General features: G+C 53.7%; 1 protein-coding gene across 1 annotated transcript; it reads left to right on the forward strand.

Moving 5' to 3' along the window:
• Positions 1-7059: 7059 nt before the first annotated feature.
• On the forward strand, positions 7060-51090 carry EPHA8 (EPH receptor A8). The gene is made up of 17 exons (XM_061450050.1): positions 7060-7371; positions 19722-19786; positions 25395-26058; positions 38467-38622; positions 39612-39947; positions 41436-41560; positions 41734-41896; positions 42346-42442; positions 42911-42978; positions 43483-43608; positions 44403-44588; positions 45196-45257; positions 45640-45849; positions 47088-47237; positions 48723-48913; positions 49211-49366; positions 50760-51090. Exons 1-17 carry the CDS (start codon positions 7287-7289, stop codon positions 50872-50874), a joined length of 2955 nt encoding a protein of 984 aa, XP_061306034.1. The 5' UTR covers positions 7060-7286; the 3' UTR covers positions 50875-51090.
• The last annotated feature ends 19306 nt before the right edge of the window (positions 51091-70396 follow it).

A 70396-nucleotide genomic window follows, 5' to 3' on the forward strand; every position in this document is an offset into this window, starting at 1 on the left:
GGAGCAGCAAACAACCTTCTGCTGACCCTGAGTAAGTGATGCTCTGGAAGAGAGCTGAGGCTTCTCCTCTGCCTTTGGCCGTGGTCCTTCCTGCAGTGATGCTTCAGCTCCCGATCAAAGGCTGGGTTTTGTCAACGTCCGAGTCCTTCTCTCCATGTGAAATACATAACATGTCCTCCCTCACCTTTCCTGACAATCCCAAGTGAGTCACTTAATGAACTCCCGAGACAGCATTAATTAAATACACGCTTTTTAACAAAACTTCAGTTTGTTTGTTCCTCTTCGGCTGACCCTTGAACTAATGAAGGGCTTTCCATTGACCTCTCCAGGCAGTTAAATCTCAGTGAAATAAGGCAGAGAAGTGGCTGCTTGAAGAGCAATTCGACAAGGTTACCCAAGGTAAACACGTTCTTTATTACTTTGTATAATAGACAGGGTTGGGTGGGTAGCTCCAGTTCTTCCTGAATAGTCCTGCATCCAACACCCCACACAAATGAATCCAGCTCCTGAGCAGGGAAGTACACTCCAAACTGCATCCACAGGGACCTATGCTAGGTAATAAATAGTCCTAGCTGGTGGCATGGCCCCTGATACAGCTGGACTTCATAAGCAGGAAAAGCAAATACTAAACCTGAACTTCAGCTGGGGTTTGGGGATGCGCGGATCTAGAACCAAATCTAGAGCCAATCTAGAACCAAAACTAGAGGGGAAGATTTTGGCTTGGGACCTTCCTTTGCCATTACCTTGCATGCTGGTGGCCTGTTCCCAAATGATAAAGGCAGAGCCCAGCTTCCGAAAGCATCACCCCGAGGTACCCAGGGAGCTGATGTGCTGGCAGCTCGTGCCTGACGGGTGCCCCTCTCTGCTCAGGGGCAGCCCAGGATGAGCTCTGAAGTGGCTGTGGGTGTCCCAGTTTGTTTCACTGTTGTTCCCCAATCCGTTCATTTTTAATGGAGCTGGGTTTGGTTATTTTTGCAGCGTCCAAATTAGTTTTGGGAAGTGCCTCATTGTAAGCTTTCCAAAGGATTACACCCGTGTCCGCCCAGCTCTGTAATTAAGTCTCTCTGAGATTTCCACTTCCAGCAGAAACAATGCACTTGAAATAAAGCCAACGGTTCAGGCAGGTACTGGTGCATTTTGTCAGCAGGGTAAAGGATGCCTGAGTTGGGGCTGGAGGTATTTCCTGCCTGTCTTGTGGCTATGCTGTTAGCAGCAGTGGCTTGGGATAGCAGAAGCTGGGGATGCTGCAGGGTGTTAGCACTTGCTGTAATGTACTTCCAAGGCAGGCTGCAGGACTCTGGAGGTGGCTGATGTGGGTGGTTCTGCTTTACTTTCCATCTCACTGCCAGTGTCTAGAGGCAGGCTTGACTTATGGTCCAGGAACCCCAAGGAGAAACAACCATGGAAGTGCCCCCTTTGATCCTATGGAGCATTTGTACCCCACAACACAACTAACAGGAGTTTGGGGTGCCTTGAACAGCACTCAGCTCATGGCTACTGGAGAAGCCTGGTAGTTCAAGGAGCCTAAAGGTGAAGTATCAGGGAGCATAGTGATGGTTGGCTGTGCAAACAGAGGAGGTGGCCCTGGGTGGCAGGGAATGGGGACCGAGGTGCCACCGCCGTCTGACAGACACAAAGCAGTTCATCTGTCCATGTGGAATAAAGCCCTGGAGACAGGAGAGAACAAGCCATGTATGAGAAAGGAAAGAGCAGGGACAGAGGGGACCGAAGAAGAAGACGTAAAGTGGGAGGAAAGAAGCGCAAGCTGGGTTCAAGAAATGTGAGGGATGCTCGGAGCTGCTGTGTGCTGGAGATTGGGGTTAGGTACACACGGTGCTGCCTGGGCTGGTGGCAGCCCCTCTTTTATTAGCTCCAACTGGTTTCTGTTTGTTTGTACCAGCCTTTCCTAAGAGAGCCCAAAATAACTGTGCCTGCCCCTGCATCCCTTTCTTTTCCAAATGCACACATGCTGGATGAGGCTCGGCTGCCTTCCTCCACGGCTCCTGACACACAGACTGTGGGCAGCCTTGCTCCTGGAGGCATATGGTTATGACAGCAAAGCCTTTGGCCTCTGTGACTGTGCAGAACAGAGCCACACTCATGGCAAGGTTAGAAACTGGAAGGCAAGGGGGAGACGAAGTGTATTGGTGGCTCTCTCACCATTTTAGTGCCTGCTTCATGGGGTTTCTTTCCGGATGAGTCTTTGAAGTGCTGGAGCTTGACTGCGTGGCATCTCTGCTTCTTCAGCCAGCAAAGCATCGTTGCTTGGGCTGCCTGAAGAGAAAGGCGGAGGCTGTCACAGCCTCTGTGGGTGTCAGAGCTGCTACTGTGGGCTGGAGCTCGTGCAAGGTTTCAGCACTGCAGACAGGCTTGACACCCTCTGCAGAGCACCCCAAAGCCTCTGCTGTGACCCCAGCCCTGCTGCTGGCTCGTGCTGTGGTACTGCCTCCTATGGCAGCTTTCCTCCGATGCTCCCCATAGCAATGTTCCCATTTGGGAAGCAGAGGGATGGTCCCCGAGGTCATTACAGCACTGGATGCAGAGAGGGGCAGAGATACGCCCCAGACCTCACTTCAGGCAGGGCACAGGAAGCATTATTCTCCATGCCTGGAGATGCCTGGGGATCCCCAGGACCTGCTGCCATATCCATTTCAAAGGGGCAGCCCATCCCTCACCATCCATTGGGATAAGGGCTGCACTATTGCCAGGCTTGCAGGTGATGCTTCCAGCCTAGGCCTGGGACTATTGTGGTGATTTCACTTAGTCTAAACTTCTTCTGACTGCCCATTGCCCCTTCTAATCAGATCCAGACTGCCCTGTCAAGGCATGAGCTTGTATCTCCTTATGGCAGCATGGCCATGGTGGGGCTTGGAGATGCTGGTACCAAAAAAGTGTTCCCTGGAGACTCCTGCTTTGTATATAACTCTGGTCCCTAACAGCTTCATTGCAACTGTGCACCCACCTTAGGGAGCAGAGACTTAGTTCCACTTCAGCAAGACAGAAAATAGGCAAGAAGGCAAGCAGAACCCCAGTGCTCTTGGATAAAAGAACATTAATGCCATTAATACCCAGCAATCAGAATTTCTTAGAGAGAGAACAGTGCTGCATCCCTTCCCTCCTGCTCGTCCCCTGCTTGTTTAATGAAAATCAGAGACAGCCATTAAAGAGCTGCTTAGCATTTCAATACATTTAATATCCTCACTGATAAGGGAACGATGGATATTACCAAAAGGCCTTTCTTAAACTCTCCCCTTCTGCAGCCGGTGCTCCTGGTTTGTGTTTGTCTCGATTCCAGCTCCAAACCATCTCCTTCAACAAGGAAAAATTATGATAAGGTTCTATTTTTTAATATAAAGGATATTAATAGACAGCGTTTCTGATAATGACAAGGAGGAGAGGCATGCCAGGCCTCCCAGCCTTGACCTGAATCAATCGGGTGCTGATTGCTTGGCTGGCCAAGAGCCACACACAGTCCTACCTCGTCACAAGTGATGCCAAGGGCTCACCCTCCCCACTGGCACCGGTGCAGCATGAGGAACTCTGATGTACCAGATGAACTGTTATATTGACGTAGATAACTTGCTGGCATGGTTATATATTAGATGCCAGTTCAAGGGGCTGTCCCCTTGCATTGTTACATGGGGTACACTGGAGTTCACCCCAGAATTACCTCCAACAGGTCAGGCTGGGGCACCAAATGCAAGTTTTGCTGGTGGATGCCACAGCCATGTGAAAGTGCAGGGGAGGATGTACCCCTGAATGGGTCCTGGATCCCCATCCTATCCTGCTACCCCCAGAGCTTTGCTGGGGAGCCCAGGGCATGGGGGGAAGCCAACAGGTACCTGGCTTGTTTAATCACAGTTTTAAAAGGTCCTTGGATTCAGGGCTGTTATCTGTGCAAGACATGGAGGGGGTATTGTGCATGGCCATCTGTGGGGAGGGAAGCCCCACTGGGACCCCTATCCCCCACCTTCAGGGGGGCACTGCTTTGCCAGGAGGATTCTGAACCTCTTTGCAACGTTGGCTGTGCTTGGGAACACACTCAGCTCATCCTCATCCTCATCCTCATCCTCATCCTCATCCTCATCCTCATCCTCATCCATCTTCATCCTCATCCTCATCCATCTTCATCCTCATCCTCATCCTCATCCTCATCCTCATCCATCTTCATCCTCATCCTCCCACAGATACCTTGTGAGTGGGATGCACATTGGGCTTGGAAGAGAGCATCCACACCCCATCATGTCTCTTCACTCCTCCTTCTGGGAAAGGGATGTACAGCAGCAGACAGATGGATGGACAGGCATCGGGGGGCTACAGCGACTGGCAGCATGGCTCTGCTCCCTGCCCTGGGCACCCCCTTCTGCAGGGATTGGAGGGGGGTCCTGGAGATGGTGACATTCCCTTAATGACTGCCACCAGCCCTGACCCGGGGATGCTCGGCCCTGCAAATACTACAGGAGAGCAGAAGTGCCTGGACATTGCTTTGCTGGCTCCAGGAGGAGCAGGGACAGCGGAAGCGAGCAGAGCTTCCTTTCTTGCTAGCCCAGGCACAGATTTGCTCTTTGCAAGGCTGCGATGAGTGATCCTGGGCGCAAAGGTGGGTGAGAAGGGCAACAGCCACTTAGGTCTGAGCTGCTGAGTTAGTGAGGAGGTAAATGCACATTGAGCTGGGCCGTGCTAAAAGGGGGTATAGAGAGGCTTGGCTCCCTTCCTTTGCTGATCCTCGCTGTGCTTTCCTTTCCCTGCAGCATCTATAAATATCCTCCCCATCTCCGTTTGTGGCTCCTGCGATACCCTGTGACGGCGTCCACGGCTGGATCCTGGTATGGAAAAGATCCACATTTCCAGACAGGAGCATCCCAGGCTTCTCAGTAAGTGTTCATACCCTGTACCAGCGTGCACACTGACAGTGCCCAGCCTCCAGGCACCTGCACCCATCATCCACACGAGGCACATCCTGACCACAAAATCAAGTGTCCAGTGAAACCACCTGCCCAGCGTGCGTGCTCTGCACTACAACACGCAGCTCTCACTGAGTCACCAAAGTCCTCCATCAAGGCTCAGCACCCTGCTGCACTCACCACTGCATGCAGGGAGCCCAGTACATATCATCCTCTCACGCCAAAACCAACTGTATCTGAGAGGCCTCCCATTCCCTGGGAGGGATTTGGGGAACACTAGTCTGGTGTCACTGTGTCCTTGCTCCTGCATAGCCCCCTTTACATTCTAACAGTGCCCAACCACTGCAGCTTCTCTGGGCTGCAAAGCCAAAAGCTGTGGGGAGGTGCAATATCTGGTAGCCCTGGGCACCTTTGCAAGGCTTGGAGGACCCATGGTCCTGGGACTGTGTTGGAGGTCTGCAAGGTTAACCCCTTGTATTAGAGCATCACACGCAGCAGGCATCATTTACCACTGCAAAGCCAAAGCTGGCTTCTGCTTCCCCAGAGATTCATTTCCAGAGCTTGGGACTGAGGTTGTGGCAGTGTGGATGGTGTCCCTCTGGCATGCTTGGGCATTGGGTGGCAAAGAGCTGAGGGATCCAGCACTGAGCTGTGACAAGTCCTTTGAGCACAAGGAGATTGTGGGGTTGGAGTAGCAATGCAATAGCTGGCAGAACATCAGCTCTCCCACCGGGTGCAGGTGGGAGATCCCATCATGGCATCACCCTTGGCCTGACAGCACCACTCACCCTCTGCCAGATGCCTTGGGAACTGTTGGATTCCCCCCCCCAAACCACGGCTGTGTCACTGCTCTGGAAGCCCATCCCATGATACCACTGATGACAGGATCTCTCCAGCGCTGTCTCTGATAGACGGCTTCCCAGGCAGGCAGAGCAAAAAACCTGGAGGGATCTGCTACCCTGAGCTGTTCCCAGGTCCTGGTGATGAGTGGTGCAGACACATCCCTGCAGGCACAGCCCTCATCCGTTCTGAATGGGGAATTGTTGCGAGACAGGCAGGGAGCCCCTCTCACTCCAGCACGTAGGAAGCTGCTGACAGCACTGTGGGATACTCCAACACGGGGTCCAGCATCTCCAGGGAGCACACTGGGATCCAGGGCAGGATGGAGGGTGTGAGACACTCCCCTCCTTCCCAAGCCCACTGAGCAAGCCTGGGGTGAGCTTCATCCAAGGGATGAACATTCAACAGAGCAGGATGCCTGTCCTTCCTCACATGCCTTTTCCTGGGGTGATTGCTGAGGGCAGGGGAGGGCTGCGATCACACATGGGTCCTTTGGCCAGGAGCACACGGAAGAGCGAATAACCCCGTTGCAAGAGTCAGCATCAGTGATTACCGCGGGCAGGTATTAGCGGTTGTTCAGCATTTAAATGGGGAAACGGTCACGGCCACTGCAGGGGGTCTGTTGACAGATGCTGAGTGTTTAATGCCGAACAAGGTACTCACCTGACTCAACAACTGTGGCAGCTCTGAGCAAGTGGGATGCAGGGGTTTCCTTGGAAGGGCTGTGGGGAGGATGCTCTGTGCTCCCCAGGCAGCCGAGTGTACCTACTGCAGTGCACCCTGCCCCGTGCCTGGCCTTGCCCAGCCTGGGACAGCCGCTGCATCCTCCTAAGCTCTGCTTTTGAAGGCTTTGGCCCTCTTTCAGGCAGCCAACGTGGCTGTAAATGGCTTGGATGTTACCAGCCCTGGCCGTGCTGTCCCCTGCTCCCACTGCCCCAGCTCAGGGGTGAGCAGGGAGTGTCTGTCCCAGGACGGTGCGGCATGATGGGGTGTGTGGGGTGTCTGCCTACCTCTTCTTGCCCCAGACATACAAGAGGAGCATGTGCAGGGGATTTTCCTCCCTGTGCACAGCGGGACTGGGGGGTAACCCCATCCCCTTCACTCCTGACCCCGACTGAGTGCAAACTCCCCGCCGGGCCACGGCTCAGGCTGCGAGTTTGTCTCTTGCAGACGGGAACAGCCAAGAGCAGTGGGGAGCACAAGAAGCGGTGGGGGCCATCACGGGCCGGGAGGACGGACGGACGGATGGATGGGTGGCAGCGGGGAGCAGGAGCCCGCCGTCCGGATGCTGAGGCTGGGTACAGCGAACGCGTGTGTTGCGGGAAGGGGGGCTCGCTGCAGAGCCCACCCAGCCCATTGGCTTGCGAGCCGTGACAGGCAGGCAGCTCCCTCCCCGCCAGCGCTGCCTGTGTGGATGTGAGCAATGTGCGCAAAGTGCCTTCGCATTAGCCCCGTTGAGTGCCGTAGCGCCGGGCGCTCGCTCGCAGAGGTGCTGGCACAACCGAGGTGGCCCTGTCCCGTGCCTGGTGGCACTGCCGGACCATGGCATGGGCACAGGGGGACCTGACGTCCTCACTCTCCATCGTCATCGCTTTGGCTGCCTGCCTCTCCGCCACCACCAGCGAAGGTAGGAACCCGGGGCGGCCCTGGAGCGACAGGGCAGTGGTTGGGGGGACCCGCAGGATCATTGCGGTTGGTTGGATGTGTCCGCATGGGCTTCACTTCTCTGTATTCCCAGGGGGGGCACGGCTCCAGGTTCCTGCCTGCTTGAGTTTGCTGATCCTGGAGCTTTTGCACCAGAGGCTAAACTTCGGAGCTGGGCAGGAGGACTTGATTCCTGCAGCAGCGCTGCCAGCTCTGGCCTCCCTTCAAGGGCTCTGCTGCAGCGTGCGAGGGTGGCTGCAGAGGGGACACACACGGCAATCCCCATCACCAGAGCTGGCAGCAGCACGGGGCTGTGCTTGCTGGACGGAGCAAACGGGTGGGATGTGGGGAGCTGGGAGGGCAATTCGGTGGGAAACTTGTCACGAGGGAAGGGGCTGGAAACTTCCGAAGTGGAAAGCAGGGATGCAGCCAGGGACCCTCTCCTGACAGCTCGGTGTCAGCAGTGTTAGGCCTGCTCCCTCTGCCTGGCCACGCTGCTGCAGCTGCGCTCAACCTCCTCGGCAGTGCCACCCTGCTCCGGTGTCCCCCCTTGGCATCGGGAGTGCTGCTGACACCCACCCGCTCGCCTGCCTCCTCCTACACTGGCAGTGGCAGCACGGCTGCTTCCCGGGTCTGCTGATCATCATCACCCGGAGATCTGCCGTTCCTGCTCCCAAGCGTGTCCTTGGCACCGGCAGTAGCATCCTTCCTTCCTCCCTTCTGCTACACCTGAGAGCCACGGCCAGCACAGCACATCCCTCTGCAGCGAGCCCCCGTGCTGCTGTCCCTGCCCGGTGGTGGCAGTGGCATCTCTCCCTTCTCCTGCCTCTGCATCCCTGCCATCCTTTCGGCATGCCGAGGCCCACGGACTGGCACTGTGATGCCTCACACACTTTGCAGCACCCACTGTGCCGGGTCGTTGTGCCTGCTGCCATCTCGCATTACCCACCATACCTCCCCTCCCACCAGCCTATCTTCCTCTCCAGTATCAGCCATTTCCAGCTATTCTGGTCCTAACCCTGTTTTCTGCCCGCTGTCCGCTTCCTGGCACTTCTCCTGTTCCTTTCCTCACTGCTTTCCTGTCCTTGATGGGGATTCACTGGTGTCTCTCTGCTGAGGATGGGCTGTGTGGGTGCCGGATAGGACCCCAGCATCCTGATACCCCAGCCCTTGCCGCCCTGTGCCCAGGGCAGGGCGCAGTGCAAGATGCTGCCTGTGTTGCCGGTGGCTCTAGGTGCTGCAGCCCTACAAAGCCAAGCAGCTCTGCCTGAACTTGGGTAACCCTGGGCATGGACAAGTGATGCAGAGGCGCCTTTGCTTTCCTCTGTGAAGGAGATTGCTGGCTACTGCATTGGGTTTTATAGTGTGTGTATGGAGATCCAGGCCCGGACTGCTGCCTGCCTCTTCCCAGCTGGGAAAGACCTGGGTTTCCTGCAAGACTTTTTGGAAAGGAAAGCTGGTCTCAGTAACAGCCTCGGTCAGGGGGATACGTGGGGCTGGGGATAAGCTGGGCCCTGGTGAAGATCAAGCAGACAAGACCTAGGTTAGACCAGGTAGAAGGTGCTGGGTGGCATCAAGACAAAGTATGGGATCCTGCAGGATGATGGTGGTGGCCCCGTCCGCTCGCAAGGTTGCTTGTGTCTCCAAGGGTACTGGGGCTGATCAGTGCCAGCCATGCGCTGCAATCTGGGCAGTGGAGTGGGGATGCGGCTGCAGGCTCCTGTGAGCATCCAGCACCCCAGGGTGCTGCGCTGTGCTCATGGCACTGCCCATGGTGTGCCAGTTGTTGAGCACCCTGGTACAAGGATGGGTCTAGAAGCATAGAGAGATGCTGCAAAGTGCAGCACAACCCTCGTGCCTCCCGCGCCCCGGTTGTGCTGGGCTTTGCTATCCCATCTCTGCAGCCTGTGCCTCAGCACAGAAGGTATCCATAGTGCACAAAGGTGTCCAACGCTGCCAACCATAACCTCTGCCCGCTGCACAGCCACAGTGCACCTCTGCCCGTGCCACCCAGCACCCCTGGTGCTCATTTGAGGGTTGTAGGGTAGGAAATTGCAGCCACAAAGCAGATTTGAGACTGGTGCGCGCTGCACTCTGTGTGCGCGTATTGGGAGGCAATTGGTGTATAAAGACTTGTATTAACCTGAAGGAACGGCTTCAGTCTGATTTTATTCCCCTTCCAAGAGCTCCCAGTGCCTTTCTCTTTGCTGAAAGATTGGTTCCAAGAAGTTTCAAGCTTATATTTTTTATTATACAATTATATATAAAGATATTTTATTATAATTATTATAATTATTATAAATATCTTTATATATAATTATATAACTATATATAATATATCTTTATATATAATTACTATTATTATAATAATTATAATTATTATAAATAATATATTCTATATATTGTTATATAGTTTTCATTCGTTTCAGTCTTTCTAACAGTATGTGCCCTGGAAATGGGAGGAAAAGGGAATCTCCATTCCATGGTAAATCCCCACATTTTGGCGTGGCAGCCATTGCAAAGCGCTTTGAAAGCCAAAGCTCAGATTCTTTATAGATGGGCGGAAATTTGCAGGATATGGGAGATTTCCATTTGGAACACTGAAGAAAAAAAAGAAGTCCGAAATTGTTAAATTGCTTCAGAGCAGGGCAGCAGAAAAGTTATTTTCAATAATATGGAGATAGTGTGATAGACTAAAATATTTACACTATTACACGCTGTGTTGCATTGGCGAAAAATATCAGAGCAGGTATTTTATATGACACCAGCAGCTGAAGTTAAATAATAAAATATGAAATATCTCTGCTTTATGGAAAGAAAATCTCACGAGCAGAAATTGCCACATTTGAGGCTTGGCCAAGGGGTGACAAAATCGGATTTTCTGCCCGAAAATGGCACTTGGAATGCCGCTGCTGGGGTCTGCTTGCTCCCAAGCGATGGCTCTGGCTCAGCTCTGTCCACCATCAGTGAGGTGGGTGACCCTTCTCCCCATCGCAGCACAGACCCCACGGCCTGCGGGTGGGCTTGGTGGTACCTCGGTAGGGATCATGGTGCGGCAGGGAAGGGGGACCAGGGGACATCTCCTGCAGCATTTCAGGGCTTATCAGGACGGCCGAGGCAGACAGCAGGTGATGGGGATAGGATGGTGTACAGGGACTACACCGGGAAGGATGCAGTGCTGATGACACAGGGATGCTCGTCCTTTCCCTGCGCCATGGGTCAGTGATGGAGACGTTTTGTTCCTCCCTACAGCAGGGATGGCATGTGGGAGAGCACCAGGATCCTTGGGAAAACCCAGCAGCTGAAACAGGAGCCAGAGGAAGGGTTTGTGGCGATCTCCCCTGCTAATCTCTCGACTGTAATCTCATTAATTGCCCCTCTGCTCAAACAGAAAAAGAGGTAAAAGCTCATCTCCGCATTTATTCAGCGCTACTTTTGTACCCCTTCAATGCCGAAGTCGGGGCTGCCAGAGAAGGAAAGCTCTGAAAGGGAGAGGAAATAGCTTCTTTCCATTGTAAAAAGGCTGTGAGGATGCCGTGTTCCTCCGTAAGAATAGGAAACAAGAGGTTTTAGGTACACAGACTTTTAGTGATGGGGGCATGGGGAAGTGTTAGTTTAAACCAGAGCTGATTTGGGCTGTGTTTGCAGGAAAACAAAATAAAATCATTTTGGGGTGTGTAATATCTTTATTACTCCCCAAATGCTGCTATAAAACAAACACTTGCAGGATTTTAGGATCATGGGGGAATATTTCTGGTCTTTCTTTCTCATCTTCATTTCCATCTGCCTCATATTAACAGCTTCTTATAGTAAAACTTCTGGAAAATCTAACCCAAAAGATCTCAGACAAATAACAGAACAGGGCACAAATTGCACTCACTCTGTGGGCTTTTTATTCGCTCTCCCTGGATTCTTGTTTTCAGAAATAGTGAGGGATTTATTTCCAGTGAAAAGAAATGGGCACCATTTTGGTGACGGTGGAAGCCGATCTGACGGATCCAAATTTAAGTATAACTGAAAACCCAATGAATTACTACAGGGACAAAGGAATTCCCTATTTATTGTTTTTTTTTTTTTTTAAACTGCTGAGAAATAGTTAGGAAAAAAATATTTTACCTAAAAGAAAAGCACAAAACCCAAACCCAACAAAAAATCACAAACCCCAGCCCTAAAAGAGGCTCAATTAGGGAGGGAGGTTGAGCTGCTCGTCCCATGCATTTCTCTGCGGTCGGCACTTGTAGGTCCTGGTAGGTGATGCTCTGTGAGTGCCGATTTCATCAAGACACCCCGACACCTCGGCTCATTGTTTCGGCCGGGTCCTGTGTTCTGTGCCTCCCCGCTCGCCTCCCTGGCAGCCTACGGTGCTGCCTTTATCTCCAGGGGTAAATCCCTTCATGTGATAACTCCATTCGTACCCTGACAGGTTTTGATAGTTCGGTGTCCTCACCCCAGCGTGTTTGCATGAGCAACACTCAAAATTATCCCTTTGTCACCCAGAAATGGTTAACCCCTGAGCGGAGGGATCACGCAGCCGTGTTTCCTTCATCAAGAAACAAAAATCCCCATGTCCTGCCTGGGTAGGTGTGTGGTCATAAATAACAGCATAAAGGACCTAAGTCCTTTACGGATCAGGTCCAGCCACACCAATAAAGCCTAATGAACGGTGCTTGGCCCAGGGATACCGTCGAGAAAGCTATTCAATACTTATCTGAAGACACGGGCAAAGGCAGACCCATCCCTGCCTTCCCTAATCCGTTCCAATGGCTCATCAGCCTCAGCCTTAAAAAATTGGACCCCTCTTTTCCCTGATATAAATTTCCCTGGTTCACCTTCCAGCCATTTGTTCTTGTTAGGCATTTCTTGCTAGATTAAAGACCCCGTATTCTAATGCTGTGAAAGCATGCTGGGTGCAAGCGGGTGCAAAATTGGGCTTTGCAGTTACCCTTCTCACATGTTTTTAGTTCCATCCCTGGTATCATGGCTGTGCCTGTGGTACCTTCTGCCCTATCTCCAGTTTCTCCTATTTTAAATGCCTTAAACATGCAAGTGAGTGGATAGACCATCTCAATCCCAGCACCAAGGGCACACACAAGTCCCTGATCCTTCCTTGGTTGAAACACCTTTTGTGTTAGGTACCTCCCATACGATTTTTAAAGGCTCTCGTTTCATTTCATTACTGGTGGCGTGAGACATCCGGCCCTTCCCTTCAAACGTTTTCAGTATTGGTATTTTTGTCTGTGAAAACGTTCCGTTTTAGAAAAAGCTATTTTTTTTTAAGAGAGCAAAGTAAAGCAAAAGCCTTTAAAAAGGAAAAAAATTAACTTGCTTGGATAATGTCCCCGTGGCACAAAGAGCGGAGCGTGGTTTAGGGTGGCTGACTGCTATGAGATCAAAAGATGAAATCAGGGGGAAAAAGCATCCGAGAGCCTGATGGCAGGAAAACTGCCATCCAAAACCCCTTCGGATAATCCAGATCAGTGGGGACGTTTGCAAACATCCACGTTTCACTGCTGAATCCTCTGGAGAGGATAAACCCCAAATCTTTGCCAGGACTGCTGGGATGCAGGGGTCCGTGGGAAGGGCAGGGTGTCTTTATGGTTAATCCAGCTAATGGACTCACGAGTTTTTCTATAGGCACAGGTCTCCAGTTCCAGGTGACACTGGGGAGTCTGATTTTGGGTGAGAAATCTGCAAATCCCAAACAGGCTGGCGATAAACTGAGCAGGCAGTTTACAGGTGGGGAGTGAAAGCACTGGGATGCTCTGGGATAAAGTCCTGGGATGGTGTTAGGGGCTTGCTTGGCTCCCAGAAAGCTCATCAGAAGTCAGAAACATCAGTGTCTAAAGCTGAAAATGCATTTGTGTCTATTCTGCTGTGTCAGACGTGAGCAAAGAGATGAGGGAGTCAGGACTGGTGCGAGGACACCATCACAAACCCCTCTGAAGAGGGGTCCCATTTCTCTTTGCTTACCACAAGCAGAAGAGGCGTATTTGGTGTGATTCTTAAGGACTGTCACTATATTGGTGGCATGAGATGTTCAGCCTGTCCCTGAACCTGGGGCTGCGGCTCGGTGGGAAGTCCTGGTGCAGGTGCACATCCATTATGTGTTCTTTGAGCTTCTGGGTTAGGGGACACTGGTCAGGGATGCAAAAAGCCATCCTTTGATGGTGTGTGGGATGACGGATTAGCTCTTGCAGGGCTTTAGCCTAACACGATGCCAAGGGGTAGCTGTGCAAAGCACAGGCTCCTCTCTGCTGATGGATGTGTCCCTGTTGTCTCATCCCTTATGCTGGGGACACTGCACTGGAAGGGACATGCATGACTCCCTTAAGGCCAAATCCAGACCTGAGCACACCAGGTCTGCAAATCCCTCTTACAGGGCTCCAAGGACCTTTCAGCTGCCCCAGTGCCCCCCTCCCCAGCCTCGTGTGGTCCTGCTCCTTCCCCTGCTCACATTGGATGTTTCCATGGAATTCCTTGCCTCGCCGACCTTTCTCACCCCCCCATCCCCGGAGCCTTCCCACTTCCTCCACTGGTTTCTGCCCTGAATTACAACGAGCCCAGCTGCCCCTTGAGCCCAAAATATCTGCTTCCACACCAGTGCAAGCTCCTGGACTAGGGATGTGGAAGCGAAGCGTGTGCTCACCCCTCGCTCCAAGCCTCCAGCCTGGCTCCAAACACCCCATCCCTGAGCCCTGGGACAGCCTGTGGATTCTTTTCACGTTCCCAGTCAGTTATTCATGCCCAGCTCTCACCACGCACTGTCTGCACTGCAACCTCTGTGTGCCACCATGCGGGATGCACACCAGTACCGTAACACCCTGCCCAGCAGTGGTGCTGTCTCTGCTTCCATTTGGGGTACCCAAGCCAGCGTGCCCAATTCGCTTTGCCTGTCTCACTGCACAAGAGCATCAGGAGTCTCAAACAGAGTAGGAAACAGGAGCGTTTTCCATCTCTATTTTCCCACCTATATTTCTGTGAGGGAACGTTTTTCTGTTGTTTGGGTTTTGATGTGTGGGAGAAAAAATGCTGCCCTGTAATTTCAAGGTTTTTACCCTTGGAAACGCTTTGTGCGGAGTGGTTTGTTTTGTTTCTTTTTCTTTTTTTACAGTATTTCATGGCACCTCGGTCCTACCACAGGTTATGCTCTTGTGCTGCACATTATCTCACACCAGATCATGCAGGGTCTGGAAGGATCGGGTTGGTAAATTCGTTTTTAAAACCTGAACTGCTATTTTTTCTGTTAGCACTGATTGAACAAACAAGCTTTCTTCCTACATCAAAGTGTCTTCTGCTCCTGGTATACTGAAAAGGGGTGACCCTCTGGGCAGTCCTTATGGGCATTACCGCTCCTGATGCACTACAAAACGATATGAAATTAAATACAGAAAGTTCACAGCAACAATCCGGAGGTCCGAGGAGAAATCCTGGAGTGGGAATTAGGGCACGTCCAAAAAGCAGCACTGTTATTGCCACGGCGATTGTTTGAAAACATTTCTTTTGAGTGTATTTCTTTTTTTTCCAGTCTGATTCTAGCATTCCAGAAATGTGGAAACCCCCCGTTCCTACCGGATTTGGTGACATCTTTTCTATCTACCCGCAATGCTTTACTAAATCCCTCTCTGGGCAGCCGCGGCACCATCCCCGCTGTGTCCTCAGTACGTGCAGCCCGACAAAGCCTGCCTGGATCCGGCTGAGCGCTGGGGTGCAGCACCCCGCTGCCATGGTGCCGACCTGCATCCATGGGGCACATCCCCTGCACACAGATCCCGAATGGGAAGCGCTGACCTGCCCTCCAGGCTCGCTGCTCTTACCTCGAAGCCCGGTGTGCTGGTGAATAAATCACTGCTTTTCTTTCTTTAAGGATAAATACTCGTCCTGGGAAGGGGGAAAGCTAAAAGCAGAACATCCCATCCCGTCCCCTGTGATGCTCCGAGGCCAGTAAGACACAGCTTTGTTGCTCGGCTTTGCCTCCCGAGTTGGAAAGGTCGTGGCTTAATCCTACCCCTGGATTAAAGGGTAGGACACAAATGGCTGACCCACCCCGGCCCCACCTGCCCCTTCAAAGTCCTGTCTGAGCTTATGGGAAACGAACGCCAATGGTTCTTGTTCCCCTCCTCTCAGGGAGCCTTTCCCTGCCCCTTTCCCATAACCAGACTCTTCCTGCTGCAGATAAACCCCCCTTCCCCATGCCGTGTTATTCTCCCACTGAATGGGGCTGGGGTTGTGGGGCCAGTGTGGGGTGTGCGGACCCTGCGTGAGGCTGCAGGGGCTGAGCCTGACAGTCTTTGAGTTGCAGGGAGCAGGAGTGCCTAACTGTGCTGATAAGAGTTTAATTATCGATGCAAAAAGCGTTGTTGCACGGGGGGAGCCTTGCTGTGAATCTTGGGAGGCCTTTGAAGTTGTGATGGAGAGGAACTGAAGCCCAAGGGAACAGGGCTGCTCCCACTGACCCTTCCTCCCCATGCCTGAGCTACAAAGCCCCTGCCTGGGAGGGAGACAACAGAGTAATTAGAGTGAGGACCGCAGTGGGTTAACAATTAGTGAGGGTGCTCAGAGCCCTCTTTGGTCCCCCACTGCTCTATGGAGGATGGGGCTGAGCGCATCCCCCCCCCCATGTCACCCTGGGCTTGTCCCACCACCCCACCACGCACCCCCAGCCAGGCTGAGGGTCCATAGGCTCCACTGGGCTGGGCAGCTCTTGATCCCACAGGTCTGTTCCTGAGCTCAGGATGCTTGGATGAGGGACCCCGAGGTTCCTGTTTGTAGGGATGTCATACATCCCCGCAGGAGCTGTGGCCACTGGAGCAAGTGTTGGGAGAGGTGTCTGACTGTTCCATTTCATAGGTAGGTGGCAAGAGACACATGGACCCAGACAAAACATCTATCTTCTGCATGCTAGTCCCTGCCTTGGCTTCCTCACTTATCCCAAGCAGTGTCTGAATTTGGTAGATATGGGTACGGATAGGGGTAAGGATATGGAGATTATAGATATAGATAGATATAGCTATAGCTATATGTGTATATCTATATATCTGTATCATCTACCTCTATCTCGATATTAGATATCTATAGATATCTAATTAGATATCTAATATCTAATAGATATAGATATCTAATATCTATATCTATAGCTATATATCTATATCTATGTCTATAGATATAGATATCTAATATCGAGATATAGATGATACAGATATATAGATACACATATAGATGATATAGATAGATTTAGATATAGATGTAGCTATAGAAGTAGAGACAGGTTAGATGATATATAGACAGAGATATATAGAGATATATATAAAACCACGTAGCTATAAATAAATTACACATATACCTCATATACATATGCATACACCTGGTCTTCAACTCCTGTGTAATCTGCATCTATGATGGCTCATAGGTGTAATGCAACATCTCAGTGTAATGCAACATTACATGATGCAGCTTTATAAAGGAGCAGGTAGGTCTGCCTTGCATGGCACACCATCTTAAGACCCCAGTTGGTGCTGGGGGAGCGACCTGCTCTCTCCTAGGTGCTTCCATTTGAACGGGCAATTGGGTTTGACAGCTCCTGAACCAGTGCGAGCATTTCCCCTGACACCTCCTGGTGTTTTGGCTCAATACAAGTCAAGGCCAAGGCACAGAATAGGGGAGGTACAAAATGGTGCTCAGGAACACAAAATGGAGCTCGCAGTTTGAGCCTGATCCATGCAGACAGTCCATGACATCAAACAGAATCGCCCAGCTGTAGGACACAGGTCTCCCAAACCACGTTTTCTGAGACACGTTCCAGCTGAAAGGGGTCTTTTTGTGGCAGCCTCCTTGTCCTCCAGCTCTTTCTGAGCATCACCTCCTGAGATGGGACATCACCTGCGAGGGGCTGGACAGGGCCCTTGTTGTATGTGATGTGGTGTGTTCCCTTCGGTAGCCTTTCCCTGCAATGGATGGTTGGGTTTTGGAACAGTGTCGGTCTCCCCGTACCCGAACACAGTGTGCAATAGTGCTGCTGGCTGGATGCTCAGGTCCACAGAAGCGTGTGCTACACCACGAGTTAACACACACGCTCTTGGGCACGCAATGCCTTTGTATTTGTGCAATGCCCACTGCAGTGGTCTTAATGGCTGAAACATTGAGGAATAAAGGAAACAACTTCACCCTCTTCCTGCAACAAGGCACGAGCAATCTGCTCCGCAAGGCTTCCTGCAGGAGGTGCAAGCTTGTGCACCAAAGCATCTGCAAGGAGCCGGCTCCATCATCTCTATGAGGTTGGGTAGCAACCATGTGGTCCGTGTGGTGGGATGGGGTGTTCCAAGCTGGCTCCAGGTCCCACACAGGGCAGTGCAGACAAGCCTAGGGTACGTCCCACCATGGATCCCAGCTCCTTGTGCTGCCTGGAGAGCAGCTGCATCCATTGCAGAGCATCTTGGCGTGGGAAAGAGGGTGCAGGGACCACAGCAGGGGGGGAGAGGGGGTCTGCAAAAGCGGTCTGCTCCCTGCAGCCTGCCTGCTGAGGGTCACTGGGACCGTGCTCCTGCTCTGTGAGCAGGGAACTCCCGAGCCCGAGCTCCTGCTGGGTGAATTACCCAGGGAAAATAGGCAGAAAATCTTCAGATTAACAATAACAAATAAAAATGGATTTGAGATCTCCGAGGTAATTACTCCGTGCTGAGGGCAAGGGGCCTCTTTAGCAGTGGGAGCAGCGCCATGCAGGGAGTGGAGGGGCTCGTCCTGCTGTCGGGCCAATGGAGTCACACAAGAAACCCTGGAAATTCTTTCAAATTGTTCTGCTAACATTAATAAATGCCTCAAAAGCTCCTAATCTGCTCTGTCAGGAGCATGACGTCCGGGTGTTTCACAGCCAGCTCACGTCTCTGCTCCTCTCTCCCTCTACCTCTCCTTCCCTGCCTGGTAATAGTAAATGAAAGTGGCACCCGTTCCTCTGGATTCTGGGACTAGCACCACGCTGAGCCCAGCCTCTGCAAGGGCTGGAGCCACTGTCCCACTGTGCCCCATCCCCAGCATGGCAAGCCACTGCCTTGCTCCAAGACCACCGGAGCCCGGAGACCAGCCAAGACCTGATGCAGCAGCGGGGATGCAGGCAAGCTGCATCAAGGTCTAGTGTGATGCTGCTGGAGGGTGAGGAAGGGCAGTGAGCATGGAGGCAGCATCCAAAGCGGGCTTGAACTTACTGGGTGGCTGCAGGGCTTTTGCTGGGGACAGCTGGAGGCACTGGAGGTCTTGGAGGAAGCCTGGCTCTGATGAGGGGTGACAAGACAGGGGCATGCTGGTGTTGGTGCCTGCTGTGCTCACTCCCAAGGGTCCGGGCACCTTGCTGCCACCCTCTCCCAAGCCTCCATCCCTCTGGATCCGTACCTTGGGCTTGGGCTCTTTCCCCTGGTGCTGAGCAAGTCGGGGGTTATCAGGCAGTGGCAAGGCTCTGCTCTGCCTTGTGCTGTAGGATTTGGGTTTGGGGATCATGGGCAGCAGATGACACTCAGCAGCAGGTCCCCCTGTGCATGCAGCAGTGCTGGGGCATCCTGCTGCTGACACTGCTCGGCTTTGCACAGGAAGCTCCTGAGCACATTCAAAGGCATCCTCACCTCTATCCCTGCAGAAGCTGCTCCCCTTCCCTTGCAGATTTGCCTGTGCCTCCTCGTTAAGCTGGGCTCCTGGTGGTGGCAGGGCTTGTGAAGGATTGGCTTTGATGGAGCCTGTCCCCCGCTGCCTGGCCTCTCCACTGGGGTGTCAGCCAGGACCATGGGGAGTCACTTTGTGCTGGAGCCGGGCACTGAGGTGCATAATTACAGTGGCTGCTGGAGTGCAGACTTCAAACCAGTGATGCTGGGAGGGATGGGAATGTAAAAGACTTGACTGAGCCTCTGGAGAAGTGTCCAAGGGAGGAATGATGCTCTGGTTGCATCAGTGTTGGCCCAGGGTGGGACTGGTGGACAACCTAATGCTTGCAGTTTGTGTTCCCAGCTTCCCTATCCCCTCTGCCCTGCTCTGCACCCCCTCCAATCTGTTGTTTGCACTCCCCTCTCCTCCAACAGAACGCATTGCTCTCAGTCCTATGGCCAGGTCTGATACAGCCTCACCTCAATTATACCCCAAACCAACAGCTTTGGGGAGCACCATTTATTGCCATCTCCTCGCTCCACATCTCCCTCAGCTGCAGCCAAACAGGTCCCTGGCAGCAGCCCCATGGATTGACAGGCGCAGGGAGGAATCAGGCGAGTGGGATGCAAGGAGGGGTTGCTTGTGGTGCCTCAGTTCCTCGCCCCTCAGGGATGGGGAGAAAGCTTTCTAATGCAGCATTTTGTTTTCCAGTGAACTTGCTAGACACATCAACAATCCCGGGGGACTGGGGCTGGATGACTTATCCCTCGCATGGGGTAAGTATGAAGCGGCTGTTGGCGTGTGGGGAATGGGTCACCACAGGTCTCCCTGGTACCTAGGTCAGTGCTGATGGGGCAAAGAGGCCACATCCAATGGGAAAATGTCAGCCTGAAAGACCAGTGGGATGCGGCTGGTTTGGAAATGCCATTTAAGTGTCCATGTCCCCTGGTAGTGACTAGGTTGTCACCAAGTCCTGAGCAAAGAGGGAGCTCAAGAGTGGGGTCACCCCATGGGCTCTCACACTGAGAAGCGTCTCAGTCCTCACTGCACCAAGGGGAGCATCAGGATGAGCAGCCCAAAATGTCTGGGAAATCCTCAGCAACCTATAATCAGAGGAGTTTGCTGTGGGAAATGGGGAAGAAGGGCAGGGATGTGGATGGTTTCTTAAAGGGAATGGGGATGTAAATACACAGCCCTGCAGCGTGGCCAGGAGTGATGTAGGGGTGGTGACCCCCATCTGAACCTGCCATCTCTACTGGCTGGGTCCTTTCTGCATGCTCCCTTCACCTGCATTTCCATGCCTGCATTTCCATGTCCGCATTTCCCTGCCACAGCAGCTCTCTGGAAATGGTGAGTTTCAGATGGCAGCAGTGACCTGGCTGCAAGGAGTTTGCTCATTCATTGAAGGGAACAGAAACAATCGCATAATAAACACACAGAGGACCAACTGCGAGGCACAGTGGGGCTTGCCGCAATGCACAAAGAGGGCAAAATTGGGGTGCCTACCTGGCTTTCGCTGCTGTGCTGCTTTTTCATGCCCACTCTTTTTCATCCCCTCTCTGAACTAAACGGTCCTAATCTTTCCAATTCCACCTCCTACGGAAATCTTCCCAGGCCTCTAATCATTTTCATTGATCTGCTGCTTGAGACGTTCAGTCCCCACGCTGTTCGAGCAGGAGTGATCGGCACGGTGAATTCATACTAATGACGGCGATTGGGTTTATATCAGGCATTATTATATATGTAAATATATTAAATTACTAGCTCTAATTTTAGCAGTTAGCTCTTGCAGTGACTATCCTGGAAGTGTAACAGATTCAGAGGTACAAGGTCAGTGGGGACCGCAGAACTAATATGATGTGATCTCCTGCAGAAATACAGGCCTTCGGAGCTGCCAATTCACTCGCACCTCAGAAAAGCCCGGCTTCTATCAGATAAAAACCTTTGGCTGCAAAACTGCCAGTGGTGGTAAATCCTTCAGGTCCTGTAGTGATGCTGTTAACAGGTCGCTGTTAAAAACCCATCGCTATGTGGGTTTGCTTGGCTTTGGTTTCCTTCTTCTGCCATTGCTGGATGAGGGAGACATTGTCCTCTTCACAGGTTGTGCTTGGTCGTGTCCATCCCTATCCTGTCACACCACTGCTGCCATCTCATCCCAAACCTGCTGCCAAATCCTGGTGTCCTGGAGTGGCCTGATGCACGTTCAGAGGTCGGCGTTGCTGACCCTGTTCCTCAGCTAAAGTCATGCTCGTTTTTGCTTCACCCACATCTCCATTCCGCTGCCCTGCCTGAGCCTGGGGCCATGACATGGGTGACAGTGGGGAGGTGGGTAGCTCTGCATGGGTCTTTAATGGCACTAAACAACACAGAGCCCCGGTCCCCATTCTGAGGAGCTTGTGTCCTCTAGCTCAGTCTTTAGTGCCCTATAGCCTGCCCTATGGTTCTGCCCCACCTCTCTGGGGCTGCTGGGGATGCCAGTGGAAAGGTGGCAGCCTCAGAGCTTTCCTCTTCTGGGCTGTTTGCTGCCTGTGCAGCAAGCCAACAGTTCAAAGCAGCAGCAGCACAAAGCTGGAAGAGAGGCACTTGCAAAGTCCTGTTGCTTTCATCTCATCGATGGGAAAAGTGAACTTGCCCCTCTCTGGGTTTGCTGTGGCCACCAAGAGCAGAGGAGCAAAGGGCAGGGAGCAGCGGGCTCAGTGGGGGTCAGCAGCACCATGGACCCTAGGGAGTGTCAAGCCATCAGGGAGGCATGTGTGGTCTGTTTTGACATTTCCTCTTGCCAGACGATTAACTGAGGGGTAATTGGCTGTAATTGCTGCTCAGGGGTTTAATTGCATCCCCCCCTCACCTCCACCACGGAGACACGTGCAGGAAGTGGAAGGGTCACCAGCAGCATCCCTGTCCCGCAGGCTGCGGCTCCTCTCAATTATAACTTCAAAGGGCTCCCGGGAGCTTTGCAGCTCGCTCCATCCCCAGAACAATTCCCTTTGCGCTGAAAATTAAACTCTTATCAGTGCTGTCAAAGAGGCTGCCCCTTCCCCTTCTGTGCCGCCGGTTTCCCAGCTCTCCCCAGTAAAACACCCCAGTGCCCTTCTCTCCCCTCTCCTTGCTTGGCACGTGACCCGCTGGATCAGAGGGAGCCTGATCGGCCCCTTTGCAAATTGCTTTTCTACTGACTAATTAAAACGCTGATGAGATAAGTCAACATATTATTAATAATTATTGTATCGTCTACTTTGATTTACAAAGTCAAACAGGAAACGATTTTGTTCAGACTCAGGGTATCTAAAGAGCTTGGTTGATGCCTTGCAAGAGCTAATTACAATAGGAGCACCTTGAGTTCTGGAGGAAGGCTCCCCATGCTGCCCGTGACCTCCCCACCAGCACCTCTGTGGCCTGGCCCCATAGCATCCCTCTCACTGCATGGGCTGGGGTCAGCCCAAAGAGCTGCTGGGCATCTGCCCCCCAGGGACCTGCCCCAGTGCCTGGCATGCTCCATGTTGGCTATGTTGGTGGGAGCACCAGGAAAGACCTTCAGAGGTGGTTTGTGCATCCCCACCTCTGCCCTTCTGCTTCTGGGAAAGGGGTTTCTCTTCCCATCCAGAGCCTCTGCTTGGATCCAGGAACACCAGCAGGTTACAGGGCAAGCAGTGATGAAACTCCTCTTCTCTGAAAGAAAGAGAGGGGTAGGAATGGAACGTTGGAAAAATAAAGATTTAGATTAGTAATTGAGTTAAAAGCTCATCTCCCAGAGCTCATTCTGTAAATGCTGGGTTATTGCTAATTCCCCAGACACTGGTCACTACCAGGAGTTAATCACCTGCAGTGAAGCTCAGGGTAGTTAACGGCCTGACAAATCCCTCCTTAGCCACAGCAGTGACTGATTTCATGAGGATTATCTCCATTAAGGCCTCCCACTACTGATTTATAGGTGCAATAACATCCTTTTTCTCTCCCAGTGACAGAGCGAGGGACCAGGCAGCTCCCAGGGAGGTGCTGCAGCTCAGTGCTTGCTCACGGGAGGAAGGACGGTGCTGGATATCTCAGGGGCAGCAGCTTTGCTGTGCCAGGCATCCCTCAAGGAAGCCATCCCAGGGTGGGGAAGACCCCGTCCCTTGGTTCCCTCTGTGGTCACCAAAGGGTGGTGGGATGCTGAGCAGCTGCTGGATGTGTTCTCTCCTTGTGTGTTCGCCTCTTCCACTCCTCCTCCTCCCCATTCTGCTGCACCACACCAGCCCTGGGAGACTTGTAAGACCTTGCTCAGCTGCCCAGATATCTGGTGTTTGCATCTTTCGCCTTCCATATATCTGGCAAATATTATATAGCTGGTGTTGACTTTAATTTAAGCCATTAGGCAAACCCCTGCATACAGATGCAATCATGTCCCGTGTCCCCCCCCCAGCCCGTGCGCTCACCACAGTAATTATGGTGTCCTCATTTCCGTCTCGCTGGGGGATCTTATTGCACTGACGGGGGCCAGGCTGAGCTTCCTCTAACAAAAGCCACTTCAAACTGTGGGCTGAGAGGAGGCGATGCGGGAGGCTGGGGGTGTGCACAGAGCTCCCGGACCGATGGCACCCAGCGTCAGAGACTCCTCTCCCCACCTATAAGAGCCTGTCATTAGGGTGAAACAAGGGATGCCTGAAGCAGAACCCCTCCATCCCAGCTGCTCTAGGGATGTCACTGCTTGCGGGATCTGTGTTGCCTTATGGCACGCTGGGAAGATGCTCCTGTGGCATCTGAGCCACCAGTTTGGGTGGCCTGTCCCCCTCCACGTGTTTCCACCGATGGCAGAGCACTTGCCCTGTAGGCTGGTGGTACAGGCAGGCCTTTTGGGATCCCAAGGTGCTGCATACAACCCTGGGAAAGAGCTGACGGTCCAGGCACTGTGCAAAAAAGCACTCGGTTTGAAAGAGTTATGCTACAGCACCTCCAGGATGAAGACAGGCTGAGAACATTGGGGCTGCTCAGCCTGGAGAAGAGAAGCTGCGTGGAGACCTCAGAGAAGCTTCCAGTATCTGAAGGGGGGTACAAGGATGTCGGAGAGGGGCTCTTCATCAGGGAATGTAGTGATAGGACAAGGGGTGATGGGTTCAAACTGAAACAGGGGAAGTTCAGGTTGGAGATAAGGCAGAAGTTCTTCCCTGTGAGGGTGCTGAGGCGCTGGCACAGGGTGCCCAGAGAAGCTGTGGCTGCCCCATCCCTGGCAGTGTTCAAGGCCAGGTTGGACACAGGGGCTTGGAGCAAGCTGCTCTAGTGGAAGGGGTCCCTGCCCGTGGCAGGGGTTGGAACTGGATCATCTTAAGGTCCCTTCCAGCACAAACCAGTCTGGGATTCTATGAAAAGCAAATCCTCCAAGTTCTTCCCTGTGGCTGATGCCGACCATTGACAGTACTTGGAGATGGGCATTTAGCTCCCTGCTCTCTGCCAGCCATGAGGATGCTGCCAGCTCTGGCAGTGCCACAGGGGTGTGCAGACACCAGAGGCAGGAAAACCATCTCCTCTGCCAGATTTGGGAGAGAAGTGAATGTCTGGAGACCCAAAGCATCCACTCTAGCTGGAGGCCAAGGCATTTTGGTTCATACGATAGCCTTGTATTTCTCTTGTTGGGCACACCTGGAGAGCTCCAGTCCCTACATTTGTTGCAGAGGGAAGCTGTAAGTACATAGAATCATAGAAGAGTTTGGGTTGGAAGGGACCTTTGAAGGTCACCTGGTCCAGCTCCCCTCCCATGAGCAGGGCATGGCAAAGAGCATCCCTGCTGCCACCCTTCAGAGCATCCCTGTACCCCTCAGCCAAGCGGCAGGAGTGTATCCTGTGTGTCACAGCACCTTCTGTGGGCTCCTCTCCATGGCTGGGGAAGCTGAGCTTCTTGCTGGAAGCCTTGTGTTCACCACATGCTTCCCCTTCTCCTCATGGTAAGCACCTAAAACTCACTCTCCAGCTGGAAAGCAGCCTCTTTAGTTTGTGCATGGAGGTTGCATAAGCCAGAAGAGATCCACGTGCCTTCCTGCTGCTGCTGTGAATGACAGGTTGAGCACCAAGAGACCTGCAGGCATGGTCTGGAGGGTTTGGAGCTCTCCCAAGCACACACTGCCATCCGTTTGTGCCATCAGATCAGACTTGTGCGTTCAGGGGTGCACTGTGTACTTAGCTCTTCATCAGTGTGGGCTGGGAAAGTTCCTGCCCAGATTAGTGCTGGGTACAGCCTGCTCATCCTCATTGTCTTTTGGCCTGTGACAGTAGTGACCGCTTGTCCAGAGGCAGCTGCAGGAGCAGAGGGAGCTCATCGCAGAGTGGGTGATGGCACAGACTCCTGCATGCCCTGTGCTCTCCTGGTGTTGGAGGACACCTGGAATGACGTGTTCTCTCTCTGTCCCACAGTGGGATTCGATCAATGAAATGGATGAGTTTTTTAGCCCCATCCACACCTACCAGGTCTGCAATGTCATGACCCCCAACCAGAACAACTGGCTACGGACCAACTGGGTTCAACGGGACGGAGCGCGGCGGGTCTATGCAGAGATTAAATTCACACTGCGGGACTGTAACAGCATGCCGGGCGTGCTGGGCACCTGCAAGGAGACCTTCAACCTCTACTACCTGGAGTCCGACCGGGACTTGGGTACCAGCACCCGCGAGAGCCAGTTCATGAAGATCGACACCATCGCAGCCGATGAGAGCTTCACCAACGTGGACCTGGGGGTGAGGCGCCTGAAGTTGAACACGGAGGTGCGGGGCGTGGGGCCACTGAGCAAGAGGGGTTTCTACTTGGCATTCCAGGACATAGGCGCTTGCATCGCCATCGTTTCAGTGCGGGTGTACTACAAGAAGTGCCCGGCAACAGTGAGGAACTTGGCGTCCTTCTCCGAGGCTGTGACTGGGGCGGACTCGTCCTCCTTGGTGGAAGTGCGGGGAGAGTGTGTGGGCCATTCGGAGGAGAGGGACACCCCCAAAATGTACTGCAGCGCCGAGGGAGAATGGTTGGTGCCCATTGGGAAGTGCGTCTGCAGCGCTGGCTATGAGGAGCAGAGGGATTCCTGCATGGGTGAGTCTCTGCTTCTTGCTAGCAATGCCTGCGAGGGGAGGGATGGCTGCAAGGGGCTTTCACCTCCTTGGGGATGGGTTGAGGGCAGAAACCCACTCACACAAACTTGGACAGCCATCCTCTGTGGAGACGAAGGGCTGCCCAAGCCTTTGCTGACCATCTTCATGCTTCCCAAATGTGTTGCGGGTACCACCAGGAAGCTCCTTGGGAGCTCCTGTGAGCCTGACCATAACACATCCCGGTGCACAGGGCTTTGGGATGAGGACTGGTTTTGCAGTGGGAGCTGGCATCAGGACAGGGACTGCCCTGGCTCCATCTTTTCCTACCACGGAATACAGTGGTCCAGAGCTCCCATCCCAGTGCCCTCAGCACACCAGCAAAGCATCACTTGACTTCTCCAAACTGCCCCACCACTCGCTTCCCTTTGGCAGAGGGTTTGAACGAGAGGAAAGCAAACAGAAAACCATGGAGCTTTCATGAGACAAGGTTATTGCCTCCATCCATCACGGCTCCCCGGGGCCGCTCAGAGCTCCTCAGCCTGGGGGTGCCGGGAGCCTTCCTGGGGGCCCCCTGTGCCGCTGGGCAGACTTCAAGCTGCCGACTGTGCAAACTGTGATAAGGAAGCGGGGTGACCAGTGGCAGCCGTGCATCAGGCACAGGGATGTGTGTGTACAGAGCACGGGCTCCCTGTGAGAGCCCTCTGCACGGATCTGTTTGCTCTCGGTTTCTTTATGGGATGCCTTTAGGGGAGCAGCACAAATAAGAGTGCGGGGCCTTTGTTTGCCTTTCATGGAAACGCCAAATGGAACATTTGTCTTAGGGAGACTTGACGCAAGGTCGGGACGTCCGATGCTGGATGGGAATGGATCCAGGGGCTGCTGGGACCCACACCAGCCCCAGAGGGTCCCCAGCTATGAGAGAGGAAAGGACAGGCAGAATAAATGCTTCTATACAAAACTCCTGCCTGCAACCGTTGGTTTGGAAGTCATCCTGCGATAGCTCTGATAATTTATAAAGGATTCTTTCCTGTGAGGGTGGTGAGGCACTGGAATGGGTTGCCCAAGGAAGCTGTGAATGCTCCATCCCTGGCGGTGTTCAAGGCCAGGTTGGACAGAGCCTTGGGTGCCATGGTTTAGTGTGAGGTGTCCGTGCCCATGGCAGGGGGTTGGAACTGGATGAGCTTAAGGTCCTTTCCAACCCTAACTGTTCTATGATTCTATCTTGTCCCATGTTCAAGAGTGTGCATGAAAGGGGCACTGGTGTGGGACCCAGCCTGACTGCAAGGAGCTGTGAGTTCATAGAATCATAGAATGGTTGCAGCTGGAAGACACCTTAAAGGTCATCTTTAAAGGCAGGGACAGGGACACCTTCCACTACAGCATCTTGCTCCAAGCCCTGTCCACCCTTGCCCTGAACACTGCCAGGGACAGAGCAGCCACAGCTTCTCTGGGCACCCTGTGCCAGTGTCAGCTCATGCTGCTCAACCAGGAATGCTCTCTGGTGAAAATCTCCAGGGCTTGTGGCATCAGAAACAGGACAGAAATGGCACTGGACTTTCTCTGACCTCGGTGTTGTCTCACACTCCTGCTTTCCCTTTCCCGTTCATCCAGCACAATGAGTTGGATAGCTCAACACCTCTTCCTTGGCATCTCCTTTGGAGCAGGAGTACATGTATTCACACACAAAAGCAAGCAGATGCAAATCTTCAATCTAAGCTTCTCGTGCTTGACTGGGGCAAAGTGCATTTTTCATGGTGAAAAGTGCCTTTCCAGGGTGATTTATAACCCCAGCGGATCTGCCGGGGTTGGAAATTAGCCGTTTTAATTGTCAGGTGGACAAAAAGCAGGATTCCAGTGGCTGGCAATTTTCATTCTCCATCACAGCGATGAGCTGATATAAATCACTCCTTGTGGCCCTAATAATTTTTCTATAAATATCAAGGAAATTCATTTTTTTGCTTGGGGGGGTGTGGTGTGTGTGAAATTAGAGAGAAGATGCTTTGCCTCCATGGCAGTGTTTAAAATGTGATTCCAAGTTAATTTCCTTCCGCCTTTCACAGCCAGACGCCTTATTTGGCAGAGCTAAAGATGTTTGAACTGTGGAGGTTTCTCCCCCTCCTCTTCAATGCTCATTTTTCTAAGGACCTGCCAGAGTGAAGGAAGAGAGCTCTGGAAACCAGATCATGGCCCGAGCTGTTCCCAGCCCTTCAGAGGAGAAGGAAGGCTGCGCCACAGAGCTGGGAAGGATGGGGTGAGGTGGGACATGGTGGAGGATGAGGAAGGACCTGGGGAACTTCTCTGCCTCTCGTCCCCTTTACTGTCAGCCAGCACCTCGGATGCCTAAGCAAAGGCTGGGCAGGAGGGCGGTTGCTGGGATCTCTGACTCCTTTCTTTTACTCCAGCAGGATCCACATGTTTCACCTTATTGGGATGTCCTGGTGTATGCAGTAAGGATGTGAGGGGCAGTTTCCATGGGACTGGAGAGAGGACCACGCTAAGGCTGCCAGCTCGCCTGGCATCAGATGTGTCACAGCTCTGTATCACACAAGGCATTTGTCCCCCCTGTGTGTGCCTCATGCCTCTTCCTGATTGATCTACAGATGCACAGGACCCCCTTTTCGACTGCACCAGTGCTGCACATGAGTGGCCACAACTGCCATTGGGGTCCTGGAGTCTGCCAACCCCTACAATTCCCACTTCCAGTCCCATGGAATCTTCTGCCACAGCCACCCCAAGAATGAAACCCCTCAGGGTCTCTGTCCCAGGGCAGCTCAGCCCTGCTGCCCCACTCACTCTTCCCCACCTTAGTCAAGGGTCTGAAGGACTTTGGTTCCCTCACCCCCATCATACAGAGCCAGCTCTTTCCTCCTTGAAACGCATCACTCCACAGCAAGACACATTAGTATCGCTTAACCACAGCAAATAGCAACTGCTCTGCCTAAATAGCAGAATAAGCGATAGCATAAGTAAAGGGGATCTGTCCTCGCATTTTATCAGATAAGAAGACAATCAGCATAATCCACCTTATTTGTATGCAGCTGCTGTACAGGACAAATAGAGACCCATCTCAATAAGGTCAGTGCAATTAAAGTAATGAGCGAGGGAAGCACTTTAACCCTGGTTCTGCTTCTGTGGGAATGAAAGACAGCCATAAGCCACCTCCTCAAGGATCCATGAGGCTGAGACCCAGAACAAGTGTTCCACATCCTGGGGTTGGATGGAGAGGTGGAGGGAGGCTCTGGCAGGTGAGGACAGTATCCCTGCATCCACACCCCTCCTGCCTGCCCTGGCCAGACCCTCTCTGGGGAGGGCTACCCTTTAAGTCCATGATCCTTGCATCAGGGTCAGCATTCTGGGGCAGACCTGCGTCATTCCATGGACAGACTCTTCCTTGTTGTCAGAGTGGAGGGGATGAGCCTTTGGCAGAAATGCCATTCTGACACGCAGATAGACTCCACAACTTGTTAAAGTTGTAAAGTAGGTATGCTTTAGTCAGCGCTGAGGCGCATGTGGGATTGCTCCTCCAAAGGCATGCGCACCTCAGCGTTGTTTTCCTCTACATTTATCCTCTAAAGTTATACATATGCATGAGGTTACACAACCCGCCTATACATATTCATGTCCTATCCCCCCTTCGTATTATAATGAGCTAAAAGGTCCTTTGCGCTTGCGCAGTGCCTCCTGGTGGTCGTGGGTGAGGGTCTCAAGGTGAAGTAAACGAGTCTTCCTCGAGCCTGAACTTTTTACCCCTGCTCATTCCGCATGCTCCCTGGAGGCTTGGTCATTGTCCAAACCACAGAGCCAATTTCAGCAGGCCTGGGCATCCAAATGATGGGAACCATGTCATGGACCCTACCTCCTAACAAGAGCCATGTCCTTACATCTTGTTTTAGCATACACAGAGAGTACGATAAGCAGGAACGAGCAGTAACATTGTCAGGCAAGTGGCTTAACCCTAACCCCCCTGTACATTGGTTAACCCTTTGCATCGATTCCCAAAGAGTGTCTCTGTGATATATCCATGGGTTTCAGGAGGCCGGGAGCAGGCATCTTAACCTGCTGGCTGCTTTCCCTCTGCTGTACTCTGGCGCTTCAGCTTGGCTGGAAAGCAGTGATGAGGGAGCAACAGGTAGGTGATTGCTGTTCCATCAGCCCATTTGCAGCTGAGGAGGGTGTTTATAGCCTGCCAGGGCTGAGTGAGCCCAGCTTCCAAACAGGGGAGCCCCGAATGAGGATTTGGCCCTGGGGTAGACTTCACCCAGCTCTGCTTGAGCGGAAGAAATGGTCGTGTCCTCTAAACAAGGAGAAGAGAGGGAGATTGTCACTACTGGGACCCTTCCCAAACTGAGGGAGAGGTGGGAATAGGAGAAGATCTGCTGGCTCCTCATGGACAAACCCCTCTGCTGCTGGCCTCCTTGTGTCTTCTGTGGCACATAGCTGGTGGAAATGGATCTGGAGAGTCTGGTTAGCAATCTGGGAGGCAGATAATTTTCTCCAGTTGGTGGGATTCATGCTGACGAACCAATCAGCAAATTTAATGTACCTTAAACCTTCCTTGTGGGCAACTTTAATCGAGCAATTAAAGCACCACGGCATTGCTAATTAAGAGGAGAAAATACCCAGCTTGGTAATTATGTGTTTGTGAGTACAGTTTTGTCTCCATGGACCTTTATGAAGGAAGTCAGTGGGGGCTGACTTTCCAGCTGGTGGGGCATTGGGGGAGCGGAGCTGTACGGTGTGAGAGGAGGGAAGGCTCCATCTATGTGCACCATGTCACTGATGTACTGTGCTGGCTGGACACAACACAGGGACAGGGCAAGCCCTAAACACCCCAGGGGACAAGATGACACAGGTGAAGGCATTGGCAGGCGAAGCCAGGTCTGACACATGGACTCCAGCTGTGCTGGGCAATGGCCTGCAGCCACAGCAGCAAACCTTTGCAGCTGTGTGAACAGATGTGGTCCAGATGCTGGTGTTGGAAGGGGAGGAACGGTGGAGGCATACGACCTGTTCCCCTTGGGCTTGGCCATGAGGGGACAGAACCCTTTGCCCAGTGCACTGATTGCCCCTGGGTACCTATCCAGGGAGACCACAGCCTGTGCTCCTTCCCTCAGTGCAGAAGGGGTGGAGAAGCACGCAGGGGGGAAGAATAATGTGCTAGGGGGTAAGGGAGCCCATCAGAGCCTTGCTCCATTCTCTTCTTTCCCCGAACTCCAGATCCCTTTCTAAGCCAGAGAAGCCTCAGGCTTCTCTCTTCCTTTCCTGATAACAGTGACTTTATTTCCCCTCCTGGGCAAGAACATCACAGAGGAACCTCGAGCTTGTTGTGTGGTGTCTTCATGTGAAACAGCTCCTACAGGCTGCTTGGCTGGAAACAGGAGACTGCTCTTGCTGTGCTGACTCCAAGCAAACCCCGTTTTTCCTGGCTTTGAGCTACAGAGAGCTCCCAGGAGCATGCCTGGGGGTCACACGTACCTGTGTCAACCAGCAAACCTGAGATTTCAATGCACCCATCACCAGGCTGGGCTCCATCACCCTTAGGTCCTGCCTGGAAGTTTATGTGACAGATAAATGTATGTCAATATACCTTCCAATTGTAAACCCAGACAAACATGTTGGAATACTTTCCTCATTTCCTTGCAAAATGGGTGTGGATTTCATGGAGATTTTCCATGCAAGTCCCAGTGCTCATATGCCAGCCCCGAACCGCAGGCTCAGTGATACCTGCTCAGACTCTCCTCTGCCCATTGGCAGGGTACCAGCCTGTCACGCCAAGAGCCAGACTGCACCATTGCCCTGAGTGCCCACCACAGAGGGATTCTGCTGTGAGCCTCCCAAAACAAACCTTTCAAGGGCGTGAGCAGTGATAGCTCCAAAGAGGAGCTATGGGAGCTCTGCACATATCCTCTCTGAGATGCCAGGCAGGAAAATCAAAGAAACGTAGTGATTCACAAGATTTTCATTGCTGGCTTGCAAGCCAGTCAGCTGCTTCGTCAAATACAGGCAATATCAGCTGGTGAGATTAAATCGCCTCTGCTTATCCCATGCAAAGCCCTGCATCCCTAAAAACAACCCCCAAAAACCAATAAGAGCCAAAACCAGTTTGTTTTCCAGACCACATAAGCCAGGACTATCCAAGATCCTGGTGTTAGACCAGATGGGAACAGACTGCAAAGAAGATGTGTCAGATACACAAACTGCTTGCACAGTTTGGGCTGGGCGTTGGGAAATCTTTCCTTGTGGGATTATATCCAGCTCTGGGATGGGATCCTTGGATTCGCACTTGCCTCGTATCAGTTTGTAGCCCCAAACCTGGATGTTAGTTGATCTGTTTGGATCCCAGGGCTGCTGGGCTGTGTGTGCATGGCTAGTTGAGCTCAGTGAGCGTGCTGGAGCAGGGCAAGGTAGTCTCAGCATCTCCAGCACCTTCAGTCCCTCAAGCAAGTGGCCAATTGTACGTACAAGGAAAACAAAATGAAGCAGCCCCAACACTTAAAACAATCCTGTATTTTTACTGGTTAGGCACAAACAAAAAGGACAGAGATGACTTCACAGCTGCCCTTTCCCCACCAACAGAACAAAATGAGGTTTATCCCGTATTTTATTGCTTGCCACTTTTCCTCTGAGTTTGCTGTGTTTCACAGCTGATGTAGATGAAGGGTGAGAGTGATGCTAGACTGGAGGTCAGGGCATCGATGGGGATGAAACAAGTTTCATTTGTGCTTAGTGGTCTCTGTCGCCCCTACAAGAGGTGCCGAAGAGCAGCTGGGCTGTGATGGATGGGTTTGGCAGCATTCAAAGACCTTCACCAGTTTGGAAATGTGGGGTTTCTTTGTGGTTTGAACACTCCCAGGGAGTCTGGCTCCTCGTCCCACTCAGCGACAAAAGTTTGCTCCGTACTTGGCATGAGATCCCACAAACAACAGTGCTTCTTGTGTGACCGCTTCTTCCCCTTCCTGAAGACAAGATGCTGCTGCTGACACTTCCCTATGAAGAATAAAAGGGCCCAAAACCTGGATGGTTTGCATCCATCCAGCATCGTGTGATGCCCTTCACTTGCTCCTGCTGTGGGCACTCTCATCTTAAAGCTCAGCCCCTGTGGGTATCCGGAGCTGTATGCATGCGGTGAGAGGGCTCACATAGCCTCTAAAGCTGCATAACGGTTCCTGCAGGGGCTGGGGTTAGGTTCTTGGTGTTCTGTGTGACCTTTCTTCATTCATGCATCTTTGCTTCCTGAGGCCTTGCAGCAGGGGTACAGGGTTACCTCCAACACCCTCTTCTACAGGGGTGGCTCCCGTTCAGCCCTGCTCCTTTCTGAATCCAGCATTTTCTGTGTTTGGTTTCAGTCTGGTGAAAACTGTGGGGTTTTTCCGAAGCCTTGGATAATCCTGTCTAAAACCCTCTGAGAAGGCTGAGTTTGGAAACAGCTCTTTTTCTAATTCTAGCATTAGGCTGCTTGTTTCTGGCTGACTCCTTCAAGCTGTAGCATCTCCCACGGAAGCTTTATGAAGTGCCTTTGCTCTGAGAGCATGCTGGGCTGTCTCACCTACATGACCCTGCACAGCATCCCCCTGACTCCAGAAGGGTGTCTGCACCAGGCAGCAAAGCAGCGCCCATAGCAAACTGGGATTTGGATGCAGGTGTAGGGAAGAGGATCAGGATGGAGTCAGCGGTGATTTCAACAGGACTGAATTCAAGGCATGTGGCAAGAACTGCTGATTTCAATATAGCAATGCTGTGTAGATGTCTGGTTTGGGATGCAGCCAGTCTGCACCATCAATGGTTCCAGTTTGCCCAGTGCTACAAGTGGAATTACTCCACTTTGTGGGTGAAAACTGCCCTCATTAGCTCTTCTGCAATGCTTAGTGGTTCAAAGGAGCGTGAGATGGATTGGACTGTGGGAAGAAGGACCAAGCAGCGAGGAGGTGATGTCAGACAAGTGCTGGTATGTACTAGTGGTGTGACGAGTCGCAAGGTAGTACTGGGTGTGGGAAGGGTTGTGAGCTGTACAAAGGGGCCACATGGTGGGAACTGCGATGTGTGAAGGGCTGTAAGGTGGTGCTCAGGGGCTGGAGACAAGGCAGTGACTGCAGGCGGGTGAGACAGAGGCAAGCAGCACACAAAGGATGCACAGAGCATCACAGGGCTGTGGGGCGATGCATGATATCAGGACCAAGAGTCTGCCTGACACAAACAGCCCCAAAACACCCCTCCAAGACCACCAAGGTGGTGAGAGACCCTGAGCTGACCTGGGACTGCAGAGAAAGGGGAGAGTACAGCCTTGCAGAAATACAAGGCTTGGCACAATGAGGCAGATGCCTCTTTTTAAGACATGACTGTGAATAACACGCTGCTCTATCAGTGTCTGTGTCATGTGGGAGCTGAGATTGGTGGCATCATGCTGAAACTGGATTGAAAGGAGCTGGGATTTTCTGTGCTAGCTTCTCCTGCAACCTGGAGGCCTCCAGGACTGGTGCCTGTCTGGCTGTCACAGTGGCTATGATACGCTTACTTCTCTCTCTATCTCTTCCCAGCACTGCCAAAGGGAGGTACCTGGCTGCTCTTCTGGTGGTTGCTGATGCTGAGCTTCGTTGCAGGGTCAGAGAAGGGGGCAATTGGTACCATCAGTCCCACATGGCACCCTCTCAAGCGTGCCCTCACCCTGCCCAAACCTCCCAGGCTGAGGATGGAGCTGGGAGGGAGTGATGCAGAGCCCCACAGCAGCAGCCCTCGGTGGTCCCACCAGGGCCACCTGCAGAGCGCTAGTCCCAGACGGTGACTTCAGCATGAGAAGAGCGGCTCGTTCCCAGATAGCGCATCCTCGACAGGTTCATCCATCATCTCCCGAGCTCTGCCAGCTTATTAACAGATGTTGTCCTGTCCCCAGAGGATGGGGAGGGAGGGAAGCAAATGGACTGAAGTACAGATGGCTGGCAGAGCCCTCCCCGTGCTCGCAGCTTCAGGCTGCCTTGGGCAGGCAATGCACGGGGGAGTGAGCCTGTTGGGCTGGTAAAAACAGGCAGGATGTGCTGCACAGGGTGGGGGGGATCAGTGGTATTGACCCCAACAGGCTGGGGTGATAACTGAGGACCCACTCAGGTGACAGAGAGCTGGAGGTGTGCTCTGCCAAGCACAGGTTTGTGCTGGGTTTTGTAGGCTCTGCCTGTGACACTGGGACCGGCAGGGTGGATGTGCCAGTCTTGAGCTGGACTGCAGGTGGAGGTCGCTACTGTCCCGTGTGCACTGTGAAAGCACATCGTGAGATGAAACTGCGAGGGCAGACAGAGCCTTGGCTGGGTTTTACAGGAAGGTGGCACTGGGGACAGAAGGAAGATGCTGGTAGCAGGACTTCTGGTGGTCCGCAAAGCGGCAGGGCCCTTAGGCACAGATTTAGGGTATAAATCGCATGAAATAATTAAAAATGAGAAATCTCCACCTTGTGCAGGGCTCCTGGGAGGGCAGGCGGGACGAGCTGGGTGCAGTGCAGACGGCAGGACAACCCTTCCGTAGTGGCTTCAGGTTTTGGTGGTTTCAGTGCGTGCTGCAGCCGTAACTGTGGAGCACTGTGATTTTAGACCTGGGGTGTTTGATTGAATTTGTCTCACTGGCCACTTCTCTGCTGGTTTGCTTTTATCGGAGCTAAGCCAGGAGATCCTGGTTTTCCACATGGCACTGGCCTGGCATGAGAGAGCTCAATCCAGAGCAGGACATTCCTGTCACCCTGTAGGGATTTCATATCTTGTGCAGGTTCCAAGCTGGTGTCCTCTCCTGTGCTTATGAAGGGCTTAGCACGTGTGTCCTGCTCCCATCTAAAGCGAGCATTGAGGCACACATTGGTGCATGACCCCATCCAGAGCAGTGCCTGCCCCAGCCCCAGTTGCTCTCGAGGCCTCCCCATGTTCTCATGCTGTCCAGGCTCCCAACGGCTCTGCCCTGGAGCACGAATTCACCTGTAATTTGTCATTTAGGATCATTTTCCCCTTGAGTGAATCCAAAATAATTGTGAATCATTGCTACGGGTAATTAACAGGGTTTATTTTTACAGCATTGAATGCTAAGTGATTACAACTGCTTGGTACAGATCTGCTTTACAACTGCTTGGTACAAATCTGCTGTGCTTCATGTTCCCATCCTTCCCCCGTCTCTCCATACGTGATGTAGCACTGATTTCTCTGCCCTTAATTAACTATTTGGGAAGGGGGAATTGAATCAAGAGTCTCTGGTTGCTGGTTGCTGCATGGGTAGAGATGACAAGGGTTTGCAGGACCAAGGAGGATTCACACAGGTTGAAGGCAACGAATCCTGACATTTACACTGCCAAGCATGGGCAGTGGGGCTGTGCCATCACAGGCAAGGAGTCCCTGGCCCTGTCAGTGTGTGGCATCAGGAGAACCAGTCAGCACCAGAGCATGGCAAATGTCTTGGGCTGTCCTTGGTGCAGTGGCTGGGGACAGCAAAGCTCCTCTCCAGGTCTGCCTGCCCTGTGTCCTCTGCTCTTCTGATGGATGCTCCTGGGGAGATGAAACGTGTCAGGAAGGCCGGGGAGCAAAGCCAGCCCTGAGCTGCATCGATTTTCCCCCTAAGTCACATCTGCCTTCCCTTGCATCCCCAGTTTGGGCATTTCTGTTCCTTGCCGTTAAGCCCTTTAGGAAACGGAGGAGCAGGAATTTAGGAGCAAACTCTGCAATGGCTGGGCTTCGCTTTTCCAGCCTGCTGTACCAAGACATGACACCAACCTGTGACACCAACATCTCTGGCACATGCAGCGTGTGTACATCCTGCTGCTGCTCTTGCTCCCCTGTCTATAAGGTAGCATTCAGTGCCCAGTGCCACAGAAACTGATGACAGTAACGAGAGACCAGCAAGGCACCAGGGATGCATGTGGATGAAGCTCTGCCTTCAGCTGCTATAGCTCGAAGTAGCTCAGTTATAGAGTCTGCTGTATGACTGTGCAGCGTGTGATCTGTGAAATATGCTGATAGCACAGGGAGATCTGTGGCAGGGGAAGGAGTGTTGTTAATAAGAAAACAAATCAGCACCTAGAAGCAGAACAAACAGACAGCACGGAGGGGCCAAGACCACCAAGGATGCTGGATCACAAACAAAACCCTTCTACATGTTTGGAAGCAAAAATTGAGGCTGAATGCAGAGTTGGCGACGGGGGTTGAAGGTATTACCACCTCGGGAGGGAAAACTGAGATGAGTCAGAGCCAGGAATAGCGCTTGAGTCACTGGAACTGGTCCTAGAAATGCTTGATGAAAACAGGGACCCAGGCAGAGCCTGGTTTTTCTTTACTTGGAATGGAAATGTGCGGAAGAGGGCAGATCATTCCACGCCTAGGCAGGCACTTGACGCGCCGCATGTCACTATGGAACTAATCGATTTTCCTAACGAGAGACGAGCTGTTTGTTTGTGTGACAAATGATTCACCCGGGGGGCTGCTGCGAGAGCTGGGGTTGGGATGGAGCGGGCTGATGCCATCGCGGGTGTGGGATGAGCGTGTGCTCCTGCCTCGCAGTCCCAGCACCAGCATGAGGCAGAGCCACCGGAGACGGGAGGTGTTGTCAGAAGAAACTCAGCCTGGCTCGCTTGGCTTTGCTGTCCCTCCACAGACCTCAGTGTGCGCTGAGAGCTTGCTGCAAGGTGAAACAAAAGAGGGCGTTTTCCCTTTGTTTTGTGCAAGGAAGACATTTGTCCAGAGGAGATGCGGCTGCCCCATCCCTGGCAGTGTTCAAGGCCAGGTTGGACACAGGGGCTTGGAGCAAGCTGCTCTAGTGGAAGGTGTCCCTGCCCGTGGCAGGGGTTGGAGCTGGATGAGCTTTAAGGTCCCTTCAACCCAAACCAGGCTGGGAGTCTATGAAGGAAACTTATTGCTCTGTGTAGCAGCGCACCAGGGTCAGAGGACAAGACCCACCATGTCCCAGGAGTGGAGCTTTCACTTCATGAAACCCTTGCCATGGATGCTGCTGGGCACACCCAGAACAAGCAGTGGGGCAGCTCCTGTTAAGGAACACTGCACTGCACAGATTATGGCTCTTATAACAGCGAGGTGATTTCCAGTGCTCCCTGGTTTGTTCTTTGCAGCACTCCCTGTCCCGAGGCCAGGCAATGGCCCTGAGCTACATCAGGGAGGGTTCTGGGCAGCAGGAAGGAGGGAAGCACCTCCAGCTTTACAGGCAGGTCAACCAAAGCAAAGACACCCGGGTCTGCCTGTGAAACAGTGGGGAACCGGTACCAGGATGGCAGTAGCACAGCCTGGGAGAGAGACAAGAGCAGTCTTCACAGGGCTGGTTTCCCATGCACTGGATGGGGGTGAGAGCCCGGTCCAGGTTCGTGCTGCTGGGATGTGCTGAGCTGGGGGATGCTCCTCGTGCAGGCGCATCCCCCTGACCCTTCCCTCCTCCGCAGCCTGCCAGCTGGGGTTCTACAAGTCATCCCCCGGGGACCAGCTCTGTGCCAAGTGCCCCTTGCACAGCCACTCGGAGAGCCGGGCCGCCCGCGTGTGCCGCTGCGACAGCAGCTTCTACCGGGCCCTGCAGGACCCCCCCTCGGCTGCCTGCACACGTGAGTACCCCAACATGAACCACCCATGGGGAGGCGCAGACCCTGCAGATGATGCCCCCCTGCCCCTGTGCGTGCCGCACAAGGCACTGTGGCAGCCGCTCAGCACTGGGTCTCCCCTTGACACGTGAGCTGAGACCCCCTTTGCTACACTCCCTCAGTGCCCTGTGTCTCATCCTCATCCTGCTGCTCTCCAAACACCCCTGCTCCTTTCCCAAGGGTCTCCCCTGTGATGGAGTAGGGTGAGACCATGGCTCCGCCAGCAAGCTGGCCCTGCTCACACACCAGCCACTTGCTGGCTGCTCTCCTTTGCACAAATGGTGAGGGCGATCAGACCCAAAGGACAGCACAATTGTTGCTGTGCTCTCCTGGACACTGGCACTAAGGTGTGTTGTATGGTTTCAGCTCAAGTCTCTGCAATGGGCTGCTTTAAGGGGTTCAGTACTGTTAAAAAGGGACAAGAACATCCCAGGAGCCCTCCTCCTCTCTGTAGCTGGTCCAGGAGGGAAGAAGGGTGGATGGCTACTAGCTGATGCCAGGGTGAAAGACATGTCAGCGACATCTCACTTGTGTTTCCCTAGGGAATACCCGCCCAAGGTTGTTAAACTCCCCAGGAAATACCAGTTTACCCTTCCCTTTAGATGAGCAGGTCCTGCTCTCCACTGTTCAGCCCATCCACACCTTGGCTCTCCCCCCAAAAGGCTTCATGCATCCCCACTGCTTCCTGCTTCCCCCCAGACAAACATCAGCTCTTTCCTGCCTGTCATTTGGCATCATGATCCAGAGCATCTCACTTCCATGGCACTTTAACCTGAGACCTGTCTGTGGAGCATTCCCCACTCTGGGCAGCACTCCCCTGCAGCATCATTTGGTCCAAACGCCAGCACCTTTGCAACGTGCCCACGACAGCAGCATCACGCCCAAGGCGCATCCCTCCATTGGTCCCATGCTTTGCAGCCCCCACTCCGCCTGAACCTCCGCTTCTTCCCCAGGCCCCCCCTCTGCTCCCGTGAACCTGATCTCCAGCGTCAACGGCACCTCGGTGACACTGGAGTGGGGGCCCCCCCTGGACAAGGGGGGCCGCGCTGACATCGTGTACAACGTGGTCTGCAGGCGCTGCACGGGCCATGCCGGGCAGTGCGAGGCGTGCGGCAGCGGGATCCGCTTCGTGCCCCAGCAGATGAGCCTGGTGAAGGGCGCGCTGACCGTGACCAACCTCCTGGCCCACACCAACTACTCCTTTTGGGTGGAGGCCGTCAACGGCGTCTCTGACCTCAGCCTGGAGTCCAGGAGAGCTGCAGTTGCCAACATCACGACAAACCAGGCAGGTAGGAGGAGCCGAGGCTTCGCCTCCACCTTTGTGGGTGATGCTGATGATGTTGCTCTGATGCTGCTCCCACCGGTACCTGCCAAGGGCTGGTTCGGTGATGGGCAAGGGACACCCTAGAGATGAGCGTCCTATCCTCTCTGCTGCAGGAGGTGGATTCAGGGAGCCAGGATGGGCTGGAGACAAGCTGCTGCCCAAGGCAGCAGTGGTTCTCTGCTTCACAGGATCCCTTTTCATCCTCCTTTCCCTCCACTTCAGCCTGCGGCTGCTGGTAGAGGCTCCTTTTCTGCAGGAGACAGGGGGCACGGAGAACACTTGTTTGTTGACAGGAACATTAAGTGGAGCATGAATCTTTCAGGCTGTTCCTCCAGCCTTCTGTCCCTTCCCAAAGGGCCAAGCAGCAGTTCATGCTCTGCTCTTAGCTCACACCAGCGCCAGGCCTTGGCAGGTGACAGCGGCTGGGGAAAGTCTCTCTCATGCCTGTCTCATCTTTGCAAAGCCCTTGATTTGAATTGCTTTTTCCCCAGGAAATCATAGAATAGTTTGAGGTGGAAGGCACATTCCGAGGTCTTCAAAGAAGAGAGAGAGGCCTGTTGTAATAGAATGAGGGGTGTTGGTTTTAGACTGAAAAAGAGAGATTCAGGTTGGATGTGGGGAAGAAATTCTTTACAGTGAGGGTGGTAAAAAACGGGCACAGGATGCCCAGAGAGGTGATGATGCTCCATCCCTGCAGACATTTGAGGCCAGGGTGGATGTGGTTCTGGACAACCTGATCTAGATGTCCCTGTCATTGCAGGGGGGTTGGAACTAGATGAGCTTTGAAGGTCCCTTCCCATCCAAACCATTCTATGGTTCTGTGGTTCTATGATTTCAGCCTCTCTGCTGGGAAGTGGATGCTGAGCAGACACTGCAAAAGCAGCGGGGTTGGGAATTTGGTAGTGATTGAAGTTGAGGTTTGTGCCTGCTCCAGCTCCACACCACAGAGCATCCTGCCCACCTTGAGGGGGTGAGGGACCCAGCCATGCTGCATGGGGCGCCCTGCCCATGCTGGTGCTGAGCACCCTTGTCACCCAGCCCCTGAGCAGGACAGGAGCGGGTGCAGCAGTGATGCTCTGGGGCAGATTCCCATCATCCCACCCTGTCCCAGCTCCCTGGGGTCTTGTGTCCCAATGGTGATTTCTGCTCTTCACAGGAGGCAGCCCAAAGGGCTACAGCTGCTGCCTTTCAGTCCCTGAGTACCCCACTGCAGACCCTGTGGCCTCTTTTGGTCTTTTGGTGGTCTTGGCAGCCCTGGGGTGACGTTGGACTTGATGATCTTAAAGGTCTTTTCCAATCTGCTTGATTCTGCAATTTATCATTCTATGGCTTTAATTAAAACAGAAATATGGCTTAAACCAGGGGTCCTGCATGGGGCTCCTGCAGTTGTGTCTGGCCGCCCCCACCATGCCCAGCCAGTAGGCACCTAACACCCTGCCATCTGCATCCCCAGCCCCATCCCAGGTCATGGTGGTCCACCAGGAGAGCACAGGCCAGAACAGCGTCACGCTGCTGTGGCAAGAGCCAGACCAGCCCAACGGCATCATCCTGGAGTATGAGATCAAGTACTATGAGAAGGTAACGCAGAACTTGCTGCCACAAACCCGTTCCATCACGGTTCAGACAGGGGCTTGGTTTAAATCCTGATAGCGATTGCTGCTGTCAGCCAGCCTTGCGCAAAGGACTGTTTTGGAAGGCTTTGTGGTTGCTGTGTTGATGCAGTAAGGTTTTGGGGGGTTGTTTTTCACCAGGACAAGGAAATGCAGAGCTACTCGACTCTGAAATCCAAGGGTACCACTGCCACCATCTCTGGGCTCAAGCCTGCAACCCGCTACATCTTCCAGGTTCGGGCTCGCACATCCGCGGGCTGCGGGAGGTTCAGCCAGACCGTGGAGGTGGAGACGGGGAAGCCAGGTGAGCGACTGCGCTTGTGGGGTGTGGGAAGTGTGGGGCAGGGAGCTTGGGGAACGGCGATGACCTTCTCCATGGCCACTGTGCCTCTGCTGCATAGGGAGGAAGGCAGGAGGCACATCTGGGGTTGGAGCTTGCAGGGCTCGCTTGAGGTTGCCCTGCTGAGATGTGCTTATATATAAGAAAGAAGGACATAGCAATTAAGGCAAGGAAGACATGGTGAGGTCCTGAGGCTCCAGACCCCACTCTGTGCTGGTTTGCTGTATCACCATGGCTTCCCCACGTCTATGCTTGGTTTTCCCATGTGTAAATGGTCCCTGTACACTGAGACAGCCCCAAAGCTGGGGTTGCATGGATGATGAAGACTAGAACCCCGTTGGGTTAAGTAGGTTCCTGAGCCCAGTAGAGTCTTCACACTCTAGCTCACCTCCTTCCCACCCTGCTTCTTCCAGTTTCTCTCCGGTACGACACGATGACAATTGTCTGGATCTGCCTCACGCTCATCACTGGCCTTGTCGCATTGCTGGTGGTCTTAATCTGCAAGAAGAGGTAAGTGTTTTCTGGAGGTCAGTGTGGCTTGTCACCAAGCAGGGCTGGAGCTGTGGGGGATCTTGAGCACAGCTTTTCTCTTCTCAACTTGTCCAGAGCATCCATAGCTCAGGAGTTAATAAGCAACCAAGAGACTTCATTTAGGGGTCACCCTGCCTCCACGTTCCCTGAGGCAGAGCCAGTCTCCAGACCTTCCCCTCATTGGCAATCCTGGGATAAAGATCTTTTCCAACCTGGTTGATTCTATGATTCCATGTCAGCAGACTGAGTAGCAGTAGTGACAGCAATAACCACAGCAATAGCAGAACCAGTACCACTGCCAGTACGAGGGCTGACTGGATGGGCTTAGGGTAGATCCTCCCAGGCTGCCTACAATCCTGGCCCACACTGCCTTCCACCCTGCCTTTGGGCTGCTGGTGGGAGCAAGGGACAAGAGCACCTCTTCTGACCTGTGTGTCCCCATGGCAGGCACTGCGGGTACAGCAAGGCTTTCCAGGACTCCGATGAGGAGAAGATGCATTATCAGAATGGGCAAGGTAGGACCCTCCCCGCTGCTGCCTCTGGGGCGTGAAGGACCCTGTGGATGGGCAGTGGTCTGGACCATACCCCCTGGAACTGCTGTGGTTCCCAGGGGGAAGGGTTTTGACCACTGACTGCTTCTGGGGATGTGTCTAAGAGAGCTAAACAGGGGCTCTGATCCCAGGGACACCCTGGTGATGGGGTTTGAGGGGTTGCACAGCGTGAGATGGGACTGTGGTGGCTCATCCCAAATAGCAGCAGGCCAGAAGAGTGGTGGCTTGATGGAGGGGGACAATCACATTGAGGAGACCTGGGCAGCTGGGTTCTGCACTGCTCTGAGGACACTGCTGTGCCAAAGAGTGCCTTAAGTTCCCTTGTGGCTGCAACCTCTGTGGCTCCTCAGCATGTCAACCCAAGAGTCCTGCCCTTGCACATCCCCTACCCAGCTTCTGGGTGCCCCTACTTCTTAGCAGAGCTGCCTGAAAGAGCTTATCTCCTTTCTCCCCTTTGAAACCTGGCAGTGAAGTTCCCCGAGTCCAAGTTCTATGTGGACCCTCACACGTATGAGGACCCCTGCCAAGCTGTGCATGAGCTCACCCGTGAAATTGAGGCCTCCCGGATCAAGATCGAGAAGGTCATTGGGTCTGGTGAGTCCCTGGGCCAGGCTGCCTCTTAGCATCACATCTGATGAGGGAAATTCAGCCTGAGGTTGCGCTGGGACCGCAGCAGCTGCACAGCACCAGCACGGTGCTCACCCAGGGCTTCATCTGCTCCATATCCTGTTAGAGACCAAAATCAGGGGGAGAGTGGGAGCTTTTCTGATGCATGAAATAAGCTCCTTGGAGGCAGCCCAGTGCAGGAGGCTGCTGGTGTGGCACCGACAGCTCAGGCTGACACAGCAGATGGCTCAGCCTGTCTTGTGTGGGTGCCCCAACGTGGCCACCCTGCTTTGAAACCTCGGAGCAAGCATCTACAGTGACAAAATGCAAATGAAATCGTAGCAAAATGGCACGTTTTCAACACAGAAAGGGTTTTTTTTTTTTGCAGGGAAGCACAGGGCAGCGATGGCAATGGAGCTTCAGCAGCAGCTTACCCCAAAACAGCATTGGGAAGCCTGGCTGAAAGACATCCTGCTGCTCTAAGAGATATCCAAATTTGTTCATTAAAAGCAGTAAAGCAAGTGCCACTGTAATCACTATTACTGGCCCATCACTTTCAGCGTAAGGCATCAGAGGGAGGTGGTACCTGAGATTCCTGCCTGGTTGCCAGAGGTGGCACCGGTTGCTGGAGATGGGAAATCCTCCCTGTGCTCAGAGGCAGCGATGCACTAAGAGCCCGGGAGTCCCGAGGGGATTGATCACAGCAGACGGGGTGGTCCATGGTGCTGCTGGGTCACTGCAACACGCTCAGGAGCTTCCCATGTCCTTCCCTTGCCTTGCAGGGGAGTCTGGAGAGGTGTGCTATGGCCGCCTGAAGCTGCCAGGGAAGAGGGAGATTCCTGTGGCCATCAAGGCGCTGAAAGCCGGCTACACGGAGAAGCAGAGACGGGACTTCCTGAGCGAGGCCAGCATCATGGCACAGTTTGACCACCCCAACATCATCCACCTGGAGGGGGTGGTGACCAGGAGTATGTTGCTGGTGGGGACGGGATGCTGGTGGGCAGAACTGGGATGTATCTCCCTCTGGGCACCCTGGGAGATGGGGGTCAGGGCTCACTTTGGGTGTATTCATTCCTCTGGCTGCCCCAGATGCCCACTTCTCAGATATCCATTTACTGGGGTCCCTTCCATCGCACCCCCTTGCCTTCTCTTGCAGGACAGACTTCCTATGTGGCAGTTCTTCACCTTGCTCTGCAGCGGCCCCAGGTCAGGGTTATTGGTTTAGGAGATGTTCTGCCCATTAGTGTTTACTTTAAAGGCTGCCTCTGTTGCATCATAATTTGAAGTCTTCCTTCAAAAAGCACATTCTGATGCAAAGCGTTATGCTAATGGCATGTAGATTTCAGCAGGATAAGGAAGCTGACCTAGACACATCAATAGCACCGGGAGGGAGGGGTAAGTGTCTGGGTTACAGCCACATCCCCAGTGCTGTGCCCGTTCTGTGTGGTGCAGGGGTGAGACCGCTCTGCGGGATGCAGGAGGATGGATTCACGTCTCTTCCAGTAAAAGCCTGGCACTGGGCTTCCCAGAGGAAGGTGACTTCTCTGCTAACTTGACCTCCCTTGTCTTCTGCAGGCAAATTGGTAATGATTGTTACAGAGTACATGGAGAATGGCTCGCTAGACACCTTCCTCAGGGTAAGGAGCTCTTCTGTATTTTCATTCATTGCACATCCCCCTGGGCTGAGTGACTGGAGGAAGCTGGCTCCTGCTCCTCAGCCTCATGGCCACTGCAACCCCTGCAAGAGAGGGGTGTGCTCTGGGCTCTCAGCTCTACAACAGACATCAGCACCAGGGCATTGTGCCCAGCTCCATGGGGAAAGGCAGGGACACCAGCCTGAGCTGCATGTCAGAGGTGCTGGGAGGGCAGGAAGCAGGCCCTGGGACATGACAGAGGCACTGGGGCTAGAAGAGGTACTAAGTCAAATACAAGAGGTCCTAGGGGGTTAGTGTAATGAAAGCAGCATCAATAGGATGCTAGCAGAACCCACGGATTAACTCTGGGATATTTCCTTTCCAGAAACACGATGGGCAGTTCACCATCATCCAGCTGGTGGGCATGCTGCGTGGCATCGGAGCGGGCATGAGGTACCTGTCTGACCTGGGCTACGTGCACCGGGACCTGGCTGCCCGCAACATCCTGGTGAACAGCAACCTGGTCTGCAAAGTGTCTGACTTTGGGCTCTCTCGCATCCTGGAGGATGACCCCGATGCTGCCTACACCACCACGGTGCGTGGCTCCTAGAGCTGTAATGTCTTACTGAGCCTTACCAGTGGTCATCGCCCAGGCCACTGACAGATGGAGAAGTCGGATGCTCTCAAGTGAAGATAGGCAGGGTAGGACTGGAGGCAGTCACCTCACTGCCGGTATCTGGACCAAGAACATGAACCCAAAGAGCTTTTGAGTATTTTCCTTCATACAGGGACATCCCAGAACTGAGGTGTGCAGTGAACAGAGCAGGGAGATGATCAAACCTCTCCAAAGGAACAGCTCCTGTGGGTGCACATGGCTCATTGCACAGGGACAGTCCCATGTCCCTGCTGGAGTCTTTCCATCCACTGTAGCTCCATCCACTTCCTCAGTTGCTCCAGAGCCATGGGTCGGTGGGTGTTACGGTAGACTCAGCAGCAGCGTGGCCACACAATAGTTTTTCCATGTGACTCTGCCTTATTCAGGGGTGTGGAAAGGGTGGGAATTGGCTTTGCAGCCCAGGTAATTTTGGTTTGATGGAGACACTTCTGTCTGTGAAGCCATTTTAAGACTTTTCTGGCCAACCTGACAGCTCTGGAGTTTGATGTGCTGCTCCACTGGAGGTCACCAGAGGTGAAATAAAGTATATTGAGGCAATGTGCTCTTTTAGTTCTTCTCTGGCCATGAAAAGAGGAATTAGTGTGCTCCCCAGGCACGCCTCTGGCTGGGAAAATGTGGATAGACAGCTCCTGATGGAGGCCAGGTTGGAGCTGCAGCTGAGGAGTCTGAGCATCCTTTTTCAGAAGGACGAAGACTAAAGAAGCAGAAAGAGCTTCAAGTTGCTTTGGGTTAGCTGATGGCAATGCCCAAAGCAGTTGCAGCTCTGAGGGATGAGTGCACAGTGGCCTATCCCGGAAACCATGGCCTTCATGCTTTTCACTTGGCTTCAGCCAAGAGAAGAATTGAGCCGGAATGTGTCCTCTGTGTGTCTTTGTATTCAGCTGCTCCCTTTGGTATCTCAGAAGCAGATACTTTTTGTGACATTGCAGATCCTTTAATCCTGGGGAAAGCTCCTGCTGCTTAGTTCAAGTACAGCATCCTCTGCATCTTGGCGTTGGGACTCCCAGAGGAAGGGTCAGAAGAGGCACAAGATCAGCTAGGGCTCCCCGGTGTCAGAGCAGCCCCCGTGCTCTGTGGCATGCAGACACACACAGCCTGGCCTCCCCCCCATTGAGCCGGTCTTTGACCTTTTCCTCCACTGTTCCTCCCATTTTCAGGGGGGGAAGATCCCCATTCGCTGGACGGCTCCGGAGGCCATCGCATTCCGCAAGTTCTCCTCGGCCAGCGACGTGTGGAGCTACGGCATCGTCATGTGGGAGGTGCTGGCCTACGGCGAGCGCCCGTACTGGAACATGACCAACCGGGATGTGAGTGTATGGGGGGCATGGGGCAGCACGGTGCAGCCCTTGCGTCTCCCCCGGCTCCCTCCCACGGAGGGATGGGGAGAAGGGACCCAAAGAGCAGCCCTTGCCTCTCCCCACCTCCCCATGGGGCTGCGCACACTGTGCTTATCCCCTCAGTGGGGACATCAGTGTGATGCCCGTCACTGCACTGCACTGATTTCCCTTTGCAGCACCACGGCTCCTAGCTGTGCCTGGTTGTGTGCACTGTGGGTCTCCCCATCCCCATCTGTTGCTCTGTACAAGACTTTGTGCTGCTTGGAGTGCTTCAGCACATGTGCCACCTTTCCCATTCCCTGGAAGGGGTCAGAGCTTCCCTAGGAGCACGGCAGCCCCACTGTATTAGCCTGATTGTTCCATTCTGCACCCAGGGCTGGGGCTCCATCATTTCTACTGCCCATGGGAGGCTGCTGAGAGCACCAGGCTTGCATCACCTGGCTTTGGGCTTGTCAGAATTATGTGGAGCTGCTCTTACCTCGAGTGGCATAAAAACTATAGGCAAACGTAGGTTGTGTTCCTGATTATAACCTGGGAGAAACAGCTCCAAAAGGAGGTGATAAAATGAGTATTTTGACTACAGAACCACAGAACTTCCTTTTTACTTTCACCTACAGGGACTATAAACCCATTTGCCTTCTCCCTGCTGTGGGAGTCCTGAGAATACCCTCTCCCAAGTGGTTTTAGTGTTTTAGAAAGTGGCCTTGGTGACAACAAGGAATGGATGCAGTGCTTGCATCCCTTCAAAGTGGCCTTGGTGACAACAAGGAATGGATGCAGTGCTTGCATCCCTTCAAAGTGGCCTTGGTGACAACAAGGAATGGATGCAGTGCTTGCATCCCTTCAAAGCGGCCTTGGTGACAACAAGGAATGGATGCAGTGCTTGCATCCCTTCAAAGCGGCCTTGGTGACAACAAGGAATGGATGCAGTGCTTGCATCCGTTCAAAGTGGCCTTGGTGACAACAAGGAATGGATGCAGTGCTTGCATCCGTTCAAAGTGGCCTTGGTGACAACAAGGAATGGATGCAGTGCTTGCATCCGTTCAAAGTGGCCTTGGTGACAACAAGGAATGGATGCAGCGCTTGCACCCTTCAAGCAGGGTTTCCTCTGAGCGGCAGTAAGCCCAGAATGACTGAATGTGAGTGAGGGTCTCATGGCTTGTCTGCTGGAGGGAAGCTGCAATATTTTAGGCCTATTGGACCCCATAATAAATCCGCTCTCATAGCAGTGATTTCTGTATGTGTTTGGTATCCAGCCTGCTCCCAGCTCTCCAGAGGCTTCTCGTGGCCTGCTGGAAATCCTTTTGTTTAGCATGAATCTTGTGTACACCTCACCCCTGCTTCCCCATCTGATGGTACCAGCAGCTCACACACCAGGGATCACCCTTGTGTGCCATTATCCAGGCTGCTGGGACTCCCTTAGGGTCCAGCTCCTAACTCCTGCCTTCCTCCCAGGTCATTAACTCCGTGGAGGAAGGCTACCGCCTGCCTGCCCCCATGGGCTGCCCCACGACCCTGCACCAGCTTATGCTGGATTGCTGGCAGAAGGACTGCAGCGAGAGGCCACGCTTCTCCCAGATCGTTGGCATCCTGGACAAGCTGATCCGCAACCCGGACAACTTGAAGTGCACGGCCACCGTGAACCGGTAAGGGCTGCGTGATGGGCTGGTGCTGGGCAGAGCATGTGGGTTGCAGCGAATGAGGGGTGTTTCTGTCCAGCTCTAGCAGCAGTGTGTTCCCTTGTGACCACGGTCATGCACAGGGCTCATGGGCACGGATTAGGGTGGGCGCATCACTGCCTTGCTCCGTGGTCTGGGGTAGTGGTGCCCGTAGAGCAGTGATTCCTGCCCTCAGCTCACCTCAGGCTCTTCAAGCTGGACCTCACAGCCTGGCCAGCGAGGACCAGCACCTCCCGGTCTAACCCGTTTTTCTCCTGCTCCCAGGTTCACCCAAACACCCTTTGACAGGGGCCTCCTGGACCTGGCCACCTGCCTGACTGTGGAGGACTGGCTGGACTCCATCCGACTGGGGCACTACCGGGACAACTTTGCCATGGCAGGGTACTCCTCCCTGGGCATGGTGATGCGCATGAACATCGAGTGAGTACCAGAGAACAAACAGCACTGGTTGGGTTGCCCTGCACCTTCCCACTGCCCTCTAACAGTGACCATCCTGCCTTGGTTTGCTCCATCTAGTCGGTCATTGATGCCAGAGATACAACCCTAAGGAAAAGGTGTTGGGATCTGGGATGATGTCCAAGGCAGTGCTGACCTTTTGGAGAAGGTCTGGGAGTTGTTCTTGAAAGGGTGTGAACACCAGGTCACCTCTGTGATTTCTCTCCAATGTCATCATAGATTCATTGGTAATTTGGGTTGTAAAGTGCCTCATGAGGTCGTACAATCCAGATTATATGATAGATACCAGATTGCTGTCTCCTTGCTCTTCTCACCTTTGTTTCCCTGGCAAAAGGTTTGTCTGGACCAGAGCATGGCTGTGCCATACTGCACAGCTTCTCTGGGATCACTGCAAACAAACAGAGCTGGGGGCACCTCAGAGCTTCTTCAGACCCCAGAGCACTGGACTGGCTCCTTGCTCAGCACAGCTGGGCAGGGAGGAACCATATAGCACCTTGGTGTGAGTGCAGGGTCACAGCCAAGTGACCAAGGCTGGGTTTAGTGAGGAGAGCTGGGGAAGATGTGTCTGACCCATCCTCCTCTTGCTGTAAGGAGCTGCCACCTGTACAGGGGTCTCCAAGTTTGCTTGTGCTCCAAGCAGTACTGGAAAAGGTAGTGACTATACTTGCTCCTATCCTGGGCTTACATTCCCTATCCCTTGGTATTAGCATTAGTGCCAGGGCTGACAACAGCCTCTCCTGCCTCTGAGAAGACTTTTTCACTCCCAAAAGGCATGGAGCTGCCAGACAGTTCCTGTGACTCGGGAAGGATGTGACAGTGCACACCTCGGTCGAGGTGCAGCAGGTTGGGAAGGAGCCAGTGAAAGGGAAGATGGAGAGGCACAGACAGAGGGTTGTCATGCATTGATTGGAGGCTGTACTTGGGGCCTTTGCTGTGGGATTGAGCTGATACTGATCCTTGTTTCTCATGCACATCAGGGAAGCTCTACAGTGGGGAAGGCTCATCATCCATCTGTCTTTCTGACTGGGTTATCTGAGGGCATCGCACTAAAACTGAATCCAATTTCAGACCATTGATCTTGTCACCTGCTAGCTTGTCAGGAGTGATCCCTCTCCTGCTCCCCCTGGAGCTGTCACAGCACTCCTGTCAGGAGGATACGGCCAAGGGAATGGCAGCCTTTGTGTCCCTGGGAGGATGCTCATGGACCCTCAGCAGTAGCAGACTTGTGCTAACGGGCAAGTGGAGAGGAGCCAGACGCGAGGTCCTGGGCTGGTCCATGGGGTGCATGCATGGGGAGGAGCAGTGCCTCTGTCCAGGTCCAGCCCTTGGGGTGTCTGACAGTGTCTTTGTTCTCCAGGGACATTCGGAGTCTGGGCATCACCATGATGGGCCACCAGAAGAAGATCTTGAGCAGCATCCAGGCCATGAGATCCCAGCTGCTGAACACAAACGGCCCCAGGAGGCATCTCTGATCACCAGATTTGCAGACCTGCAATGGGCATTCCTTAACACTTACCCTGGCAAAGGGGCAGCAGGGTGGTGAGCAGGAAAAGGGGCACCAGATCAGGACCTGGAACCCCACCAGCATCTCTTCGATTTCAGCATCAGTGGAAATGTGCTTTCCAGATACCTCGATGGTCCTGCTGCCTCCTTCCCCCATCTGAAGGGGGGAGCAGACTTCCAAGCAGGCAAGGGACATGCCATGCCTCTCCCCATCTTCTACTGTGTCTCTCTGGCACTGGGGGTTCCCACACAACTATGCAGGACAGGGGGTAACCCTTTCAACACAGCAGAACGGCCCCAGCAGATGGAGGGGTATCAGACACAACAGCAATACCAGGAGCAGTGGGACTATGCTTGTCATGGCACCCAGCTCCTTTGGACCTGACAAGTGGGGAGTTTCTTGGCTCTCTGAATTGAGGGGGGCTCCACGGGCTGCCACCCATCAGAGACAACCCTGCTCCCACTACCTCCCAGTTCCAGCGCACTCCAGCCTGGACCTCCTGAACTGCACCAGCCTGCAGGTGCCTTCATGGTCCACTTCTACCGAGCCCAGGAGGATGGGGAACCTGGTGGCAGCACCAGGAAAAGCAGAGGAAACTTCCCCAGCGTGGGCCAGGGTCTGCTATCTGGACCTTCAAGAAGCTCCAGGATGCTGCGGGAGGCTCTCCACCTCCTGCCTGCCATGTCAGCTGCAAAGGAGGGTTCTGAGCAATGCTTCCAGATGCAACCCCACGTGGCTGAGGACAGCAGGTCTGGGAAAAGAGGGTCTTCAGCACGACCCAGCTGGTGAGCCTGGTGGCTGGGAGCTTGGACTTCCCTCCCCAGCTCTCCTCTCTTCCACAGGAGCATCTCTTCTGGCGGAGCAGTGGCCTCCAAAGAGCTGGTCTAAGAGGCTGAGCCGGCTGCAGATGCAGATGGGGGGCAGGCTGTGGTCTGAGAAGGTTTCTCTTGGGTGTAAATACAATTTTCTAAGGGTTTGGGAACTGTTTTACTGAAACACGATGTTAAGTACACAAGAATGGTCTCAAAGCACAGAAGCCTCGGACCCGGGGCTGAACTCACTGCAAAAAATACCTACTGGGAGCATGGCTGGGGAGGGGGGGAGTGCTGGAGGGGACTGACAGTGACTGCCAGGGGCCAGCCTGGCCCACAGCATCGTGTCCTTAGCTCTGGCACAGTGAATCCAGCACCACTCGAATGCAGGTACTGGTAGGACGTGGCCTGAGGTCTGCTCCTCCCAGTGCTGTTTGGGCACAACGGGGTTTGGGGGGGAGGGTTAAAGCCATTTCTCAGCTGCAATAATCCTGGCTAAACTGGCCTTTCTGGGGCTCATTTAGCTTTCCATCCAGGGTGGTTACATCCTGATGGATTCTCTGACTGTGGCGGGCACTTTACTTCTTCCTATGGAAGCTTTTTGTAATGGGGGACAGATGCAATGTGTTGTTTAATTTGTATTGCACCCTGTGTCCTGCACTCAGACCTTCACACCCACCCTGCAGTCAGCATCATGACGGAGGGTAGTCCGTGTCCTGCGGCACAAGATGCTAGGTACTGGCCATGTCCTCTCTTCCCAACATCTGGGACTCCCCGGAGGGTGAGTCCACCATGGGTGAACAGGGGAGAGCAGAGGGGAGGCCAGTGCCACAGGCCTGTAAATTTGGGGTTTGCTGGGCAACCCCAGTGACGTGGCTGCAGGATCTGAGGTTGGGAGCTGCCGGATGCCCCTTTCCAAGGTAGTCCATGAGTCAGATCCTGCAGCCTGGGGTCGTTGGGCTGCTCTGGGCTGCAGGGATGGTGGGGCAGGGTTTGCCTTTTGTGTTCAGAGTGTGCACCTCCTCCTGAACAATAAAATTCCTTCTTCCCATGGGCCATCCCCTTGCCTGTTATTGTCGCTGTGCTGCACAGAGCTGCTCCATCACTTGCAGGGACCTCTGAAGGTCACCTCATCCCACTGGTCCATGTGCATGTTCAGTGCTCAAAGCTGTGCAAGTCCTGCTCAGACCCTCACCCCTCACACAGACAGGGACAGCCACCGTGTCACACCTTGCTCACAGCACACTGCTGGCACTGGGCACAACGGGGCACCCTGGGAATGCTGGGACAGGTCAGTGCTCACCAAGGACCCACATTTCAGTTGTGAATAAAGCCAGTATCAACATTGTGCAAGGTGTACAAAGTTTTCTTACATTTCTCAGTCCCAGAGCAAATACTTGATCCATGGATGATGCTGGCGCCTGATTCCTCCCCTCAGGTGTGGGAAGGGATAGGTACACTCAGCTATTACAGCATCACTTTGGTGGTGAGGACCACGCCAGCATCACTTTGATGGTGATGACCATGCCCAGGGAATCACCCCACTCACAACCCTCAGGAATGCAAGGCACTGTTGTGTCATTTTTAACACGTCATTTCTTCCCCTTCTGGAAGCAACTGCCATGGAATTGCATTCCTGGCAAGGCCCAGTCACTGGGGGCTCCTCTCCAGGACACAGAGCTACATGTTCCCAAAGCACTGCCAGCAGTGGGTATCCGGTCCAGCCAGGCTGGGGACGAGGCTGGCACAAGGGGATCTGATGGCTGAAAGGGGAACCAGCTCAGCAGCAAACCCCTTGTGGAGAGGATTTCAGGGACCTCTCCAAGGAAGGAGCTGGTCAAGAGGCAAACTCTTCCATTCAAGGGGAGGCGATGGGAGCTCTGGCTTACGTATGACAGCAAATAAACCCCTTCATGCATCAAAAGAGCCCTCAGGATTTTCACATCTTCTTGAATGTCCCCCAAGAGACTTTAATTGCACTTCCCTGAGTAAAGCAGCTTTTCTTCCCTAATCACACCCAGCATCACCCCGAGCTATCAATAAGTCATCTCCGAAGCATCCCGTTTACAGCTGCCCAGGCCAGATTTGTCTGTGCCGTTAGCAAGCTTGGCTCCGTGAGCTGTGTGCGCCTGGAGGTGGCAGTCTGGACTTGCAGAGCACCCGCAGAGCCCTGCGTGGAGCCACCCGTCTTAGCTCTGCACCCGTGCTCCGCCCGTGCCGAAGAGATGCAGGTTTGCAAGGGCTCAGATGCACTCTGTGGATGGTGCTAACAGATGGTGAACCCTGCTTCCTATTTACTGATGTGACTCCTGTCTGATCACATACCAGCTTAGTCTGCCAAGAAGGCTGTATTCGCAAGGCACCTTCCCTCTCTGCTTTTAGCACAGTCACTTAGCGTTGTGTCCAAGGAAATTACTCAGGATAACCTGATGTAAGATAGAAACCTGTTGACCTAGACTCCCAGCCACAGATTTTCATTCTGATGATGCTGAAAAAAGGTGAAGCTGTTCCCAGGCACTCGCTGATGTTTTCTGTACCCCCGACTCTTTCGTTCATGTAGATTGATTATCACTCATCCTTTTAAGACTGCTTATCTTCCCCCTCACAAAGTTGTCCTGAAAAGTGGCTCCTGTAGGAAGCGGTGGGGTGGCGTTCAGCAGATGCAGCGTCCTTTCCAAACACAGAGAAGGGTGCAAATAACCTGGGTGCACCAAGAAGGAGAGGTGAGTGTACGTGACGCAGACTACGGTGAGCAGTGGTCTTCGTGCCTGGAGCTGAGGGAGTGTGGGGTGACAGAGGCAGTTTGGGTGGATGTGTTTTGGTGGATCGATGGGGCAAGACCTTGGTGCTGCAGGGCATGCTCCAAAGGCACCGGGTGAGCTTAGAGCTCTCAGTGCAGAGATGCAGGAGACGGGGATACAGGAGGTGATGGAGCAGCAGGAGCCTCCCTGCACGGTGCGACTGACCCCATCCTGCATGGACACAAGGCAGGGAGGGATGAAACCCCATTTGGTGCTGGGCTGCTCTGAACCTGTTGTCAGAAGACGAGGCTCCTCATTACAGTTGTTGATTGCTTTCACATTCCGAGCTGCCAGCGAAGGGTCAGCAGTTCTTATGAAATTTTCAATTCTCACAGGTTTTGAGTTTACGTGGATTTTCTTCCTGCGTCTGAGCTGGAAGGAGACGATGAATAAAAGATTAAAATTGGAATTCTCCAATCATTTAGGAGCAATGCAACGAGCCTTTAGTCCAGGAGCAAGCACGAGCCAAGCACCGCTGCATGCATACCAAAAATGAGCAGCAAACTTCAAACAGGGCTGAAACAAAAGGCTGTGCTCTTTGATGTGACTGCTGGAGTGCGGGGAGGAGCTGGAGATCCCTGGGCTCTGCAGGGTCTCGGGAGTGGAGCAACAGCCTCCTTGACTCCAGATGCTCCACATGGAGTCCTGAAGGCTCCATCGATGCTTTTCCGTTGCTGAGCCCTGCTGAGAGGCTCTAGCATTGTACAAAAGCATCCTGTGCAAGTGATGTGGCCCTTCAAGAGAGAATGGAGGGATGGGTGGTAGGAAAAGGAGGGTCACTAGGACAGAGTCGGGTGAACCAGGATGTGGCTGAGAGGCTTGGAAAGGGGAGGAGGAACTGGGATGAGCTGAAAAGCACTGGGGAGTCAAGGCAAGTCTGAGTGGGGCAGGAGCTGAAATAAGAGGCCAGGGCAAGCCTGGTGTGAACAAGGGGTTTTCATAACTAGAGGCAATGATTATTGAGTATAAGCTTTGCAAAGGAAAAAAAGCTCTAACAAAATCTTTGGCTCATCTGCTCAGAGAGATGAAAACAGGATGGGACTTGCTGGTATATGACCACTTCTTGGCCATATAGCATGCAAAAACAAAGCCCCATCCCTTACCCCTATAGGTATTTGACCTTGCTTCCTGTGTCCTCACTTTTCCAGGCACTTTGATTTGAGTTCACTTCTCCTGCCCCTCTGCTCTGCTCTCATAAGAGCCCTCTTGCAGCACTGTGTGCAGTTCTGGTGTGCTCAGCATAAAAAGGACATGGAGCTGTTGGAGCAAGCCCAGAGGAGGCCACGAGGATGCTCAGGGGCTGGAGCACCTCCTGTATGGAGCCAGGCTGAGAAAGTTGGGGCTGTTCAGCCTGGAGAAGAGAAGCTGCATGGAGACCTCAGAGCAGCTTCCAGTGTCTGAAGGGGGCTACAGGGATGCTGGGGAGGGACCCTTCAACAGGGACTGTAGTGACAGGACAAGGGGTAACGGGTTCAAACTGAAACAGGGGAAGTTCAGGTTGGAGATAAGGCAGAAGCTCTTCCCTGTGAGGGTGGTGTGGCACTGGAATGGGTTGCCCAAAGAAGCTGTGAATGCTCCATCCCTGGCAGGGTTCAAGGCCAGGCCGGACAGAGCCTTGGACAACCTGATCTAGTGTGAGATGTCCCTGCCCATGGCAGGGGTTTGGAACTGGATGAGCTTAAGGTCCTTTCCAACCCAAACCATTCTGTGATTCTATGATGCTGGACAGGAGAACCCAGAGGTCCCTTTCAGCAGCCCTGCTGGGTCCTGGGAAATTTCCAGGTGCTGAAATACCTCTAAGCAGCACTCCTCATCAATAAGTGCTCTACATAAAGCTCCCAAATGCTATGATACAACTTCCCAAGACATTTCCAAGGCTTTCACCTTTTTTTTACCAAAGGCTTGACATTGCAGTCATAGGCAGCATCCCCCCTGTCCTGCATCTCTCTCCCTGTCCTGGAGCAGCAGCGGGCTTCAGCCAAATGTGGCAGAGGTCAGCAGCACAGAGGAGCTCATGTTTGTACAGGCTTTATGGAAATAGATGGCAGCAAGAGGAGTGTGTGATGCAGCAGTGCCCCTGCACACAAGACACTGCCAGCCTCAGTTTCTGCCTACAAGTGTCCATGAAAGAGGGACCTATGGGAGCTCCCTGTAGGTAAAACTTTGCTTCAAGCTTGCAATGAGCCCTGAGACACTGTCTTAAAGGAAGCTGCTCTCAGGATTGCTTGTAGCTCAGGAGCTCTGGGTTTCCACATTTTACCCTTGTCCTCTGCTCTCCTCACAGTGTCTTCAGCTGCTCCCAAAGAGCACCCTAACAACTTTCCTTCCTCCTGCTGAGGGCAATAGGGCAGGGTGAAGCATCCTTGGGGGTCTTGTGGTTCTCATAACCAGGGATTACCCCAGGTTTCACCTCCCTGCCTGTCCTTTGAGCGGGGCAGTGCCCGAGGGGGACATCTGCAATGGGGATGGTGCATTGTCTGCAAGAGAGCTCCACACCTCGAATCCTGTGTTCAGCTCTGGGCCCCTCACTGCAGGAGAGACATTGAGGTGCTGAGTGGGGCCAGAGAAGGGAATGGAGCTGGAGCAGGGCCTGGAGCACAAGTGTGATGGGGAATGGCTGAGGGACCTGGGGGGTTCAGATGGAGAAGGCTCAGGGGGGACCTGATGGCTCCCTACAACTGCCTGCCAGGAGGATGGAGCCAGGAGGGGCTGGGCTCTGCTCCCAAGGAACAAGGGATGGGACAAGAGGAACCGGCCTCAAGCTGCACCAGGGCAGGTTTAGATGGAGCTGAGGAACAATTCCTTCCCCAGAGGGTGCTCAGGCATTGGAACAGGCTGCCCAGGGCAGGGCTGCAGTCACCGTCCCTGCAAGTGTTCACACACCCTCAGTGCCATGGGGCAGTGGTGCCCTTGGCAGTGCTGGGAATGGTTGGACTGGGTGAGCTTAAAGGTGTTTTCTAACCTGGCTGATTCCATGGTTCTGTGATTCTAAGAGCAGAGTTGCAGCCTCTTTGAGATTCCCTGCACACACATTCCTGGGAGTCGGGGGGGGTCTCGGAGCTGGGGGGAGCCTGGGCTTTTGTTTTCTCTCTGCGGAGTGCCTGTCAGAGCTGCCCACCTCTGGGAGGGCAGGATGGACAGATGGACGTGGCTGGGCTGAGCAATGCTCGCGGAGGGCTGCTGGGAGCTCCCCGTGCTTTGACAAGCCCTCCAGCATCCGCGCTGACAGCCGCAGTCACTCTCTGCCCTCACAAAGCAGCGCCTTCGGTTTGATCCTCTCCTAGGACTGCTCCCACCACGGACAAAATCTCTCCCTCAGCTTTCACACATCCTCATTTCAGCAGCCAAACCCCTTCCTTTGGCAGGGGAACTCAGCCCTCCTTGCCCACCCTGCTCCTGTTGAGCATCCCCAGGCTGCTGCTCCTGCTCCCTCTCAGGGCTCCGGTGCAGCCTGGCAAAACCTTGACTTTCACAGCCTGTAACTGTGGGAGAAGGGCTGGGGCTGATGAATGAAGCAGCTCAAGGATGAGCTGTGCCTCATGGTCCACCCCCAGCTCCCCACCAGCCTGGTGAAACGTTCTCAAGCTGAGTGGGTCGGTGCCAGCTGCTTCTCTCCCATGTTCTGCACCCTCTTGTTCTCACTTGGTTTTCCAAGCCTGTATCATGCCTATATTCACCTTCACTTTTCAAGCCTCTCTAAAAACCCAAGTGGGGAATTCAAGAGCACCCAATAAAAGGGATTCAACAGCACATGCTGCTAGAGGTACTGGGACTGCTTTTCAAGGGCCACCATTACACCTGGGGTGAGATTCCCCATTTCTTCTGTGGGAGGCACTTGTGATGACTGCCCACAGCTCTTGCTTCTGCCCGGTAGCTGTCCCCCACTGAGTCTCTGTAGGTGTTTGGAGCTAGAGCGTAGGACAAGAGAGCAGATGCAGGCAGATATGTTGTGAGCTTGATGGAAACAGGAGATAGGCCAGGCTCCATCTGGAGATGCTGTGCAGGAAATGGATAGCGTTTCTGCTTGTGTACCCCAAGCCCTTCTTTTCTCTGTTGCTATTTCAGCTTCTTCCCTTGTGGATTAGAGGTGGGGATGCAAACCTGCTGCTTTTGAGGGACAGGACAGGTACATCCTGCCCTGGAGGCTGGGTTTGTCCTCAGTGAGCCCCTTGCTGTGGTAAGCTAGGTGCGGGGATGTGGTCCTCAGGTCCAGCCACCACCTAAGAGGTGCAGGATGTGCATCACATCCCAGCCTTGCAGCCTGCTACAGAATCATGGAATCACAGAAGGGTTTAGGTTGGAAGGGACCTTAAAGCTCACCCAGTTCCAACCCCTGCCACGGGCAGGGACCCCTTTCACTAGAGCAGCTTGCTCCAAGCCTCTGTGTCCAACCTGGCCTTGAACATACCCATGGATGAGGCAGCCTGCTCCTCATTCCCTCTTCATCCATGATGGCATTGCTCCTCTTCTGCATGGCTTGTTTACCCCAGAGCCTGGATTAGCCACACTCCTGCACTCACATCTTCCTGGGGTAGGGCAGCTTTTGGGGTGCAACCAGAGCCTGGTCACTGTCTGCCATACGTTCTGTCCCGATGGTCATGACCAGCTTGGGCTTCTCTGGGGTGTCACCACCACCAGCAGCACTGAGGAAGAGCTGCCCCACAGCCAGGACTTAAGAAAAGCCTCGAGCAGCAATGGAAGAGATGGAGCAAAGCTCCATGCACCCCACTTCCTTTGCTGACCAGAGGCCCCAACCTGAAAGCACTGACTTGAGCTACCTGGGACATCACTGACTCACTGGCAAGTGCCACCCACCCCCAGCCCATGTGCAATCTCAACCCTTGGGTCCTTCTCTCCTCCTGGCCTCCCTCTGTGGTCCAGGGTCCTCCCCATGCCAGGCAGGGGTCCCCCATCTTCCGCACTGGCCTTTATCTTGCTCAAGTAGAGCAACGCATGAAATATGAATGAGGCGCCGTGGCCTGTCGCGTGCTGCTGGGCCGGACCCTGATTCGATTAGCACTGATGTTTCTTTCATGAGCGAGAGGCTTTCTCCTCTCCGGAGCTCCTCGCTCCGAACGCCGAGCTCAGTCACGGAAGCAGACGGCTGATTAACCACCCGCTGCCTGCCGCTGCTCCTGCCTGCTGCTCCTGCCTGCCTGCTGGCCCTCCACTCCCTGCCTCCTGTCCCCGTGCCTGTCCACTGCTGTCCCCTACCACCTCCTGCGGCTCTGGAGCAAGGCTGCTCTTGCTGATGCTGCTGCCAGCGTCTGGCTTTCTCCCTCTTGCTCGGCTGGCATTCATAGAATCACAGAATCCCAGCCTGGTTTCTGTTGGAAGGGACCTTAAAGCTCATCCAGCTCCAACCCCTGCCACAGGCAGGGACCCCTTCCACTGGAGCAGCTTGCTCCAAGCCCCTGTGTCCAACCTGGCCTTGAACACTGCCAGGGATGGGGCAGCCACAGCTTCTCTGGGCACCCTGTGCCAGCGCCTCAGCACCCTCACAGGGAAGAGCTTCTGCCTAAGAGCTCATCTCAGTCTCCCCTCTGGCAGGTTAAAGCCATTCCCCTTGGCCTGTCCCTACATCCCTTGTCCCAAGCCCCTCTCCAGCTTTCCTGCAGCCCCTTCAGGCACTGGAGCTGCTCTCAGGTCTCCCCTTCAGGAGCCTTCTCTTCTCCAGGCTGCCCCAGCCCAGCTCTCTCAGCCTGGCTCCAGAGCAGAGCTGCTCCAGCCCTCGCAGCATCTCCATGGCCTGCTCTGGACTCACTCCAGCAGGTCCGTTGTCCCTCTTGTGTTGGGATCCTTTCTATGGACGTTGTCTGGAGAGCACATGGAAGGATGGGTCTTTCCTATGGCAAACACGGGGCTGTTTTCATGATGTGATGGGGCTGGGTACAGCCGGACATGGAGCAGCGCTGCTAAGGGAAGACGTGGTCAGACCTGCTCGGTGTGGAAGCTACAGTTCAAGGTGTGTGACCGGGTACCTCCTGCAAGAAGGACACAGCTCCTGCTTCTGCACAGGGTGGGCTCCTGAAGAGGCTGATAAACGCTCACTCTTCAGCAAGATCCTGATGATTTTCCTGATGACCAGACCTGCAAAATAGCTTGGCTCCTGAGAATTCAGCTGAGTTATTTCAGGCAGCTAATTGTACCTAGCAAGGACGTTCCTGCTGTTCAAATTCTTCAGTTATCTGGGACAACGTGAGCGCTAACGGGCTTCCCCAGAGCTGCTCCGTGGGGCAGGGAGAAGGGGACACGGCAAAGATCGTGGTGCACCTACCTCTCCCTCTGTCCCTGTGCTTTTGTAAGGTAACCTTGAAGCTGATATCGGCTTTAAGACTTTGTGCATCCCAACTTGCCTCATCTTTCTTTGTTCAAGAAAAGCCATTCCTCCCCGGCTCCATCCGCACACACGAGCACGTGGCTTATGCCCGGCAGGATCTTGGTTGTCTCTTTCCCACACAACCAGCTGCAGGAGGCATCAAAGGCACCGGAACTTTGCACAGAACTGAATGCTTTAGTGTCTGAAAAGGGCCGGGTAAAGAAACTTTCCCTTTGCCTTTCTGCATCCCTGAATTGTACCTGTGCTGTTAATCACGGCCATGCATAAAATCTCCCAGGCAGAGACTCACTGACCTTCAACAGGAGCAGTGCAGGAGACGGTGCAATGAGATCCAGAGCTCATTTTTCTGGCTGCCCACATGTGGTGTGACTTCATGGGTGCAGTTTGAGAGCTGGTAGAGGCACCGTTAATGCGGGTGGATGGCACACAGCTCCCTGTGCCTCCCCTGTGCTGCCCCTTAGCCAAGGCACAGGGGTTTTCATGCTCTCCTGCCTGTGTTCCGAGGGGAGGCAAAGTGATGGAGCAGAGACTCCAGCTGTAAGTCAGTCTGCTGAAAGAAGTTATAGAATCCCAGACTGGTTTGGGTTGGAAGGGACCTTAAAGCTCATCCACTTCCAACCTGCTACCGCAGGCAGGGACATCTTCCGCTACACCAGCTTGCTCAAAGCCCTGAGCTGAGATGCTGTAAAGCATCCTAAACGCACTGACTGCGGCTTTTCACCCTCCAAAGGACTGACCCAGTTCTTGCCCCCAGTCCCACCTCTCCTGGGGTGGCTGGTTTGGGAAGCACATCCCCGGTTGAGGAGAGCCTGGGTTGTGCCGAGGGATGCAGCCTGCGCTGCCTCCCTGCCCGGCGGGGGAGCTGCCTGCTGGGATGCCGCTTCCAGACGCTTCCCGCTGCTCTGCCCTTGGCTCCCGCACGGGGAGGGCAGGGATGGAGGCAGGCAGCGATCCCGCAGCCCTGGGGAGCACTTGACACGCGATTCCTCTCTCACAGACAGCGCTTTACACGCTATTGCTGGCACAACAGCGAGCGGCCAGCGGTGCCTCTGACACACACGCTCCCCTCCGCAGCCTCCCGGGCTCGCCTTGCTCTCAGCCATCACACCAAAGCCACCGGGTGCTGCTTGGCCAGCGGGAGCGGTCTCTGCTCATCAGAGCCCGGGGGAAACACGGGCTCGTTATTCTGCCTCCGCTCCCTTTGCTCTGCCTTCCTCTGCCCCTCCACTCCTCACTGCCTGGCTGCCCCAGGCCATCCGTGAAGCTTTGATGGGGATGGAGATGGCTTTCTCCCTGCTGCATCCACCCAACTGGAGTCATGGTGGGAGATAGCCACGCCAGCCATAGCAAGCAATTAGCCACCCCTGCAATTCAGTATGGTTGATAGATTATATTTCAATTTGAATTTGTCATTCTTGCCTCTTTCAGCCGGGTTTCACAGTCTGAGTTTTCTCCCAGCTCCACCTGACACTGGTTGACCAAACTTAGTGGTTCAAACCCGTGCTGGTTACAGTGGTCCTGCCCTGGAAGGTCTCTGCTCCTCTCCATCCCTCACATGTTCAGAGGGGTGACAAGACTCTGTGTCTACCACGGGGTGATAACACCTCCAGTCGTGCCTAAATCCTGGGCCATTTCTCCGTTTCTTGCACTTCAGTTTGGAGCCATTTACATGCACAGAGGGTTCGGTATGTGTTTTTCTCCATGCATCTGCCTGTGGTGCGGTTAATCTGCTGTTGCTTCGGCCTTGCATCCCACTCAGCCAGGTCACCCCAAGAAGCTTAATCTGGTGCTCATGGAAAAGCTCCAGGAAAGAGGGGTGGGGGCCTTGGGGGCAAAGCAAATGACTCTGCTAGCAGACCATCACTACAAGCACTGGAAGGGAAGGACGGTAGACACATTGCTGAGGCAATGCCATCGGTGGCCACCAAGCACAGGAGATGCCCCATAGGGTCTAGTTCATGTGGGAAATTCAGAGTTTCTAGAAGTGGGAATGTTCCTAACCAAACAGGAAGGGCTATTCTGTGCTGTGAGATTTGGGTACCAAAGCTGGACGATTAGGGCAGACCTCTGGGTCAAGCTTATCAGAGCAGAGATGCTGACCCTGGATGCACACAGAAGGACAGTCCCTGCCCAGAGGTGCTCTGTGTGCTGGTGTGAGCCGGTGGGGTGGATGGCAAGCCCCGTGCAGGCTGTGGCTGCAGAGAATGGTTCTTGTGCTCCTCTTCTCCTGGACGTCAGGCTTCGGACTCCATCTGCTGTAACAAAAGTGGAATTTCCCCTGCTTGCAGCACTGTCGGTGCTCAGCAGTGAGCAGGAAACTAGGACAGGCAGGGATGAACCGGGCTGTGGATGCAGCCTTGGGAAGCCCGGTTATTTCCCAGGAAGGCTGAAACCTCCTTTCAGCTTCATTAACAAAAGCACCAGGAGCAGTCTAGCTCAGCAGAAAGAGGACAGAAGCCACCCCAGCACTGCTCACGTGAGTCAGGGCTCTGGCAGCATCCCTGTGGTACATGGAGGTTTCTGTTCCTATGCCCAGTGCTGTGGAGCAGAGGAGCTGCCGGCCCAGATTCCTAACTGGGACTGTCCCATCAGGGATGCAGGTCTGCATGGGAGCAGTGCAGCCTGCACGGGACAGGTCTGCACTGCTCTAGAAGCAAAAAGCTGCTTTCCTTCTTCCTTGCTCTCTCCTGGAGCAGTCTGGGGCCATGTCTCCAACGGGACAACCCTCCCACAACCCAGGCTGTGCCTCTCCCCTCACACCCTGCACATCAGCAGTCAGCAGCCAGGCTTTTTGCTATAGAGAGAGGGAAACCAAGCCCTCATTTCAGGGAAGGGCTGGAGGCAGCTCCATGGATGGGACCCATGCTGGCCCTGCTGCCTCCCCTCCCCGGGGCGCCTGCTCCTGGCTCTGTGGGCAGGGACATGTGGGCAGCTCCTGTCCATTTATGTGTGAGGAAAGAGAGAACACAGACTGGTGATGTCCTCGGGGGGGCTGAGCACAGATCAATCTCACTGTGCGCTGTGAAGCCTAAAGGACACCTTGAAAACGTCTTTTGTCAGGAAAGAAGATAATTTCTCTGTCCCTGCAACTCCTTGGGGGCTTCCCAACAGATTTCCAGCATCTGAGAGAGCATCCTCCCTTTGCCTACTTCTCTGACACCCATCGGCACAGCATGCCCACAGGCTGCAAATGAGCCCAGAGCAGGGGATCCTGGAATGAGATGGGATGCAGGGGCCCCATTTCATAGCTGCATGTTTCTCCCCAGGCTCACTGCAGTCTCTGCCCTCTGGGGCATCTGCCCAAGAGGCTCAAACCCCATGAGGAAGAACATGCAGGAGGAGAGATATTCTATTCCAGTCCTACACATCCTGGCACAGGGACAGAGTTGTGTCTCCAGTGCTCACTCCCTACAGCTGTTGGAGCCAGTCCAGAGGAGGCCATGGAGATGCTGCGAGGGCTGGAGCAGCTCTGCTCTGGAGTCAGGGTGGGAGAGCTGGGCTGGGGCAGCCTGGAGAAGAGAAGCCCCAAAACCTGCTCTAATGGAAGGGGCTTGGAGCTGGATGAGCCTCAAGATCCCTTCCAAGCCAGACCATTCCATGGTTCCATAATTCTTTGGCTGCAACAATGGGACACCCTGCAGGGTCAGCTCAGCCCTTGCTGTCAGCAGAGGAAATGTCAGGGCTGAGGACCAAGTCAGGACACCAGTGGCATCCCTGCAGCTGGGGCCAGGTCCTGCGCAGTGCTTGGATGCAGGAGGTTCCCATGAAATGGGAGTGTCCCTTAAAGGCCTTCCCATTGTGGCTGCTCCTTTCCTCCCTCCAGGATCACCCATTTCCCAAGCCTCATTGTGCCTCAGCTTCTTTGCTTGGCACAGCAGAAAGGACAGAAGCCCCCATGAGAAAGGGGGAGAAGAGTTGAGGGGCCAGAAGACACCTCACAGATCCCCCTCCATCCCTTTGTCTTTCCCCCAGCTGCTTATGGCAGGCCCCAATTAGGGATGAAAGCCCTTTAGGGCCAAATGTTCATGAAGGGAACAAGCAACACTTTGGTTCTCCAAGCCACCACCAACCCTGTGGCAAACTAACGTCACACCAGCCCTTGCCTTGCTCCAGATGGGACAGCTCATTGCATGCATGGAAACGTCCCCATGTCCCGTAAGCTCCAGTTCGAGCCCTTCGTTTTGATACTGTAATTTAGCAACCCAAACCCAGTTGTGTTCTGAAATTAAGCATACAAGGAGCTCTCCTTAAGCTACAGGAATTATTTCCACATCATTTCAGATTTTCTGCTCTATTAATTTCCCTCTAGTCTCTCATTTTCTTCATTTGTGCCAAGGCTCCTGGGGTGCAGCAGAGCCAGCGCTGGGCACAATGCTCAGTCCCTTCTCCTCAGCCCAAATCCCCATGGCTGGCTGGGCACTTGGCTTTCCAGGTCCCCTAGGCTCAGTTAGATCCCAGGCTTGCACAAGGCCAGTACTGCTCCAGGATAATGGATGCTCCTCTAGGTCCAGTCCTTCAAAGGAGACCCTGCACTAGGCACAGGGACACGAAGCTGCACCAGTGCCAACAGTGCCTCCCCCAGCATCAAATCCCCTCTCCACAGGCACCCACATTTACCTTAGTCTGGATGGGGCTGGGATGCCTGGTTTTTCCACAGGGATGCTGGCAGTGGTGAGGGCTGCTGCCACTTATTGTCATGGAATCACAGAATCACAGCATCACAGGCTGGTTTGGGTCAGAGGGGACCTTACAGCACCTGGAGAGCAGTGAGCAGAAGCAGCCCATTGCCTTTCTATGGAGTGCCATCTGCGTTAGAGCTGCCACTCACCAGGGACCTGGATGTCCAACCCTGTCCCCTCTGTCTCCTTCCTTACCCTGAGATTTCAGAGCTGCTCATGCTGTCTCCTGGCTCTAGTATTCGTGTTCTTCCTGCCCCTCATGATTTATAGTGACTCTCGAGACTGCCTGTTTCAGGACTGATGCTCTGCTTGGCTGGACAGGTCTGTGCCTGGGCTGCAGGTGAGCACTGGAAGCAGGATGCTTCCCAGCCTCAAGGGCTGGATTAATCCCCCTCCTCCCCAGTCTTCATACACTTACTCCCCTAGGGTGGTCCCTCATTAGCATCCCACTGCTGTCCTCCAGCTGCTTTCCCTGTTTGCAGCATTTCCAAGGCTGCGGTAGGACTTTATGAATCATTTATCTTAAGCAGCAGTTATGGTACAAGCAACTTGTAAATACTGTGGCTATCGGCTCGCTCTGAACATCAGAGATAAAGCACAAGGCACAAACAGCACAGAAGATGGATGGATTGAGGGGAGGATTGTTTCAATTATGTGAGCCCCTATCCTTTCCTCCCCACAGAAGTAATTTCAGGGATGCCTGTGGGATACCTGTGGTCTGAGCAGCTCCATAGCAAGAAGGCACCGACAGGGCAGCAACGAATGCTCAATGAATGCTATATCATGTCATGTCAAATATAGGGGAGCTTTTGCAAGGCAGATGCCCCAGTGGATGCCCCAGAGCAGTGGTACCTCCCAGACATCACCAGTTGCCTTCTGCAGTGATAGCAGCCTAAAGGTGAGACACCTTTGTCTGACAAGGCTGAGTTGCTTCATCAGCACCATCCCAGGAGCAGGACTTATGTACCTGGATGGATGTGAGCCTACAAGGGTAAGGGGCCTAGAGGAGGCTGGGGCAGGACCTGAGGAGGGTGATGCTCAGCATGGCATATTCCAGAGGAGCTTGCAAGGAAAAGGAATGCTAAGCTGTCTGCAAAACGATGCCTTCCTGCAGGAGGGTGAACAACACAACCCTTAGCATCTGGTCAGCGGGGAAAACTTCAAAGCTGAAACCAAAGCCAATTCAGTCACAGCTGTGGATCCTGCTAGGATAAATTGTGTTTGCACTACCTCAATCACGTCAGTTGACTTGTGATATAACGTACAACGTCTCCTGGTGACAACTGCCATGGCACCGTCGCTCTGCCCCATCCAGCACCCATCAGCCATGATCCGATCCAAGCCCAGGGGTGGCTCAGACCATCCCTGGGAGCTTGTGCTTTGCTGGGACAAGCATGTGCAGTGTGCCATGGGGATTCAAGGCTTCATCTTTTGTCATCCTTTTAGATGAGATTGCTCAGAAACACATCCAGACGACGGGTGATGGTTTTAAACTGAAACAGGGAAATTCAGGCTGGGTCTGAGGAAGAATTTTTACCGTGAGGGTGGTAAAACACCGGCACAGGTTGCACAGAGAAGTGATGGATGCTCCATCCCTGGAGGTGTTCAAGGCCAGGTTGTATGTGGTTCTGAGCAACATGTTCTCATTGAAGATGTCCCTGCCCGTTGCAGTGGGTAGGACTAAATGAGCTTTGAAGGTCCCTTCAACCCAAACGATTCTATGATTCTATGATCTCACCTTGCAAGGAAGAGATGTGGAGCTGGGAGAGTGGAAGTCCACAGAGGAAAGGCTGGTAAGCACTCGGAGACCTCAGAGCAGCCTTCCAGTATCTGAAGGGGGCCTACAAGGATGCTGGAGAGGGGCTCTTCATCAGGGACTGTAGAGATAGGACCAGGGGAAAGGGGTTTATGCTTAAACAGGAGAAGTTCAGGTTGGAGATAAGGCAGAAGCTCTTCCCTGTGAGGGTGCTGAGGCACTGGCCCAGGGTGCCCAGAGAAGCTGTGGCTGCCCCATCCCTGGCAGTGTTCAAGGCCAGGTTGGACACAGGGGCTTGGAGCAAGCTGCTCTAGTGGAAGGGGTCCCTGCCCGTGGCAGGGGTTGGAGCTGGATCATCTTAAGGTCCCTTCCAGCCCAAACCAGGCTGGGATTCTATGACTCAATATCAGCTTCTCCTCACCTGCCCTTGCAGAGGAGAGGGACGATGATTTTGGCCCTGCGGTGCTCACAGCTCCGTGCCAGCAGCCCCTGCGTGCAGGCAGCGTGGCTCTGCCTGCCGGCAGCTGAGCGTGCAGCTGATGGAAGCTGCAAACATCATCTCCTCCGCTTGCCCGACCCATCTCCATCCCCATCACGTGCAGCACATGCTGGCCTCTCCCTGCAGCCCCCTCGGGGAGCGTTCCCCCTCGGAGGGACCCCGCTGCAGCTCAGGGTGGGGATTGCAGCCTCAATGAAGCTTTTTCAGCAGCTTCTTCAAAGCCACCATCGCTTTTGAGGCTGGGGTCAGCACGAGGCCGTTCCCTGTCGCTTCTCCATGAGTTCTTCCCCCCCTTTCCCTCCCTCCCTCCCTCCACAAACACATGAAGCTGTTTTCAAACGAATGGAAACGAAGCACCTCTACTCCACAGACAAACTTCTCTCCCCCTCGCTCTCCTTTGAAGATGCTCGCAACACGCTGGACTTATCAAGAGTAATTTTAGAGGAAAACGGGGGAAAATATGCAAACTACAGGCTCAGGCCCCTGAAGACTGAAGCGCTAAGAGCTCTTCTAAGCAGTGCAGATGCAATGAGGCTGCCTTATCTTGGAGTCAGCGCTGAAGTAGAGCCACGTAACGAGGGACTATTTCCCATCTGCTGCATAAATCTGAAGTTACTTCAGGCAGAATGGGGAATCAGAAGATAACTTCAAAGGCATTTGAGCTCTGTATCTGTGTCAAACCGCAGCTCTAAGCGCTCTGTGCTGCCCTCCTATTAAAGATGAACTTTTGTACTCTGTTAGACATCTTAAAAAGCATAAAACACAAGTTCATTTGCTTTTCAAGTACTCCCACCCCCACCCTCCTCTCAGCTCCTTTGCAAAAGAGGATATTTGTGAACAAACAACCCCGCTCCTGCTGCAGAGGTTTTCCTTTTCCCTGCCAGCACAGGAGGGTGCAGCCGCAGGGCTCCAGCCTTGCCCAGCACTGGGGTCACCCCATTGTCAGGGTACGGCGGGACCAGGCACCCACTTCCCATGGAAGCATCCCCAGCATCTTTGGGCTGGGAATGTCTGTGCCAGGGGAGATGCAGCTCTGCCCTGCCAGAGACCTGCAGGGTTTGCTTGGGAGGGGAGGGAATGAGGCTGACTGTCAAGATAACCCTTTTCCTTATGGATTTGTGGCTTCATCAGCGTTTTCCTGCAAAATGAGATGAAATGTGGAGGGTTTTCAGCTGTGAAAATGAATCACTTCATTTTAAGCTAGCACCAAGCCCTGTGGCGTAGGGTCCTCATGGGGGGATGCGGCATTCCCCTTGCACATCAGTGGCCACGTTATGCTACAGGACTCCATGTACCAGAGCCACAAGCACTGTGGGAGATGCTGGCTGGGTGGTGGAGAAGTGGGAACAGTGCAGGAGGTTCCTGTCTGGAATCAATTTATGGCATAGAAATGAAACAAAGGACTTTGCTGTTTCCAAAATCCACTGTGCATTTGCCAGCAGATCAATTGCCTAGAGTTTGGCCTGTTCTTTACATGGTATTTCTTGACAGGGCTGTGTCTCTGCATCTTTAATGAGCAACAGCCCCATTACTGATGGGGCAGCTGGGCGGGAGGATGGCCCCAAAGAGATGCACACAGCCAGGAGCTGGGGAGGATGGTAGAGTCAAGGCCAAGCAAAGCCTTCAAAACCTGCAGGGTCTGAAGGGAATATTCTTCAGGGGCACTGGGGAGAAAAGATATGAGAAGTGAGGGGAAAAGTGTTAGGAAGAAAGAGAAGACATGGGCAGGGGGGTTGACAGAGACATCAGAGGCCAGGAGCACAGTGGGAGTAATTAGGGTGTCATGATGCAGGTGTGAGGCTAAAGGATGGGAGCATCCATAGGGGTAGAGGAGATGGAGAACAAGGAGGAATTCAGTCTGGTAGCAGACGGGCAGGAGGGGTTCAGTGCAAATGCAGGGACAGAAGAGCTAAAGCATGAGCAAAGGTATAGAAGGTATGGAAGGCTTGCAAATGGCTGTGACTGTCTTCCTTGGAGAAGGTGGAGAAGGATGGAGAAGGGTGATATAGGGTGCTGGATAATGTAAACCAAGGACATGGACACAAGCATACATAATATCACCTGTGTCATATTTGGGAGGGCAGAAAGGCAGTGATGATGTGGTCCAGTTGGTAGAAGTGATGGAAATGAGGAGGACAAAAGCTAGAAGCTTTCAAGTTAGGAAAGAAAATAAGCCACTGTGTTTTAAATGTGTGATTGCTATTTCTTAGCTGGAGCTGCCCTCCACGTGGCTGCACCAGAGCCAGGGGCAGGATGAGGGCAGGTTTGTACAGACCATTGGCAGCTCCAATCACTTGCCGGTCCAGGGTGAGATGCCAAGGAACCCCCAACATTACCCACAGTGGAGCCTGGCTGCGACTCTTCAGGCACTCGCTTTGCTCCATCGCCTCCTCTGACAGCTCTCTTTGAGGCAGTTCCTCAGGGTTATTTATCCCCTGGAAAAGCCCTTCTGCTGTGGCAACCTTCTTGATTTTACACGTGCAAAATGCCACTGCAAAGGTTTAGCTCTGTTTTAACCGTGGAGCTGTGTGCTCCTCCTGTCCCGCTCCAGTCTATGAGAGGTGACAGCCTCCTGATGATTCAGTGGCAAAAAGCTGCACTCT

The sequence above is a fragment of the Pezoporus flaviventris genome, unplaced genomic scaffold (genome assembly GCF_033815535.1).
Source record: "Pezoporus flaviventris isolate CSIRO_AGI_PZ_B2104156 unplaced genomic scaffold, CSIRO_AGI_Pfla_v1 ptg000009l, whole genome shotgun sequence".
Lineage (NCBI taxonomy): Eukaryota > Metazoa > Chordata > Aves > Psittaciformes > Psittacidae > Pezoporus > Pezoporus flaviventris.

Bases quoted from the DNA above. Each gene is read 5' to 3' on its own strand.
- EPHA8 (XM_061450050.1), top strand. From the start codon at position 7,287: ATGGCATGGGCACAGGGGGACCTGACGTCCTCACTCTCCATCGTCATC. The intron at 19,787-25,394 runs GTAAGTATGAAG...TCTGTCCCACAG, and splicing joins TGACTTATCCCTCGCATGGG to TGGGATTCGATCAATGAAAT. The intron at 45,258-45,639 runs GTAAGGAGCTCT...TTTCCTTTCCAG, and splicing joins CGCTAGACACCTTCCTCAGG to AAACACGATGGGCAGTTCAC.